At 40.5% G+C, this 72,089-nt stretch overlaps 2 long non-coding RNA genes across 2 annotated transcripts; one reads left to right on the forward strand and one right to left on the reverse strand.

Annotated features, from left to right (window-relative positions):
- Positions 1-4,372: 4,372 nt before the first annotated feature.
- On the reverse strand, positions 4,373-6,260 carry LOC131895762 (uncharacterized). The gene is made up of 2 exons (XR_009375256.1): positions 5,751-6,260; positions 4,373-5,101 (listed from the first exon to the last, which is right to left on the reverse strand). It is a non-coding gene; the product is annotated as an uncharacterized LOC131895762 (long non-coding RNA).
- A 120-nt stretch (positions 6,261-6,380) lies between these two features.
- On the forward strand, positions 6,381-23,622 carry LOC131896196 (uncharacterized). Its single transcript, XR_009375378.1, has 3 exons — positions 6,381-6,646; positions 9,169-9,242; positions 23,426-23,622. It is a non-coding gene; the product is annotated as an uncharacterized LOC131896196 (long non-coding RNA).
- Positions 23,623-72,089: the final 48,467 nt, after the last annotated feature.

Here is a 72,089-nt window from a genome sequence, read left to right on the forward strand (position 1 = left end):
TTTCATTAAATACCCCCTCCTTACCATGTGGCTGCTTGTCCACGATGTGCCATGTGTTCTCGATGTCAGCTGAACTTAAATGGCTTTGGCTCTTTCTCTTTCCTGTCTTCCTTCTCCAGGCAGATCCCAAGATTTATGGCTTGCCTGCTCTGGAGTTTTTCTCTTGAATGCTAGTAATATTCTCCCCAAGTTTCCTGTCGAGTCCATCCTTAAATTATTTTATTAAAAAGACTAATAACATAAAAAAGGGACCTCAATTTCACTGATAACATGCGGTAATTCTACCAGAACCCCTCAATTTTCCAGTATCACCATCATCTATGTAGTATCTATCTCGGTATCTATGTGTGTATATGTATGTATGCACATATCTGTCTGTCTGTCTCTACACACATCTGTCTATCCATCCTCCATCTACCTATCTCCAGTGAAGCAGCAAGGTAAATGATGGTGGTGGTGTTTGCTTGTTCATTTGTTTAATCCACACCTATATCTAGCCAGTAATGAATACCTTGGGAAATGGCGATCCAGTGTTCTTCCCCCTTTTACAACTGTCTGTGCTTAGTGTCTAGAAATGATCAGTGAAGTTGAGCACTGGAGAATGTTGTCCACCAGGCTTTGTGTATGTGTGATTGTGCTAGATGCTTATTTACAGCTGGATAATTTACAGCTGGAGCTGTGGAGGTGGGGTAACAAAAAAGGTTGAGTGTGTGGTATTTGATAGAAACAAGCATTAGGGAAATAAAGGGCCCTCCCCTGCTTTTCCTCTTGCTCTTGGCTTTGCAGAAGTAAGTCCAAGGGGCATTGTCTGTTTTAGAGAAGATCATCTGTATGTAACACTTTGCATAATGATCTTGGTAGGAAATGTGGCCCTTGTCACATGAAAGAACATCAGCCTGAGCACATGGGAGCCCCTTAGTTCTTTCCTGGAGGAGGCAGGCCCCAGAAGCCTGAGAAGGGGTGAGTTCCCAAAGGGCCCTGAAATCATATGTCATTTTTGCAGGTTTAATTATTTGCAAAAATCTTTCTCTGCAGGCAACAAATACTTGGAGGCAATGAAGTGGGGAATATCTACACAGTTTTAGTTTTAAAGTTAGAATTTAAATATGCTATAGTCGTTGTGTGAGGGACAGTTGGAGGGGACGTTTGCTCAGGGCCTAACAGATGCTAGATAAGGGAGCTTCCATTCATCTACATCCCCAGCCCAGTTGCTATAGTATTTTATAATTATCAAGGTAATCCTTTTACATCTTTCTCCTCTTGAAATTCTTACAATGACTTCCTACTTGATCTGTGTTAACAATGAATAACAGTCAGCTCCCACAATCAGAAAGTGACTTTGTAACGTTTGAATGTTTGAAGTTTTATTTCTGTCGTTTGTTTCTTTATCATCTATCTCTTCTTCATCCTTAGATCTTTGGCAAAACGTCTCACAGACAATGTCAAGGCAGAGACATACATAATTCAAAGTAGCCTATAGATATGTTACCAGTCTTACTACAAGGATGATCCTGTCTTTAATGTCTTCATAGAGGTGAGAAGGGATGTAGTAGTAGTAGTACTGGTAGTAGTAATGAATAATGTCTTTCTTCCACAGAGTATCCAAGACAGCACAGCAAAGGACACAAGGCCCTAAAGCATGAATGACTGTGGTCACAGAACCAGGGTAAGTGCAGAAAATGAAAACCTGAGAAAGAATACATATACTACTGACCATAAGTGTCATACAGCTATCTCGATGAAAGTCAATTTGTTTTACTTTACTGTTATTTTATTTTAGTACTGAGGAGTGAACGTAAGGCTTTGCACATGCTGGCAACTCTGCTACATTTGAACTATATCCACAGCCCTCTTTTTATTTTTAGTTGTGAAATAGGGTCTTGCTGACCTTGAACTCACTCCATAGGACAGTGAGGCCCTGACTTCAGAATCTTCTTCCCTCTGCCTCCTAGGTTGTTCAAATTACTGTCCTGTGCCATGAGGTCTGGCTTTGACTTGATTTACAGAGAAATGAACCCTGTGTTATTTAAACAATATTTATTATAGAGAAGCAATCTACAGCTTATTGTTTGATGCTATAAATTATTTTACAAGCATTCTGAATAAGTAAAAAAAATGAAAGAAAGCAATTCTTTGGCTGACTGTTAGATTGATACAATAGCATGCATACTACAGGGGAGTTTTAGAAGTGGCAGCTAGAAGGCTTTCTCATCCAGCAGCACACAAACCAGGGCAAGTTTCTGATGACTATCAACTGATGCATTTTTATTGCTACTAATGGCTATCCTAATAACACAGCAATACTGATGATGGAAATGGTAGCATTCATAGCATTAAGTCCTTGAATGTATTCCTTTAAGCACTCTCTAGATTTAAAAAGAAAAACACATTAAATTCCTTCAATAACTCTCATTAGATTGCACACTTTGTAGCTAAGAAAACAGACACAGAGCAGCTAAGTATCTTGCTGGAGAGGTCACTCAGAGATCACTCGGATGTAGGACCTCTGTCAATGTTTCTTATACTCGTGATGAATGTAACTATAAGAGAAGAATGAGAGCTGCAGGTGTAGCTCAGTTGGTAGAGTATTTGCCTGGTATTCATGAAGCCCTGGGTTCAATCCCTAGGCTTCCATAGAATAACGAGGGGTGGTGCACATCTGTACACCCAGCACAAGGCAGGTGTATGCAGAAGAATCAAGAGTTTAAGACCAGGTATAGCTATATAGTGAATTCAAAGCCAGCTTGGGGGCTAGCTGAGAACTTCTTTTAAAAGAGAGAAAGGGGACTTTGGAGATGATCCAGTAGTGAAAGGCTCTTGACCCCCACCACCACCACCCAAGCCTGGCGAACTGAGTTTGATCCCCAGATGCCATGTTAAAAAAACTGGATATGGTGGTATGCATCTGGAATCGCATCTGTATCTCAGCTCTCCCGTGGTGAGAAGGGGAGCAGAGACGGGAGAATTGCTGGGAGTTCTGGAGGCCAGCTAGCCTAGAGTTCACAGGAGGGCTGAAACAACCAGAGGGAACTGGCTTCAATAATGTAGGAGAGCAGCAAAGCCCAATACTTGTCCTCTGGCCTCCACATCACACTCCCACCTCCTCACACAATAATAAATAACAAACAAATGAGAAAGAGAGAGAGAGAGAGAAAATGAAATATAAAACAGAAGCGACTGATTGTTAGTCACGTGACCATCCCTGCTGTACAGAACAAGATCCAAGAGAAGAAAGAAAGGCAAAACTAAAGTCTTTTTGACATTAGCTGGGAAGAACACTCCCAAAAGAGAGACTCAGATGATAAGCTTTACGTTTGTTGAGGCTGGTTGGGTTTGTCCCATCTTTCCAAGCACCCGAGACAGGGTTGGAGAGTGCATACCACTGTGGGCAGTCACGCTGGTCAGAGAGCACATAACTCTCAGCGCCTGCCCTTCTAAGAAAGTGCACTACACCTGTGAGTGAGTGTCTTCTGCAAAGTCTTGCCCAAACGTTTGCCATGTGGGGAGCAGTAGATCTGTCAAGATGGTACTAAGCAACTGTAGAAATTATAATGTGAATGAGTAAGGCATGTCTGTTTGAGAATCCCGAGGATCACACTGCTAACTAGCTTCCATGCAGTTCTTCAGCATTAGGCGGGATCCACAACAAAGAGCATTGCCGTCTGCTCCACGGGATCAGCTGCCTGGTGCCTTTTAGAGAAATGAAGTTACAGGTCTCGTCGCTTGTCAGTCTCTCAATAAGCAGGTGATATCAATTACACATAAGGCCTCTTGTTTAGTTTTCAACTTTCGTTTTTCTATATTTTAATACTTTAGTGAAAACGCTTCTTTATGGGATATAAAAAAAATCACCCTTAAACATTCATGAGTTTTCCATTTTATCCCATAATTGAAAATAATTTTTAAAAAGTAAGTGATTGGCATGAGATTTTGTAAACTGTACATTTTTAAGTGTCATTTTTAACCTCTGTCTTTCTGAACAGAAATGAAGTTTGCTGTGCATATAGTGCACTGAGTGGTATAAAATGGCAAAGCCAGATTAGGGAGAAAGGAAGCAAATAAAGCTTGGGCAGATGCTGACACTCAGCTGAGCAGAGCATTTAGCCCTTATCTTCCAGTAACTATGGCAAAAAAGATGGAAATGTAATTACTTATACAACTTATTTACTTGTCTCCATAGCAACATAGCTTTCTGTATCTCTAGCACTAAAGTTATTGCACCGTTTTGAAATTAACTTTCTTAGAGTATGTCTCTCACTTAATTGAGTTGCTTGAGGTTAGAGACTCAGTGCACAAAATAGCTTCATGAAGGGGTCTCCCCACCCCATCCCACACACCATTCATTGACCAGCAAAAGAGAAAAAGCCAAGTCTACACAGGAGATGCATAATTTGTATTATTAAATCAGAAGGGAAATTTCTTGCTTAGGTCCCCTGGGTGGTGCATCAGATGGTGTCCTAAGCAACTTTATTGGAAGTGAATCAGTGAACCCCCAATGTCTGTTTCCATGGTGAAGTCTAATATGATTTTGAGCTGTAACATTAGTGCCCCTGTAGGAAATGCTTAGATGTTGCTTGTGTGGGCTTCCGGCGATATATGCTAATTTGTAGTTGAAGCCCTGACTAGAACATGTTGTGGATTTGCCATGGTGGTCCATGGAGCCCAAGGATCTTGGAGGGCCACAGAATTCACTAAGCTGCAAGACAGAATGGGAGTAGTTGATCAGATCACAAATCATCTTTGAACAGAGTTAAGTGTTCTTGGATCCAACATGTGTGTTGTTTCTTCACAAAATGATCTAGAAAATAATTTCATGACTAAAGAAACAGAGCTGAAAGCCGTGGAGCTGAGAGTTAGATGAACGCTGCATTACCTTGAATGTGAGAGGTCAGAACCTGGTTGGTCCTTGAGTTGACCTGGAGTTCTTTTCAGGGCATAAATACAAAGATCAGACTCTTTGGAGAGTCTGGCTTAGTGTCAAGTGAAGCAAAGACATTCCCACTTAAGCAGAGAGTTCTTCAAGAGGTGCTGTTGCTTACTCACTCGGTGTCTGTCTCAAACCTGCAGGGGCGTGATCATCACTAGGTCATACTTCAGTTCACTGTTATGTGGAGAGAGTGTGATTTGTTTTATTAGTGTCTTCTTGCTGTAGAAAAATGGGGTGCTGGGTGCTGTTTATTATTATTAGAAGGAATAATAATATTAAGGTCTGGGTTTGTGGTAGGGTATATGAATATGATTGCAAGTGCACAGAGAGCCCAGAAGAGCTAGATCCTCTGGAGCTGGGGGTACAAGCAGTTGTGAGTCACCAGACATGGGTCCTGGGAACCGAACTCCAGCACTCTCTGGGAGCAGGAAGTTCTTTTAACCATTGAGTCCTCTTTCCAGACTTGCATGCTACTCTTTTTTTTTATTGTTTATTTTTCAGGACAGTGTTTCCCTGTGTAGCCCCAGATGTCCTGGGACTCTCTCTGTAGACCAGGCTGGCCTCAAAATCATAGAGATCTTCCTGTCTCTTCCTCCCGAGTGCTGGGATTAAAAGCATGAGCTACTATGCCCAGCAACCTGAATGTTGCTTTTTTAAATAACATAATTCTTTATTGATTATTTGGGAATTTTACATTATGCACCCCAATCCTGCTTACCTCCCAGTCCATCCAAATTCTCCCCTCACCCCTGTAGCATCGCCTCCCAAAAGAAACCCCCTCCAAAAAAAATCACAGCAGCAAAAAAAAAAAAAAAAAACCAACCTGCTGCTTGCTCCTCCATCTTTCCCAACACCTCTTCATTCGTCCTAGTAGCATTGGGCGCTGCAGTGTGTCATACAGTACATACCCTTTTGTCCAATCAGACACACCCACAAAATGTTCATTACAATGAGTCATTGGTCTAGTTCAAGGCCTCTGGCATACCATCATCATTGGACCCTCACTGAAACTCCTCTCTGATATCTTGCTATTGCCTGGAGTCATGGAGATCCTGGGGTTATCATTCTGCAGGACCAGTCTCTTCCCATACTCAAGCAGGTCATAGATGGGATAGATGTTAGGGTGGGCCAACCCAAGGCCCAGTATATAAGTCTGGGTGGAAGCTGAGCTGGTTGGTCTGGGCCACTAGGACCAACCCTCTCAAGCAAGGGGCAGAGCCAGCTCTCCTATGCCCATGGTGAGAGGTGGGGTCGTCTCTCCTGAGTATAGGGCCAGCTCTCCCATGGGGGTTGGAGTCAGCTCTCTTACTGCAGTATCCACCCAAGGGCAGGACCAGCTATCCCCTGGCCAATGAGGGCCAGGCCAGCTCATAATGGCCCTCAGATTTCAACAAGCATGGTTCCTATGACCCTCTGTGACAACACAAACCATGGACATCATCACAGACCCCAGTTGCAGCAGAAACTCAAACCCAGACATGGCCCCTGGCAGCAGCTCAGGCCCAGATGTCACCATGGCCTAGGTGGCAGCACAGGCCACCCAGATCAGTATGGCCCACACAACAGTGTGGCCCTTGAACACCAACATGGTCTCAGGTGGCAGCCCAGACCCCTGGCATTGGCATGGCCTTTGATGGTATCAGGAGCCACAGACATGAACATAGACCCTGGCTGCAGCAGAGCCACAGACCCATGGCCTGGACAACACCATGACCCCAGGTGACAGTGCAGGCCACTTATATGAGCATGGCCCAGGCAGCAGCATGGCACTTGGCTGAACATTGCTCTTAAGAGTGAGAGAACAATTAGGTTTTACTTGGATGGAGGCAATTCCAACGTGTCATATAACAATGCTTCTTGTGGTAGTTTGAATGAGAATGATCTCCATAGGCTCTGGCATTTGCATACTTGGTTTCCAGTTGGGGACGTTAGGGGTGTGCCTTGTTGGAGGATGTATGTCACAGTGACTGGAGTTTGAGGTTTCAAAAGCTATATACCATTCCCAGTTTGTTCTCCCTGATTCCTGCTTGAAGTTTAAGGTGTGAGCTCTCAGCTTGCTGCTCCAGCCCCTGTGCCTGCTCCTTGATGCCTTGCTTCCCTGCTGGGATAGTAATGGACTCTTATCCCTCTATAACAGTGGTTCTCTGCTTGTGGGTCCAGACCCCTTTGGCAAACCTCTACCTCCAAAAATAATACATTACGATTCATAACAACAGCAAAATTACAGTTACAGAGTGGCAACAAAAATAAGTATATGGTTGGCGGAACTGTATATGTGGAACTGTTTTAAGGGTCTCAGCATTAGGAAGGTGGAAAACCACTGGACTAGAACCTTAAGCCCACATCAACCCTTCCTTCTCTAAGTTGCCCTGGTTATGGCATTTTATCACAGCAGTAGAAGAGTAATTAATACACTTCTCACTAGGTTTTCAACTTCTTTTGTTTCATTTTTACATAATCTCCTAGTTAGAACTATGCTTAAGGTATAATGGTATCACTGTTCAAGACTTTGTCACCCCCAGTTGTGACCAGGAATGTAAGTTCTATTTGGGGTGGTGGTCTTGTTTATTTTTCCCTCTACATCTTGATAAAGTTGTTCACTGGTGTCTTATAGAACTGAAACAGAATGCTAGTTGGTTTTCATTTAACCTAGTAATAAAATGTAATACACAAAACAAAAGATTTAAACAAAATAGTAAAATTGAACTAAAAATAAGATTTTTCACCTAGAATGTGAGTTATGTCAACCTATGAGTGTATATGGTCTCTTATTCCTCTGAAAAAATCAGAAATATAAGCAATAATTAGAATGAATTGGCATCATACTCCCACTCTTGACAAAGTCTAACCCAAGAACTAATGGATACATTAGTATTCCACATTCCGTAAAGTTAGCATTATTGCAGCTGAGAGCTTCTGCTATAAAACACAAATATAGATGGAGCAAATATACAGTGTTTCAGTTAGAAAATTGGAAACTTAATATTTCCCTCTGGCCCATAGGAGCCTACATGACAGCATGCTTATGGCCTATAATGTACTAAAGAGGTTAAGGTCAATGCAGTGGCACCATTTTATTATTAATAATGATGTGCAAGTGTGCAAATAACTGCAGTAAACAGTGTGTTAAACGCTTCATATGTGTTCTACACATAATTCCCATTGGGACCTTCTGCCATAGATGTACTGTTATGTTCCCAACTTAATAACAAGGAAATTGACCTTTGGAGAAGCAAACTAATACATAGCAAATTATTATTTGAATGGATGCAGTGACTTGATAACTCGTAGGGGAAACACACACCTAAGCAGAACTTAATGAATATTGCTGCCATCAGAAAATATTATATAGGGTCAAGAGAGATGGCTCAGCTGTTAAGAGCACTTGTTATCTTGCAGAGGACTCAGCTTTGGTTCTCAGCACCCATAAGGAGGTTCAAAGACACCTGTAACTCCAGTTCCAGGGGATCCAACGCACTTTTCTGGCCTCCACAAGGACCCCTCCCTCCCCACACACAAATAAATAGATAGATAGATAGATAGATAGATAGATAGATAGATAGATAGATAGATAAAATTTTAAAAAGAATCTCCAAGACATTGTAAGGAACTAAAAAGAGGATATTGTGTGCAATGGCAGGCATGGATCGAGGATTTGTTGTGTTGTTTTGAAGACAATTCAGTGATACACATGCAATGCTACTATATATATGTATCCTGATGGCTCACTAAGTGATGTTGATTCATATTCTGAGCTTTTGTTTTCAGCATTTTAAAAAAGCATATGTATGTTTCATAAATATTTGCTGAGTGCTGAGTTACTTATTTTATAAAATGACTCAAGTGTTGAAATGTTTCTATCAGAAACATACTATCCAAATAAACTAAAATTCATTCATGTAATTAATATAGTAGAGATGGCAAAACCCTGAAATGGTTACTGTAGAACAATTCAAAAGATAGAACATTTCAATTTAGTATTAGACATAAAAGGTGTTAAATGTTTGGTGAGTTTGAAGTCATTACATTCTATAAATTGGAAGAGCTGTTGCCAGTATAAGATAGTTAATTTATATATTGCTGGAGTATCCTAAAGGGGGTGGAGGGGAGGGGCAGTGGCAGTTACTGCCTCATGACTGACTACTCCTGAGGATTCTGTAAATGGTTATTGTCTCCTAAAGAGATGGGGAATGATGAGACAGTTACTGTAGCGGTTGACGTTTTTTAACTGTCTTCTGTAGATCTCATTGGTTGGAGCAGGATCCTGATACGAGATTCTGGAATCCTTGAACACATGAAATCTAGCATGAAACAGGTAAGACTGACAGCATTTTGTGAGTCATATATACTTAGAGTCTGGGGGAGAAGAACAGAGCCTGCCCTGCAGGGCTACACCAGGAGCAGAGTGAACAAGCCAGGCTAGAGGAGGAGGATCTAAAACATCCACAAAGTGGGGATGACCCTTTGTCCTTCAGTGACGTGACTGGCTTGTGTGAATAATTCCACATTCTGTTGAGGAACAGAAAACTACTACTTCATGATAGGAGGGCGTCTAGGGACCCTTATTCTTGGTGGCACAGTTGGGAGAGGAACTTGTGACTAGGCCACCCAGAGGCCTCCCATCAAGGAAGCACATGGTATCAAGTCGTCTTTGTTTTGGACCTTGTGTGATAGGTTGATACAAAATACTGTCAAAAGCTAAATAGTGTATTTCAAACAGGGCCAATGAAAGTCAGTTACAGTGTGACCCATAGTTGGACCAGGAGCGGTCCTTTCTTAGATCACTGGTAAAGTGATGGTCAGTAAAAATAGCCCTTCAGGGTTCTTTCTCTTTCTGCACAATTGGTGATGTCTGGGTCTTGCAGAACTCCGAGAGACAGCTGTTCTTTGCCTTGATTGCTATGACTTCCTTTTGTCCTCATAGAAACCCCAACTGGAAAACCAACAGCAGGATTTCAGTACTGTGTGGTTATGAAGTGCAGACAATAGATGTAAATCTTATCTCACCAAAACAGGCAGAACAGGAGACAATCCCCAGCTCTCTTCTGAGCCCCTTTTGATATGTTGGCATCTCAGCCCGTGGCTTCCCATATTCAGGCTGACTTAGCTTTAATTAGATAACTGTCCTTTACCCAGATACAGGCCCCAAACCTGCATTTCCTCAGGATGACCACATTCAATTTACATGCAACGGTGGACAGAATAGTAGGCATTAAACACGTAGAACTGGATTCTGCTGTCAGAACTGCTGGTAGCCATGAATAACAAGTTCCCTGATTTCTCTGGTGGTGAGAGCTCTCCTTTGCAAAAAATAATCAAATTCTGCCTCTCGGTGCTTATACCAGAAGTCTGGATCGAAGGCATCCTTAAAAAAAAAAGTAAAAACACAAAGATGGCTCCTATTCACAAGAGTAAGCACAAAAGGCTTCCTTCCAGGGGTAAGGTTTGCTCCAGTTCTGAAGTATGTAAACCTGGTTCGTTAGTTTGTCTGCTTCCGATGATGTGGCCCCTCCTCTCAGATTTCATTCTTGATGTCTTTGCTGCCCTCCCACAGGCATCCAGCCTTGGTTATCTCTGTAATTGTTCTTCTCTCTATTGAAAAGGAGGGAGGAGGGAGGGGGAGGGCAATAAGAGAGGAGGGGAAACAGAGGCAAGAGGGGGGAGGGAGATGAGAGAGGGATGTGGGTGGGGAGAGGAATGGGAGGGAGGAAAACGCATCATCTTATCTCTGGCTCAAGTTTCTCATTTTAGTTTCCACTGAATCCCGTTGCTGGTCACAGGGGGTGGGGGAGGCTGTAATAAAACTCTGTAGGAGACTCATAGATGACGAATTAGACACCATTTAGACTAACATCATAAAAGAGACTTCCTGTTTGCATGAGTTCATTGGCACTGGCAGTCATTGTGAAAGACCAATTATCTTTCTTTCTGCACAATTACTGTTCCAGAACGATCCGCTAAATAAGTCTGCCTCCTGGTGCCAGGTCCATCTTTAGTGTCTTTAGTCACTGGAGACGGAATTTCCGTGTTAGTACTTTAGAGTAGGTGTGTCTCAAGGGCCTTGGGCTTTTAAAAGTAACTACGGTTTGTTGTTGTTGTTGTTTGTTTTTGTTTGTTTGTTTCTGTCAGCTCTGTTTTGTTTGGAGACAGGGCCTTTCTACGGGTCTTTCCATGGTACGCAGGTTGGCCTGGATTCTTGTGTTGCAGCCTCTGGTGTGCTGGGATTACATGTGTGATGTGTGTGCCGTCATGCCTAGGCTGAATGAGCCCATCTCAATTACTAATCTTTTTCTCTTTCAGTCTAAGAGCAAGCTTAAAAACAGGGCACTTTATGCATAATTACATGGGAAAGAAATTCTTCAAGGGCCTATGCTTGATATGTTGTTGAGATTTAGTGATGTGTTGATTTAATAGTAGCCTATTGTTATCACATCGAGATTGTTAATTGGATGTCTTTAATTTGATAAGGCTTATTGTGACTATTTTTTAATCATTTTAAAACAATAATGATTTAAGAAAATGACACAATGAAATAATATAATTGCTAGCGTCTTCATTACCTCTGTCCAAAACAGAAAAATTAATCCTTGACCTCTAATTTATTATGGGATCTTTCTTTAAAGTTGAAAACTAAGTAAAAAGAGCTCAATTTTAACATTTAAGGGCAACCAAAAGTTCAGAAATGTAGACCATTATTCTAAGCAGTACAACTTCCTGTGCTGAGCAGAACATCTAGTCGCTTGCCTACCTGTCCAGACTTTAAAAGGGACTCACAGTCCAGGTGCATCATCAGTGTTAAACCCATCGATTCGTCTCCCCTGCTGTCGGCCATCAGATTGGCAGGTGAAAACCGCACGCGTGTCTTCTCTTCAGAATTGTTCAGAATAAGGTTTGTCAACAAAGGACTTAGCTGTCTCTGAGGCTCTGCAGAGTTTTGCTTCTGGTCTGCAATCTTACCTCAGGAAGTTTCTACAGCTTCCTGAACTCTGCTCCCCCAGGCTTCTCACTGGAGAACATAACACCACCGATATCAGGTACCGCCAGCCCAATAGTACCCAACAGGAGCCTGGCAGATGAACCTAGGGCATGAATTCTGCCTCCTTTTATTATTATGTGCCTTTAAAAACTGCTGTTTGACTTCTCTGGAGTTCTGGATTTCTCTAGAGAAATGAGAACAACAAAGACACACACACACACACACACATACATACACACATGCATGCATCATACGTTGTGTATAATAAATCAGATAAAATGAAGTATCTAGCACCTTGTCAAGCTCCACATATGATAGTTAAGGTGATGTTACTCTTAGAAATTCTGACTATGACAAGCCTGGACATGGAAAACTGAGCCTAATTATCTGGTATTATGAGCATGATCCTAACCTGCTGTGAAACAATAACCAAGGCATGAGATCCAGCAGACTTCATCTCCTCACTTATTAGAAACTCTCCTTCCAAGTGCCCGGGAAGTACGAACAACAAAGTCTGGGTTTAGGGGTTCAGAAGTTAGCTTGGTTCCGATAGAATGATTCAGTGAGATTTATAAGGACCAGGAAAACGAATAAAACCACACAGTGCTTGCTCCCTTGATCTACAACTTTTTTATTATAATTGAGTCAATTATGTTGCTAGTAATAAAACAAACTAGGTTTCTTAGAAGCATATTTAAGCTGTTTTTTTTTTCTAAACAGCACTGTGCTTGATACAAGATCATGAGATGAGTGAAGTCTCAATAAAAACAAACAACCATATCAATTCAAGAGCACTGTGACAAAAGATGTTTCCTCATAGACCTTTTAACATTCCTGCTTGGAAAGGCAGATTTACTTGACAAAGAGAGCTGGCTATTTTTCTCTTTATAGTCCATGTCATCATGCAGAGAAAGACATTGCAGAAATTGGAAAATGCTTTTCCACAAAATGTATTAAAGTGATGACACAGTAAGATAAAATACATTGACAGTTCTAGTTTATTCCAGATGACTTTTTTTCTTCTGTGTGTCCCTTGGGACAGAGGACTAAAATTCTAAGCCAAAAAATTGAGAACATATGAACCGACAGAGAATGTTTATTCTACTGTGTGAGTGACATGCCAGGAGGAAACATGATTCAGATGCAGATATGTTATTCTAGCTTATATGTTACAGGACAAATGCCAGAAACTTAAAAACATCTTTTTATAGGTGTGTATGTACATGTGTATGTGCATATATGTGTGTGTATACATGTATACGTGTGTATGTATATGTGTGTGCACACATATTCTTTGGTCTATCACTACATGGGTCTGGTGATCAAAACTCAGGGTCTCATACTTGTGCAATGAACACTTTATCCAATGAGGTCCCCTCCCCACCCCGTGATAACTTTTTACTTAAACATTGTTCCAGAAAATCCAAGGTGGAAGCTTCGCCATCTGCATTGAAAGCTATAGAAATTTCCCGCTCATGCTAGCAACTTTCATGCACACATTATTTGCCTCTTATATTTCATTATTTTATTTATTTTGAAAGGATCGATACAATCAATGGCTAGGAGCGAGTGCTAAAATAGATTTTCTGCATCGATATTCACACCTAAAGCATTTGCAGTGGGACTTCGTGTTGTCATTTCCTTGTTTAGTGTTTTCTTGCCCACTCCATTTCCAGTGACTTATGCCTCTATTCATTTTCGGCACAGGTCTAATATCCTACTCCTCCCCCATTACTATCTTTCTTCCCTCCCCAAAACTTCATAGGCCATCATCATTGGACATAGTTTATGTGACTTGTTAATTACCTCTATTCCTCAAGGACAGCGAAAGCCACTCGAAGGCAAGGCTTTTGGATGTTTCTGTGACCATCTTGTACCCTATTTTGAAGTCATTTTCTCCCCCACCCCTAGCACCAGATCACCTAAATTGGGGGCCATGCCTCAAGCCAACCGTTTATTATGAATAAGCTTTGCTGGAACTTTCCCTCAGAACCTGTGAAACAAATGTGGCCTAATTCCCAGGGCCTGAATCCACCGGTTTGCCTTTTCTCTGTCTCAGGGATCATCAATATCTGCTCCAGGAGGCACCCTCATACACAAACTTTGGGTATTAAAGTTTGTTTTATATATTTATATTTATTTATATATTTATATTTGTTGTATTTATATATACATGTATGGTGTCTGTGGGTGAGTATATGTGCTATGTGTGGGTGGGTGGCCATGGAGACCAGAAGAGAGTATTGGATCCCCCGGACTCCCAGAGTTGGAGTGACAGGTAGTTGTGAGCCACCCACTGTGGATAGTAGGGACTGAACTCAGGCTCTCTTGAAAAGCAGCAAGAGCTCTTAACAGCTGAGCCCTATGTGGATGTGCTTTTAAGTAAATACTTTTTTTTTAATTATGTGGAACATTTCTAGAAATGAGGTAGTTAGTTGCTTTCTTAAAGAATTGTTAACCAACATCATCAGGTAAACAGTACTAGGATGTTGTGGAATATTAATTTAAGATGTGTTGCATTCGTTTATGCTGTGGAATATTTGTTTAATAATGCAAAGACATGTTACATTTGTTTGATTAAATAAAATTAACCTGGGATCAGAAGACTGAGTCAGCAACTAAATGTCAGGAAGTGGTAGGGAAGAACCATGTGTAGCTAGAGTTCTTAATTGGGGGCTGAGCAGAAGGACGTGCTGTTTTGGGGGAGACTCGAGCTAGGAGAGAAGGTGAGCTACTTGCTATTCAGCCTCTCTGAACCAGCAGAATTTCACCTCAGCCTTTGAATCCTGAGTTCTATAGAGGGATAGGGAGCTAGATAAAGTTCCCTTTAGCAGCCATGACAGAGCTGGTGCCTGAAGGAACGGAATTCCCGCCTGGCTACAGGCAGTGTGGCCAATCTGCTGCTGGTAGCTGTGGAGTTGCAGATTGGGACAGCAGTTGCTTCAGGGGCAGCTACTGAATTTAATGAAAAACAACAGCAAGAGATTTGCATTAAAACACACTGATGATGTGACTGCAGCTCTGTGATGACTGACTGAGGAGGGATACCTCAAGAATCACACTGAGACACACTCATGTGACTACAGATCCATGATAACTATTGGGGGGGGGGGGTGACTCCACATTGAAACGTATTCGCATGACTGTAGATCTGTGATGACTTGCTGTGGGGAGTAATACCGCAAAACTGAGCAATAACTACAAAGTTCCAGAGCATAATTTGAGTAGGGGTCATACTTAGAAGATCCTCAATGTGCCATTCTAGATCTTTCCAACGAGCTGTAGTATATAAATAAAAGGTCACTGTGGGAGAAAATTTAGGACCAGGAAACGTTCAACTACTGCGGGAAAGAGATAAATTTTTTCATTTTTGTCCTTTTGGAAATATGTATGATCATTTTTGTTAACGTAACTGACCTAATGCATGATAGAAAGGCTTTTACTAAATAAATGTTGTGTCATGAAGCCAATCGTCCGAGGCTGAGTTTAGCTTTGAGTGATGACGAAGTGAGAGGTTTATGATCTATGTTGCCTATGGATGACTGATGCTTTTGTTTGGGAGAAGCCGCAAACTTGTAAGAATGCAGGCAAACTGCTATTGTGGCAATGCATCATTTTGAAGTGCTCAAATCACCGGGAGGAACATTGAAGCCATGCCAACGTAAAGACAAAGAGAGGAGCTGTTGAGAGATAATTAAGTGGAAATTTGGATTCCTCAGTCCAAGCTGGAATTTATGTGTGATGATAAAGCTATGAAGAGCTTTCAAGCATTGAGTACATCCTGAGTGTTAAGCCCATAAATCTAGCAGCCAAAAATCTTTATTCTTACTCAAACAGGGTAGAAGAAAGTCCTTATTATTTTTATCAAGTTTCTTTCTCATGAAGTTTAAAAAGAATTAACTCTCGAAAATTACTGGATGATTTTTTTTCTCTCAATTAGAATAGCATGTATTTGATTTTCTGAAAAGTTCACTTACTTTTTTTTTTCTCTCAAGAGTTATGCTGACACAGTCTAAATAAATCCCAGGTGAAAGAGCTAGCCATTTTTGTGGAGAAGAAATTACTTAATGTTCCCAAATCAAGTAGGTCTGTGATCTTAGGCAATATATTTAGGTCAACAAAATAAACGACTTTGTGTGCAACATGCCTGTAATGCAAATTCCAAAGGGTTGCTTTCAGCAGTGAGATTCTTCTAGGAAATAAGTGAAGTAAATTATTTTTCATGGATTTACATCAATATAGCAATCAGTTCTAAGGAATTTTCAACAAAATGTCTCATTTCCCTCACAATAGTTCATGAAACCAAAAGTCCAAACTTTCTGCTGTTTTTGTCATGGTGAATTTGAATGTTTTATAATCTTTTCCAATTTGTGAACAAGAGTTGAAACCATTCAAATCAAGCTCTCATCTGAGAGACTAGACAGACACTTGAGGCTCTCTTACTATTTCCAGCTCCTGTGGTGCAGATGTGAAGTGTCCCTCACAGGATCATGGATGGGTGACTTCATTGACCGCTGGTGGGCTTTTGAAAAGTGATGGATTCCGAGGACTCTGATCTAATCAATGTATTAATCTGGATAGATTCATAGAACGATGGCATCATGGGAGATAGGAAGCATTGCCTCACAGAAGCCCGATTCTAAGGTTGAGGAAGCAGCAGGAATCTATGAGACAGGTTCCAGACAAGAGGAATCTGCATGGAGGAGGGATTACAGATCTGTGGATTAATCAGAGTAACTTGAGACCTGTCTAAAGCAGGGCAGCAAATCGTGAGATAGACTATGAGAGACTCACTAGAGAAAGTCAGTGAAGGGTGAAAAGGAGGCTAGGGTGCTCTTGGACAACAGACACAGGAAAATGACGGGACTGAGATCCACCTATAGAAGAATGGCTGTTCACATCTGTACACATCCAACTGGACAACAAAAGCACCTGAATCAAACCACAACAAAAATCACAAGAATTTGGGAAGTGGGTTTTGGCAGTACCCTGGCAGATAGCTTACCTTTTCCCATGTACTTCCAGATTAATGACTACAAGGTCATCAGATTTTTTTTTTATGCCAACTATGACAAAAATAAGAGAAAACAGCATCCAACTCATTGGGACTATATCATCTATAATGCCCAGTGTATAATAGAAGTGGGAAAACATTGTCAAATAAACAGAAATGTTTGATCTGCCATGAAGGAGAAAAGTTACACTTTTAAGAAGCAGGGAAGACATCTACTTAACCAACTTTGGACTTTAAAGACATGTTTTTAATTGTACAGGTATGGAATGAGCATCACACACAGAAGCCTTCTGCCAGATGTTCAAGTAAGGCTCTCCAAAGGGAAGGCATTTGTTTGCATTGTGAGACAAACCATCAACCCTACCGTGAAGCACTCACTTGTAGCTGGAGTTTTCTCCAGTCCTGCCTGGCCCACGGTCAGGACAAATCTCTCACCCGCCAGTCTCACAGCCACTCAGACCCAACCGAGTAAACACACAGAGACTTATATTACTTATAAACTGTATGGCCGTGCAAGGCTTCTTGCTATCTAGTTCTTATATCTTAAATTAACCCATTTCTATTAATCTATAAGTTGCCACATACCTTGTGGCTGACCGGTAATTTTACATCTCACTTCCTCTGTGTCCGGCTCGCGACCCCTGACTCAGCCTTCCTGTTCCCAGAATTCTCTTCTCTCCTTGTCCCGCCTATACTTCCTGCCTGGCTACTGGCCAATCAGTGTTTTATTTATTAACCAATCAGAGCAATATATTTAACATACAGAACACCCCACAGCACTCACTAGCTTGGAAGAATGATTGATAGAGTAGAGTTGTCTAGACTTCAGTGTCTGGCAGATATTTCATCATAAATAAGTAGTGTGCTGGCCATCTGAAAGACAGTCAACAACAGGAGCCCAGTTTTGAGGGAAAACTGAAATGTTGGGACGTTTTACTTGCTACCATTAGCTTAAGTACTTAGCTTGAAAAATATTTTGATAAGCTCATTGGCGGTGTGCACTAAAATGATTTTTCTTTTGATGTTACATAGTGAGCTGCATCAACATTCAGAGACGAGAATAGCTCAGTGATCCAGTATGTCCTGAGTGGCTAGTTCATATATGCTATGAACATAGACAAAGGATGCATTCAAAATAGACAAGTGAGCTTTTGTGTAACAACACAGAAATACTTTGATGTACTTCCAGATTAATGACTACAAATAGCATCTAAGATGGCTACCTTTTTTTTTTTTTTTTCAAGTTCCTGGTAATAGCAAAGGAGAGCAGCAATGACTTCTAAAAAGGTTACCAAGTATTCTGATCATTTCTAAATACATATTTGCTTGAGTCTTCATTCTTTCCATTCCTGAAAGGCTAGGCGCAGAAGCAGATATAAAACCCAAATGTACAGTTCAGCACATACAGTGATGTGTCACTAAGCATCACTTCTGCTTTCTTGGCCATAACAAAAATACTTCCTGGCTTGGCTTAGATCCACAGGAAGCATGAGTCCTGTTAGGTTTGCTCTCTGCCTGTGCACAAGCATCTATCTGCATGTACCCATTTCCCCCTTGCAGCTGTTCCTTCCGGGTCCCAGCACTATGACACCTTCCAGAACACTTACTCATTATTTCAGAACGAATTCATGACAAATAAGAAGTCTCAGAAGGTGGTCGAAGTTAAACTCACTCAGTGCCACAATTCACCCCACCCGGTCTCCAGAACACAGGCTGCTGGATGGGCTTTCTTCATTCTCACATGGCAGCAAACACAGGGATGATAAGGGGTGAGACTCCCAGCCTCGGCTCTCTGCTCTCACTGGAGCTCCAGCCCCTTCTCCTCGACAGCCAAATGGGTCTCATTAACAGCCTTACAAATCCTCTTCCCTGGGAAATGTGTTATTTCCTCTCTGAGCTTCACTTTTGTATTTTACACTTCATTCCTCTTATTTGCTTCCCTTGGGAGGAAGTCGGGCAAATCATGGCCCTTTGTAGATCTTGATCCTGAGTGGGCAGCTGTCTTTCCAGCTGCTAACCCCAAGGTTGGGCCCCGTCTGAAGCAGTCACAAAATTTAGCGGGTGTAATGGTTATCTGTGAAGTGTAACAAACTAATGACAAAACCAGCTAATGAAGCAGAGGCAAGTGTTTAAGAAGATCTACATGGAAGATTTAGAGACTCACTCTTGTGTATATTTAGGAGAAATGTCTAGGAGATACTGCGGGTGTAGAAACTGCCAGAATGAAAACACAAATACACACACACACACACACACACACACACACACACACACACACATACACACACCCCACAGGCCAATAGCCAAGGAAGAGACCTCAGACTTTCTAAGACTGTCAGTTCACAAGACTAATATCCTAATCTCCAAAGATGAATATGCAAGGTTTTGTGGAACATACTATGAATCAAGCCATCTATAGGTCATCAAGTGAGTACTGTTGTATGATGCAATAGAAAGATATTCTCACTTATCCCAAAATTTAAATACATACTGCTAGTATGAAAAGAAAAGCATGCAACACAGCAGTGAGTACAACACTAATGGATTACGTAAGGATGGAGAGAGAGGAAATTCAAATACAGACATAGATGCAGAAGTAGACATAGCTGTAGATAAAGTTAATGTAGGACGGCTACTTGGGATATTAAGATATTGCTGTTAGCTGCTAGTGCTTTTAAAAATGGACATGATAAAAAATAAAGGAATAAATAAGAGGGAAATGCCAACACAGCATCGAACAGTAAAATGAATGCAATGTGTGTGCTGTAGTAATTTGCTGTAGTCACTATATTGTACAACAGGACTCTCCAAGTTACTCCCGTTACCAGACCGTTACCTGCTACATTATGTCCTACAATGACCCTGACTTCTAGACATTTGGCTATTTGCCAAGACACATTCCTCAAATTAAATGTTGCATAAGACAGTAAACACAAACTCATAGGACTACAAAGTGCTGTGACTAGGAGAAATTGGGTTTGGAACATATGAAGTTCTCTGTATCCTCCTGGAACTTTTTCTCCAGTTCAAATTTTGTTAAGAAAGCAGCACTATTCTATCTTACATACTGCTTTGCAACTTGCGATGCTTCATCAAATGTACTCTTAAATATTTGCCCATTTTAACATATTGATTTTTCACTACTATCTGTACACACACAGAGTCAATCATTGTGCAATAGAACAATGCTCATTAAGGAAGTTCTCTGAATTTCACAGCATCTGAGCAATACTGTGCCGAAGCATCTGGCATCAGCATTTTCTGGCAACGGCAATTTGAAGGGTATTCATTAAGATGTCAGCATTAGTGACTGACAGAGAAAATGGAAGCAAAATTATTTTTATATTTATAATCTATGTACTTTCTCTTTGGTACTTCTAATGGATATTTATGGCTATAATCAGAAAACCTATGTTAAGTGTCTTCTTTAGTCACATATAAATAACTTATTTTATGAAATGATAAACATTATTTTAGCAAAAATGGTTTTGTGTCGAAAAAGGAAACAGTATTGCATCAAATGTACTGAAAAAGAAATAGAAAAATCATTGCAAAAGGGTATTAACTCTGTCTGGGGCTTCTGATGTAATTCTTATTTTTCTTATTTTCATGTGGTAAAAACAAGTACTGAACAACTGCCTGAGGGAGGTAGAAAATATTTTAATAAATATTGTATGGAAAGCCTTAATTCAGGCTCATAAAAGAATTCACTAACATGATGACGTGTTAGTCTGTAGGCATTTAAAAACCCCACAGAAATTAAAATGTTCCATACGTACATGCACATATGTATGTCCATGTCTTAGTTACTTTTCTATTGCTGTGAAGAGATACCATACCAAGGCAACTAGTGAAAGCAAGCATTTAATTGGAGCTGGCTTACAGTTTCAGAGTGTGTTAGTCCATGACTATTACAGTGGGAACTATGGCAGCAGGCCGGCAGGCATGGTGCTGGAGCAGCAGCTGAGAGCTCACATCTGATCCACAGGAGGAAGCAGAGGGTAAACAAACTAGGAATGACCTGGCCTTTTGAAACTTGAAAGCCCTCCCCCAGCGACACACCTCCTCCACCAAGGCCACACCTCCTAATCCCTCCTATAAACAGTTCCACCAATTGGGAACCAACTATTCAAATATGTGAGTCTGTGGGGGTCATTCTTGTTCAGATCACCTCAAGATGTATGTAAAAATATCTGAAGTTGGAGTCATAAAGATGAGTGATATCGACAACAGAACACTTCGAAGTATAAACACCCAACAGAAATAAACTTCAAATACTATCATTAGGTCCGAATAGATATACAAGAAAATATTCAATGAAAGAGGGCAATGAAAATAAATTTAAAGGAATCTCATGAAAAGAACTAATAGTGCTTAGGGCACACCTAGGACACACTGCCACAGGACCGTGTGCAATACGAACTGGATGTGCTGACACCTGATGCCCAGTCTCCTTGGGGAGCCAGTGAAGAGAGAAAGACATGATACAAATTCAAGGGCTAGTTAGACCAGAAATGACATAGAATTTGAGTCTCTACCGTGACTCGTGAATGCCAATGAGGACATTTGATAAGAGAAGTTCTGTTTGGAGATGGAGAGCCGGAACGGCCAAAATAGACACCAGAGGTGAAGAGAGCCCCATGTTGCATTGAAGCCAACCACTCTAAAGGCTGGCCTTGGAAAGTCTCCACGTGGGTTTACCCAGATCTGAAACAGCTTTAGCTTCTGAAGAAGATTCTGATTGGTTTTCTCCACTGAACCATCATAACACTGGTTTCCAAACTGAACGACACACCCCTCCTGCCTGCACTGCGTCTTCCACCCCCTTATTTGGAAATTGGATATTTGAAGATGCAGTGGCTGCAGTTTAAATCGGATAAAGCCACCAGGCATAGTGGTTGGTGCAGGCCTTAATTGCAGAGGCAGACAGATCTCTGTGAGTTCAAGGCCAGCCTGGTCTACATAGTGAGTTTCAGAACAGCCAGTGCGGCCCTGTCTCAAAAAACACCAAATTTAAAAAAAGAAAAAAAAAAAAAGCCATCGATTTCCCGGCATCCTTATAAGAAAAAGATCTCATGAAAGTGGGCTTGTGGAGGATGCCATGTGAAGATGGACGCAGGTGTGGAGTCCGTAGTGACAGACCAGGGAGTGCTAAGCCCAGCTGGTGACTTGCAAGTAGGCGGTCTAGAGCTGCAAGAGAGCACAGCCTGCCGACAGCTAAGACTTCAGCCTCCAGAACCTTCGGAGAAATCGCTTCTGTTTGAAGCCACCTCACTTGCAGTAGAATGTTCGCGTCCCTGGAAAATTAAGGTTGGCATCATTAGAAGGAGAGAAAAAAAAAAAAAAAAGTGGACCCTTTTCCCGAGTCGGTTTTGTTGCAACAAGAAAGGAGAAATAGTTTCACCCATAGATTACCTAAATGGAGAACACACACAAGAATTGGAGTCACAGAAATTCAAGAAAGAATACTAGTAAGTGTATTAATACACGTTTTCACCGCAGTTGTGCGGGGAAATTTTGAGTTAACAAGGGCCAAAAAGAGCGGAGCCTCCATGCTGCCATCTGGTGGTCAAGAGATGGGAGGGCACGCCAACTTGTTTCTCTGAGATTCAGTGCAGAAATCCAGCTTGTGAGGCTTGGAATTGTGAAGAAAACTAAATGTTCAGCAAAATGGAAGGGAAAAGGCGACCCAAATCTTCCAGTGAACCCAGTGCACAGATGGGCAGTACTGGGGACACTTGGTACTCCTCCAGTTAGCTGGAATGTAAGACTCAGGAAGCCCCCATGGAAAAGCTAGCCAGCCTATGCCCACCAGCTCCTCTCAAAACATAGTGAAATGACAGTCTTCATTAGCGTTCACGCAAAAGCAAAATAATAACATTAAAAAAAAAAACACTAGCAGGTGCTGGAGAGATGGCTCCTTGGGTAAGCACTTGCTGCACAGGCATGGGGCCCTGAGTTAGGATCCCAGCACCAAATCCAAATACAGCATGGTGGGCAGTAGAGTCCCTAGAATTACCGGAGTAGGCTAGCTGGTCACCTTGCTCCAGGATCAGTGGCACCCAGTCTCAAGTAAGTGGGTTGGAGAACAAGAGCAGGATACCCCTGCCCCCCTCTGGCCTCTGCATGCAGGTGAGAGTCTCCCCATCATTTGGATACCCTTCCCATATACACCACACACACACACACACACACACACACACACACACACACACACACACGGTGCGAGGGGTGCGTCAATCCCAGAAGCTAAGTATGTTGCTAAGAAATGAGATTATTTTTTGTAAGAGAAAGTGAGAGAACCTCAAAGATTACACTAAAAACAAAGAAAAAGAAAAAGGTTTAAAAAATAAATGAGACTAGAAAGGATCACCCAAGTTTAAATTTATGATAGAGAAGGGGAGGGGGAGAGGATCCAAGAGGATTTTTCTCCATCAATGCTCAGACCATCTGCTGTCTCATTGGTTCTTCCTTACATGTTATCATGAAGCGACATTTTTTTTTTCAGTGACTCCTGAGTTTAACTAGGATTGCTTACATGCGTAAAGGTGAGAAGCTACTTACTGGAACAAATTTTCTACGTATGTTCTCCGTAATAAGATTTGTTCTTATTTGTTTGCCTCTGAGGGAAGATGGCTTAGCGGAACTGAAGGAATCTACTTATGAGAAAGACTCGTGCCCCTAAGACGTCTGTAGCGTATGAAATTGAGATGAAATAAAATGTTTGGAAAAATCCGAGAGCGAGGCCTCCAGTGAAGCAATTTGGGGGCGGCAGGGACTTGCCTTGTGCTTCTCACTATCTAAGTGAAGTATGTGTTGCAGGGATGTGGACTTTCTAGAAGCCAGAGGAGGAGACCTAGGCACTGAAATGCCTCCCAAGCCATCTTACAGTGATGTTGGGGGCAGATCTTAAAGGGTGGGACCTGTACACACACTGTTACATGGAAGTACATAGTTTGTGTTTAAAAAAAAAATAGCTTGTTACTGTTAAACTATATGGCTTCAAAATATACCAACAAAGTGTGAAATAAATACCCTGAAGCAAACCACAGAAGTTGTCTAATTACGTCTAAACATGTCTTGTAGGGTGTGCTAGGTAAACAATAATGAGATAAGTAAACCCATATGTAAATATGATAAATTACTGGTTATAATTTTGTGTGCAAATGTGTACTCATGTGTAGGTACACATGTGTGTCTAGGTCTGTGTGTCCACGTGTGCGTACATATGGAAGCCAGACATCAACTTCAGGTGCCCTCTACCAGGTGCCATATACCTTGTGTTTTGAGACAGGGCCTGCCACCGGCTTGAGGCTTTCTGATTTGGTTAGGCTGCCTGCCCAGTGAGTATCAGGGATTTACCTGGCTCTGCCTCCCTGGTACTGGGATTACAAGTACATACCACCATGCCTGGCTTTCTAGCAATAATTTTTAAACAATTTATAATTAGAAGTTATAATGCAATCATATGATATGCAAGCCTGAGGAACCATACTTGGAAGAAAAGGGTTGAAAGGGGTCCTTTCTCCAATTACCAGAGCCCATGCTCTCTCAGTCGCTAATAGGCAGATCTCTGTGAGTTGAAGCCAGGATTGTCTCCATAGCAAGTTCGAGGCCAGCCAGGGTCACATATGAGACCTTGTCTTTAAAAGAAAAAAAAATGACCAGGTGGTGGTGGTGCACGCCTTTAATCTCAGCACTCGGGAGGCAGAGGCAGGCAGATCTCTGTGAGTTTGAGGCCAGCCTGGTCTACAAAGCAAGTTCCAGGACAGCCAGATCTGTTAAACAGAGAAACCCTGTCTTGAGAAATAAAACAAAACAAAAATGTATGTAAAATAATGAAGCTATATGGGCTGGTTCAGCAACTAACACCTGAGGCTTGCTATGTGGTACGCAAATATCTGTATGTTCTTCACAAGAACTCATTTTACAGATGAAAAGACTGAAATCAAGAATGTTGTCGATCTATACCTAAATGTTCTTGTACTATTTTTGTTCCCTTTGAAAGTCACCCATTACCTGCCCCCACCCCCCCATGTCTGATCCCTGTCTCTTTCACAACCATTAAAATAGATTCTTAGAGACTACACATACTCAAGGAGCCAAAAGCTAAACTATCATCATATCACATCTGAGTCCTCTAGTAGAACTTTCCCACTTTGCCATAACCCACACCCCTATGGCCCCCACTGGTACATTTGTTAAGTGCCCTGATTTATGACTTCCTTTGCTCTGGGGTAATACAACCTTATATAACCACTCCCACAGTGGAATATAGCTTTGGGGGAACTTAAATCCACACTCCCTGGCCATAGCCTCTTGCATTGGCTCAAGAACAAATTCTGCCATACTCCCTCGGATGAGCTAGGTTTGTGTTGACATTACCCACGGGCTTCTAAAATTATGCACAAAAATGACCAGAGTAGAACACTGATCATTACAAGATATATTTCAGATGAAGTAATACTTAAAATTCAAAATCTCAGTTTTTGACTCAGCATACCTCAATTCCAAATTCAAAGTGTTCAAATCTCTAGCAGAAGTAGGAACCTGTGCAATGAGAAACCTTACTGGCCCCTTACTGTAGCACTTAATATTAATTATAAATGATATTTCCTAGTGGGGCAGTATTTCAGTGTTTTTACCACCTGTGTGACAGCTCAGAATTACCCAAGTATGAGCCCTGATCATTATCAATATTATCAGAAAAAAATATTAATTTGGAACAAGCAGCTAGAAAGAAACTGAGGTTTGATTTTACTCAATAAATAAACCCGCATATATGTTGTGATCAAGGGTACGTAATGGCTGAATAGTCAGTTAATGATAGACAATGAACCATGTGTTCAGAAACACAGTCTTCTCCTACTAGCATGTTAAGTTGTAAAACATTGATATTTCCTATAATTTATTTTTATACATTCTCTATAAATCCCAGATTTTCCCAGAATATAATTTTAATTTCCTGAGAACATAGCAAATCTTAACTTATACAACACAATACTCTATTTCTCATTCTGGAATCCATAAGTTTCACCTCCTGATCAAGCAAAAAACTTAGACATACATGAGAATGAAAAGCTATTTCTCCCATGTATACAACAGGCACACTGTCATCACCCATTAGAGAAAGGTGATTCTTAGAAACGTCATTGATTTGTTGCCATTGATTCACATTTAACTAAAGCAGAGGTAGAAAATGACTGTATTCTCGGGAATCACGCTCATCCGTTTTTACGTTCAGATCAGATTACTGAAAGTCAGAAACATGACTCACAGGAAGCAATTTATCCAAGGGTACAAACCTCCCTAAAGAGGGGAGCATCCATTTCACTTCTTCCAATACTCTGACACCACCCATCAATAGGACTGAACAGTCTTGTAAACTTTTTTAAAGCATTTTGTATTCTGGAAGTGTCTTCAGTCGAGGTGAAATAAAGGCCACTGTTCTACAAATACACAGTCACCAAGAAACCATGACTGACAGACACAGTATGCATCGGAGATGGTGTTTTCTACCATACAGAGTTCAGACAGCGAGGCTTCAAGCCCTAGATTAAAATGTCAGTCTGAAGACAGCCTTGGGCAGATATTCCTCGTGGAATATTATCCCAAAGCTCCACACTATTAACCCATGCGTGCTATTTCCAGGAACCGTCTGAGTGTCATGGATTTGTCATTGTGAATGTTGTTTGGGAGCTGTCGTCATATGATGTCACTGCAATTCAATCTTGCACTTTTCCGTCTCACCACATTAGGGTGATAAACAGCTCTTCCAGCAATGCTGGCCGGGGAAGCCGAAAGCCCAACTTCAGATCTTCACCTCTCTCTCCTCTCCTCTAAATCCAGTCAACCATTCTCACCCCAGCTCTGTAGCAGACTACCTGATGTGGCCTCTCCTCACTCTCTGTCCCTATTCCCAGGGGCAAATCCTGGTGGGATACCCTGCTTTCCTCCATGCTGTGTACTTCCTCCCCTCTTCCCTTTTCTATCCCATTCCTAAGTGTCAGCCCCCATTATCTAGAAATACATTCTACCCAGAACACTCAGTGACCACACTTAATCAGGATCCCAGAAGAATTCCCTACTAGACAACACAGAGCCACCACACCCTCTTAAGAACCAGAGAGGGCAACAGAAACCAAGGAACAAAGTACCCACCCAGCAAAGACAAGGCCAGATATCAGCAACTAGAATTACAACCAGCCCAAACCCAGTTGCCTAGGTGCTAGCATAAAACCATAATCAATAACAGCCGGGACAATGTCACCACTAGAGCCCAGTAACCCTACTACAACAGGCCTGGAGAAATGTAATGGAGCCAAAGCACAAGACAAGGATGTTAAAATAACCTTTATGAATATGATAGAGGTCCTTAAAGAGGAAATTAGTAAATCCATTAAAGAAATCTAAGTAAACACAGATAAGCAGTGGAAGAAAGTGAATAAAAGAGTTCAAGACCTGAAAGTAGAAACAGAATCAATAAAGAAAACCTAAACAGAAGAAATCCAGAAATGAAAACTTTAGGAACTTGAACAGGAACCTCAGAGGCCAGTCTGACAACAGAATACAAGAGATAGAAGAGAGAACCTCAGGCATTGAAGATAAGATAGACGAATTGGATACCTTGATCAAAGAAGATGTTAAATCTAAAAAAACCCAAGCACAAAACATCCTGGAAGTCTGTGACACTATGGAAAGACCAAATCTATGAAAAATAGAAATAGAGAGGAAGAAGAAACCCAGGTCAAAGTCACAGAAAATATCTTCAACAAAATCATAGAAGAAAACTTCCCTAAACTAAAGAAAAAAGTGCATATCAAGATACAAGAAACATACAGAACACCAAATAGACTAGACCATAAAAGAAATTCCCTACAGCACATAATAACCAAAACACTAAATGTACAGAGAAAAAAATTACAAAAAGCAGCAAAGGAAAAAGACTAAGTAACACGTAATAGAAGCTAACTGAAGTTATAAACCAAATGGACCTAACAGATGTTTATAGAACATTTCACCCAAACACAAAAGAATATACCTTTTTTTTTCAGAACCTCATGGAATGTTCCCCAAAACATCAACAACAAAATTGACCATATAAATGGACACAGAGTAAGTATCAATAGATACAAGAAAAAAATGCATCCTATCTGTCCACCACAGACTACAAGTAGCTATCAATAAAAACAGAAACAACTGAAGGCTTACAACTCATTGAAACTGAACAACTCACAAATGAATGAAAAATAGCTCAAGACAGAAATTAAGAAAAATTAAAAGCTTTCTAAAATTGAAGGAAAATAATAGCACAACTTATCCAAACATATGGGACACAATGAAGGCAGCTCTAAGAGACAAGTACACATAGCATTAAGTGCCTACCTAAAAAAAAAAATTGGAGAGACTTCATACTAGTAACTCAACAGCACACCTGAAAGCTCTAGAAGAAAAGAAAAGAAAAAAGAAGTTGCACACAAAAGGATTATAAGAAAGTAATAATCAGACTCGGGGTTGAAATCAGTTAACCTGAAATGAACAATAAAAATAATCAATAAAACAATGAGTTGGTTCCCTGAGAAAAATCAATAAGATCACCAGACCCTTATCCAAATTAACTAAAAGGTGGAGAGAGAAGATCCAAATTAACAAAATTAGAGATGAAAAGGGCAACATAACAGATACTGAGGCAATCCAGAGAATCATAAGGACATACCTTAAAAACTTATACTTCACCAAATTGGAAAATCTAAAAGAAGTGGATAATTTTCTCAGTATATACCACTTGCCAAAGTTAAATCAAGATCAGATAAGCAATTTTAACAGACTTATAATCCCTAGTGAAATGGAAGCAGTCACTAAAATTCTCCCACCCACCCCCCCAAAAAAAGCTCAGGGCCAGGTGGTTTTAGCACAGAATTCTACCATACTTTCAAAGAAGAGTTAATACCAGTACTCCTCAAATTACTCCACAAAATAGAAACAGAAGGAACATCAGTTTTTGAGGCCACAACTACCTTCATACCCAAACCACATAGGGCTCAATAAAGAAAGAGTATTACAGACCATTTCCTCTTATTAGCATAGATGTAAAAATTCTCAATAAAATACTTGCAAACCAAATTCAAGAACATATCAAAAAGATCATCCATCATGATCAAGTAGGCTTCATCCAGGAAATGCAGGGATGATGCAACATATGTAAATTAATAAATGTGATTCACCATGTAAACAGACTGAAAGACAAAAACCACATAATTATGTCATTAGATGCAGAAAAGGCCTTTGACAAAATCCAACATCCCTTTCTGATAAAAAGTCATGGGGAGATTATGGATACCAATGACATACCTCAATATGACAAAGGCAGTTTACAAACAAGCCCATAGCCAAAATTAACTTAAATGGACAGAAACTCAAAGCAATTCACTAAAATCAGAAACAAGACAAGGTTGTCTACTCTCTCCATATCTATTCAATATAGTACTTGAATGAACATAAACCCTTTGGCATATGTGAAGGCCTGGCTTGGGTGACTATATGTTCTACAGACTGCAGTCCCCTTTGGAAAGACACCTAGACATCAGAAGCACAAAGCAGAGCCAGTGATCTTTGAGGATGTGGCTGTGAACTTCATCCCAGGAGAGTAGGCTTTGTTGGATTCTAGTCAAAAGAAGCTCTACAGGGATATGATGAAGGAAAGCTTTATAGACCTGGTCTCCACAGAACTCAAGTGGTTGAGGAAGACTATGGACATGAATGTTATGGTCAGTGTGGTAAAAACCAACCATGGCTCCAGAAAACATTGTTAATGAGGCCAAGCCTCCCTCCATAACAGTCTATGAAAGCAGTTTGTGTAAAAGAAACATCATTGGTCATTCATCCTCGAATGTGTACCTCAGAGACCAAACTAGAGGAAAATGATCTGAATGTAAGGGACCTGTGGAGAAAGCTTTGAAACATCAGAGAAAGATGTCAGTCATTCTGAATCAGGTCAGGTACTTGAAATTTCTTCTAGAGAGAAACCCTATGAAAATCAACAATGTTATGAGCATGTAGGAACCACCCTTCTGGTCAGCATCATGAGGGAACTCAAGCTGGAGATAAACTCAATGAGAACGTCTACAGAAGATACATATATGATCAGATACATGAGTGAAGCCATTTGTGTGCAAGCAATGTGAAGAAGCCTTCATTGACTCCAGTTACCTTAACCATGAAAAAAGCCATATGGGGAGAAATGTCACACACTGTTTCTGTGAGCTGTTCTGTACCTTTTTATGTAGCAGCATGTTAAGGTATGCTATGATATTATGATAAGAGGATCCCTGGGGCTTGTTTGTGAGCCACTCTAGGAAATTAGTGAGCTCCATATTCAATTAGTTCAAAAAATAACATGGAAGGCCAATGAGGTGGCTCAACCAGAAAAGGTGCTTGCCACGAGCTGCAACAACCTAAGTACGATCTCCGAGATCGACCATAAGATAGAAGGAAAGACCTAACGCCTGCAAGTTATTCTCTAACCTCCACATGTTGCACTGTGACATGTCCCCCAATAAATACATGTAACTGAAAATGTGAAGAAAAGATGTAAGGTGGAGAAGGGATTGAGGAAAATGCCCAGTGTTGACATCGGATAACTATGCAAATATGTATACATGCACATACACACGTACACACACTCTTTTCTTTTCCAAAACAAGGTGGTCAAAAACTAGGTAGATTTAGTTAAAAGAGTTTAAGTTGGATTTCTGCTCACATAAAAAAAAATAGAGAATATTAGAAGATTGACATCTGAGAACCCAAAACTTAAGTTTCTGAGAAGAAAACATAGGTAAACCCACAATTTTACAAAAGAAGACCCACAGAGCCAACATGAAGGTCAATCATGCACACTATTCTTTGGGGAAATGTTCTTAGCTGGAGTGTGAGAAAGACAGGATCTCTCTAACAGTGTGTGTGGGAGTGTGGGCGTTTACATTCCGAAGGTGCCAGTGACGGCCAATAGCAAAGCTGTGCAGTATGCGTACTCTGACATCACTATTCTGTTCACATGACTGAACTTCTATCGATGTCTGAACATTTATGCACTGAGGAGAGTGGCCACAGCACTGCTTGAAAAATCAGAACGAGAAGTAGAAAAGGAAAAAAAAGGAAATGAGATGATAGGGGAGAGAAAGGGAGGGGATGAGAGAGGGTAGGGGGAGAGAAGGGAAGGAGATGAGGAAGTGGGGAGGGGGAGAAGGGGACAAGGAGAAGATGAAAAACAACAGGTTGAAAAAAAACAAGTCAACAGTAATAACGGAACATTCTCTCCTGTGGTGAAACAAATCCCATAAGAAGCTAAAGGACACCTGTGCTGTGTGGCACCATTAGAAACACAGAGAAGCAGTATACATTGTCTCTTGTTACCATGTGATACAAAGGTATAACTAGGTAGGATGTACATAGTTGCCCATGGAGATGAAATAAGGTGTGGTGAGGAGGGAGATCAACCAGCTTGTCACACTCACTCACACACATACTGGTTTATGTTTATCATATTTCATTATTATATATTATATACGCGCATGTATATATGTACATACATATTAAAATATTTTCTACATATGTGTATGCGTGTGTGGGGTGTGCATGTACATTCATGTGCATGTATGTTCATGTGCATGTGAAAGCCAGAGGACCACCTTTGTTGTCACCCACAGGAACTCTGTCCATCTCCTTTGAGACAAGTCTCTTCATGAATCTGAGCCACCTCATCAATAAGCTTAGACTGGGCTGACAATGAGCCCCAAGGATCCTCCTCCTGCCTTATAAGTATACACCACCTGCCTGGCATTTTTATGGTCCTTGTGCTTGCAAAGCAGGCATGGTACTAATGGTGCTGCATCTCCATCGCTGAACAAGCATCTCCAGCCTTGGCCACAGCCTTATCTGTTTGAAAGTCTTGATGGTGAGGACGGCTACCGCATTCTTTCTGTTCTCTTGCTGTCTTTGGAAAATACCGCACTTAAAGATAAACATGTAAAAGTCATCCAAAAGTAAAAAGTAATGAAAAATATCTACTTCTGGTTCTATCAAAAGGTGATTTAGTGTAGGGCAAAGATTGATAAAATTCAAAACATAGTTTAAGGAAGAACTTTGAGAGGTTTTTTTTTTTTTTGCTTGTTTTTCCAACTCTAAAAAATTAGTCACATGGTTAAACTAAAGATTAATTAAAATTTAATTTATTCCGGCATGCTCTTGTCAATTATTTTAATTAGTGTAGAAAATAATGGACTAAAGTGTTTTTAAAATAGTGGAAAACTAACCACTCTTTTGTTGAAGTGGTTCTCTTCTTTTGTCTATCATGACTTAATTTCTAACACATCTTTCCTAAAAAACGATGGCTCTGGGTTTATGATATTCTGGCCAGTCTTTCACATTTCACATTGAGCAGAATACAATGGTCTGCAAGTCTCATGTGTGGACAGTATAGGAAAGTAATTTTGCTATTGGCTGAATGAATATTTATTTATTAATATTTCAATAGTCAATACACTGATAATGAAGTATATTTTTAAAAGTTGTTCTTTATGTGTCTGTGGATGTGTATATGCACAGCTGCATGCAGGTGCCCATGTGGCATCCCTTGGAGCTAGAGTCACAGGCAACTGATAGCACCTAATATGAGTGGCTGGGAACCAAACTGGGGTCCTCTGCAAGAGCAACACTCTTAGCTGCTGAGCGATCTCTCCAGTCCCACTAAAGGGTTATTAAAGACTACTAAATCCACATAACAATTAGTTGGTAGCTGACTTTGGTTGTGATATGAGTGAACAGGTATGTGAGAAAATTTCATTTATTGCTCACAGTGGTCTTTGAGGAAGGCACTAAATCTCCACAAGGTTTATTAAGTTTTCTACTTTGTAGGAATCTGCAGTAAATTTTGTTCACAGCTGCTTCTTGACCAGGTCTTCCAAAGTAGAGACAGAGGTTCCTTCCACAAGGGAGCCAGGGTTGCTTCATGAGACATGAGACATGAGACATGCCTGACTGGACTATTCTTCTACTTGGTAGAGAGTCTGGACCTCCAAAGGTTTTAGGCATAGATTATCCTACTTGATTGCTATGTATCAGTAGTGGAAGAATGTGGTGGTTTGAATAAGAATGGTTCCCACAGGATCATATATTTGAATGTTTAATCACGAAGGGGTGGTACAATTTGAAAGGATTAAAAGGATTAGGAGGTGTGGCCTTGGAGAAAGTGTATCTTTGGGGGTGGGTTTTGAGGTTTCAAAAGTCCATGCCAAGCCCAGGGGATCTTTCTGCCTACAGATCAGGATGTAACTCTCAGTTAGTGCTCCAGCACCTGCCTGCATGTTGCCATGCTTCCTGCCATGATAATGGATTAAACCTCTGAAACTGTAGATAAGGCTCCAGCTAAATGTTCTCTTTCATAAGAGTTGCTGTGATCATGGTGTCTCTTCACAGCAATAGAACAGTGAGTAACCAAGGCAAAGAACTTGGGGCTTTTCCATTTGAAAGAATCTTCACCCCTTTCTGCATTCTATTCTCTCTGCTTAACAAAAATAGAAAGACTGGGTGATCTTGCTTCTATTAGCTGTTGATTCCTAGGACTAGACTTCCCTATAAATGTGTATGTACTTGAGATCAAATCTAAGCACATCAGTGAGTATCACAACTTCTCTCAAGCTCATTCTGATTCTCAAGGTGTTACTCAGTTAAATGATATTTGATTTGCTCATGCAAATTTTAAGTCTGTCTTATCAGAGAACTGCATTAGATAAGGAATTGTTCTTGCTGCTCACACATTATATGAGATGCAAAGAAGTGTGTGAGTTCCTACTTTTCACAAATGGTTCATCTAATAGAGTGTGTTAGTTGGGGTTTCTATTGTTGTGAAGAGATACCTTGACCATGGCAACTCTTATAAAGGAAAAACATTTAATTGAGGTGGCTTACATTTTCAGAGGTTTAGTCCATTATCATCACAGTGTGACATGATGGTGTGCAGGCAGACATGGTGCTAGAGAAGTAGCTGAGTGTCCTACATCTTCACTTGTAGGCAACAGGAAATGGTCTGACTCACTGGGTGTAGTCTGAACATAGGAGACCTCAAAGCCCAACCCCACAGTGACACACTTCCTCCAACAAGGCCACACCTCTTAATAGTGCTACTCCCTTTGGGGGCCATTTTCTTTCAAGCCACCACACAGAGAAAGAACAAATACATGAAACTATTTATTCTCTTTAGACAAAGGTGTTTTATATTTCCAAACAAGACTTTTGATGCAATTTCAAGGAAATTAAATGAAAACTTTGAAAAGCAAAAGTTAAGAATCTCTAGAAGCCCATGGGACAATTTTGCCATACAATGTAATTTTAACTATGCAGGACTAGGTTGGGTAGTGGTATAGGCTTTGTATTACCCAGCCTTAATGGAAGAGCTCAGATGATTTATCAGCATTATTAGGAGCTTTTGTTCCATTAAAGAAGGAAACAAATGCTTGGCAGGTCAACAAAACTTTCTCATGTATCAGAGAAATTTAAAGAAGAAATCAAAACAAAATAATGTGCAGTTTTTTTCCAAGTTGAGATTATCACCAAATTGTTTTACTTATTAAAGTTCCTATTTTCTGCAAGTCTGACAAGGTTATCATGAGATGAAAGTTTTATTATCTTTTTCTCTTGCTCAAAAGTATCCAGAAGCTTTCCCATTTTCTTTAGTGTTCAAGTGAAAGCACATTGTAGCCTGACCACCGCTTCAGTAGTGACATTAATCCCCAAAATGGGTAATTTCTCACCCATTTCCCTACACGCTTTATAGGGTTTCATCATTCCAAAGCTATCCTCAGCTTGATTTCCTTTGTATCCTTTCTAGTGTATAATTAATGACAACATTGGACCACTAGTATTAGGTTCCTCCAGGTTTGGCTTTACAGCCAAATTTTACAAAATGAAGTTGATATTTGTCTTTTCAATGTCATTCTAAGTACCAATGAATCATTACACACAAAAGCTCTACAGTAAAGCACATTTGAACCACAAGTGAAAATTACTACCTATCATTCACATGCTGGTGCAAGGCTTCTCAGTTTGGCAGGTTTTTCTTGCTCACTTCTTGTCTACTGATGGACAATGACTAGACCTCTTGAGATATAGCAAACATTATACTGAGTACTTCAAATACTTCCATGCACTTAATCCTCATAACCATCATTGGAGTATGTTGTATTATGTATAGGGAGCAAATAAATCCCTAAGTGAGTAAAGTCCTGAATGAATGTGTGTAGCTAGAATTTTCCTGCCTTGCCCACAGTCAAGACAAATCTCTCTCACCTGCCAGTCCCACAGCCACTCAGATCCGACCAAGTAAACACAGAGACTTATATTGGTTACAAACTGTATGGCCGTGGCAGGCTTCTTGCTAACTGTTCCTACAGCTCAAATTAATCCATCTCTATAAATCTATACCTTGCCACGTGGCTCGTGGCTTACCAGCATCTTCACAGGCTGTTTCTCATCGTGGCGGCTGGTAGTGTCTCTCTGACTCAGCCTTCCACTTCCCAGCTTTATTCTCCTCCTTGTCCCACCTACACTTCCTGCCTAGCCAATGGCCAATCAGTGTTTTATTTATTGACTAATCAGCAACACATTTGTCATACAGAACATCCCACAGCAAATGTGTGTTGTTAACATAGGCACAGCCATTTCAAGGATCCTATAGCCTCAGACTCATGGAGAAAAAGGCAAAGTCTTCCCCCTAGGGTGAGGCTCAGTGTTAAATGGCAAAGCCTTCCTCAGGGGACCAAGTTGGAGAGTTGACAATGAGTGCAGAAAATGTCCACCATAGCTTTTTCTCCCAGAGAGTGTTCATGGCCTGAACTGCTCTCCTACAGAGACTGGTCCTACTGAGATTAGCTAAACCTGCCTCCTTGGTCTAGTTGCACACGACAAGCCCTGCCTTCTTGTTTGTCTAAATGGACCATTCCAGCATCCTTGTCAATGATGTGCAATAATGCACCTCTTTGTTCAACTCTATATAATAAATAATATTCTGGGGTGCTGAAGATTCTCCTGCTGAGAGTTCAGTTCAGCTGATGCCAGATTTCTGTCTGTGTGTCTGTCTGTCTCTATGAAGTTGGAATTCTTAGTGTATCTGGTGGGGTACAGGCTGCAGCATGCTCCCTGACTGATCTCTCGAGTAACTGAGCCCCACTCACTTTGAACAATTAGTCAACACTCTAGAGGTAGCTTCTTTAACATTCTGAGTTCCTGTGCACATATCAACATGTCGAAGAGACCTCTGTGCTATTTATTGATTGCAGCTCTGATCTCAACCACTAAGAAACGGGAACCACCTGTACCCATCAACTGATAACTGAACCAAAGGAAGGTGTCACATATACACAATGGGACAGTTTTCCATCACAAAAAGAATGGATCCTGTCATTTGTGACAACATCAAGGGCACTAAAGACCACAACAAGGGAAACAGGCTAGAGACAAAAAGAGCATGCAGCATGATCCCACTCATGAAATTTAAAAAGTTAATCTGGTAAAAGTGGAGAACAGAATGGTGTTTAACATAGTTGGGAAGATGGGAGGCGATATGGTGTTGATAGATGCGGACCATGTTGCAGTTGATAGGAGTGAGAAAGTTCTCTTGTGTGATGTCAGAGAAAAAATGATTATAAGCAAGAAGAGTGTGCTGCATACTTCATAGAGCAAAAAGAAAGGATTTCCAATGGCTTCAGCACAAAGAAATGCTAAATGATAGATGGGATAAGTTTGTTTACTTTAATTAGAAATTATGTGATGAGTACATGTGCTGAAACACCCATAGCACCCAGAGATTGGAACCGTTTTCTGTGTTTGTATATGTCTATTTAAAATTTTAATTTAAAAGACAAAAACTAATCAGTTGAATAGAACTTCTCATTCATTTGTACATTTCTAGGGCCTAGATCTAAGTATTCTGTTGTTCTCTGAAAACTATGCAGATAGACAATGATTTGGGAGAAAAATCTGTTTGCTTAGATGTTATGGTTTGAACGTGAAGGATCTCTGAAGGTGTTCAGAGAAGGTGTGATTGAATCACAAGGGCTCTAAATTCATGGATGGGTTAATCCATTGATGGATTCACAGCTCAATGGGCTAGTGGGAGGTGGGGGAAACTTTAGGAGGTAGGGGCTAGTGGGAAGAGCAAATGACCTCTCAGAATATATTTAATCTCTGGCACCATTTTGTCTCCGCGACTATATTTCCAGGCCATCAAAAGGTGAGATGCTTTGTTTCAATCACACATTCCCCCACCAAAATCCTCTGACTCTTCATTGGCCAGATGCAAGAGAGCCAAGCCATTGGCTGAAGCCTAGAGAATCATGATTCAAAACCAATTCTTCCTTCTTTAAGATGATTTTTCAGTCATTTTGTCATGGCAATGTAAAGCTGATAGACACACTACAGAAACAAATTGTGGCATTTGAAGAAAGAACAAGAGAGGGTGCCAGAGGATTTCATGCATGTGAGTAAATTTAGACTCTGAAATGGCCTTCAGAAGAGGGGATAGACCACATTTTAGAGATGGAAAATGTGTTCATGGAAAGGTTTTAAATATCACACAGACCATGAGCTCTGAGTAGGAAGCAACATTAGAACCATTTCTGACTTCTGTTACTTCCTCTTCCACACATTCTGAGACGATTTATACACTTCAGTAAGACTATATTCAAGATTTATTTGTTTTACAATAAGAAGAGAGGGCTCAGGCTGGGGAAATGGCTCAGTGGGTAAAATGCTTGCTCTGTAAGTATGGGGAACTGTGTTCAAATCCCAGAACCCACACATAATCAAGATATAAGTAACACATTGTTTCTGTAATCCCAGTCTTCCCATACTGAGATGAGAGGAAGAGTTGGGGGAATCTCTGGGACCCAGCAGCCCAGTTGGCATGGGATGCACACCAGTGAACAGCAAAGAAACTGTTTCAAGCAAGGTTTAAAGTGAGGGCTGATACCAGAGCTGTCCCCTGACCTCCGTACACATGCTGCCACATATACACAGGTGTGCCTGAACTCACACGCAAGAACACTCATGTGTGTGTGCACACACTCCATATACACTGAAGAGGAGGAGGAGGAAGAGAAGGAGGAGAAGTAGAAAGAAGAGAAGGAGGAAGAGGAGGAAGAGGAAAAGAAGGAGAAGAAGAGCAGGAGGAGGAGGAGGGCCATACCTTCCAATCCAGAACTTCTCTGGTTAATGCCTGTTGGCATTTTTGTGTTCTTTGAATGTTCAAAGTAAAACTTAGTCTTACCTGGGGGAAAATCATCCAGGCAAAACAAAACACCAAAGTGAATGGCTACTCAACTTTGTAAGCAAGGTGGCAGCAAGTCACCAGATTTGAACACAGAGGCAGAGGAAGTGCTGAAACAGTGTACAGACTCTGCCCAGTGAACAGCGTGCTTTGCCTGGACTTTCATCAGGGAGGGATCTTTCCTCAAGCTTGGAGTTTCAGAAGCATTTCTGCTCTTGGTCTTAGGATTTTTAGACTGACCCTGCATGAGCTTGGGGTTCAACAGGGTTCAGCAAAGGGTACCAGGTTCACAAACCACTGTAGGAGTCCACAGACCATCTTGGGGACAAGAATAAAGAAAGGTTCATTCAACTTTGTTGAAAAAAAAAAGAAAGAAAGAAATCAAAAATTATGAGTGCCAAAAGACTTGGAAACCAATGAATATTCTGTCAAATATTATGTTTGGTAAAATTTTGTTGTAAGGAGAAGGGATCAGATTAAGAGCTTGAATTTCGTTCAGCAGGAACAGTTTCAAGTGTCTGCATCCAAAAAAAAAAAAAAAGTGAGTATTAGGAACAAATCGAGGTTTTCTGAGTGTCGATTAGAGAGACCTACTGCTATGGGAGGTTAAATGTACTCAATTCTTTAAACTCTACAAGCTACCAACTACATGTTTCACTAACATTGAAGCATGTATGACCTTACTCATAAATACATGTTCTGATTTTACTAATGTTATTTTTCTGTAGTTGCTATTATTTATAATTTGACATATAAAATTGTGTATATTTATTGGACATACAGTGATGTTTTAAAATGTGTGTACATTGTCAGCTAAACCAAGCTAATTAACATAAGCATTTTCTCATAATTCTTATCATCATTCACCTTCAAAGGTGAATTCATTCCTAAAAGGTGATGACCAGAAAAGTGAAGTGAAAAGATGTGTCACACAGTACAGCCGCTGGTTTAATAATAATGTATGGTCTGCTTCCAAATTGCTGAAAACATTTTGAGTTTGTTCACAACCAAAGAACTACATTAATAAATATGCTATGTTCTTAAAAACATCTCTGTGTGAGGAATATATTTGTTTAATTACATTTTGCAATGTAGTAAGTGTTAATCTTTAATATATTGTAAGAGGAAAACCATCAATTAAGTACAAAATAGTGCATTTATTTTCCTATCTAGTAAGCAGAGAAAAGGAAGCTTCTGGGTGAATGTTCGGATTTTATCATCTATAGATTCTCCCTGCCTCCTATTTTAAGTACAACACTGCCCCCTAGCCCTCATTCTGCATGGAGAAGATGTGTTTCCAAAGAACAAACCATTTCTCAATACATGAATTACGTTTCTTAATTAAATAAGAATGTCAATGTTAATCCTGTCATCTTTTAATCTCAAATGCTTCATTCTTGTTTAACTTTTAATTGGCTTTATCTTTTGATAGTCTAAGTGGATATTAAGAACAGGGTCGTAGGAAAAGATACAAGGCTAGCCCATTGCTTTAAAATGTAATTGTGACAAACCCAACGTTGCATTTGAGTTGGAGAAATTGTGGGGTTCCTCTACCTGATGACACATGGGAAGAAGTCTCTTAGAATGCCTTAGGGAAGCTTCCTGCACCCCCTGCAGGGGTCCAAGCAGCACATGGGGGCATTAACTACCTGAAAACACCAAGCCCCAGGCTCTGCAAAGAGAACAAAAGTGTGACATCTGTCGTGACATCTTGAATTTTGTCGTTCCTACACACTCTAGGAAGCAGGGAAGACTGGCTCAAAGCTGGGACGGAAGCTCAATAGGAAACATATCGGCATGGTTACGGACAGAGCCTGGGTCCTGAAAACACTTCACAAGCTAGGCTCAGCCACCCGTCTCCAATAGGCCAATCAAGAGACAAAAAGCAAAGTGCTAGAGAGGTCCCCAGAAATCCACAAAGATACCCCCACAACAGACTACTGGCAATGGTCGAGAGACAGCCCGAACTGACCTACTCTGGTGATAGGATGGCCAAACACCCTAATTGTCGTGCTAGAAACCCCATCCAATGACTGAGGGAACTGGATGCAGAGATCCACGGCCAGGCCCCAGGTGGAGCTCCAGGAGTTCAATTGGCGAGAAAGAGGAGGGTTTGTATGAGCGAGAATTGTTGAGACCAAGACTGGAAAAAGCACAGGGACAAATGGCCAAATGAGTGGAAACACATGAACTATGAACCAATGGCTGAGGGGCCCCCAACTGGATCAGGCCCTCTGAATGGGTGAGACAATTGATTAGCTTGATCTGTTTGGGAGGCATCCAGGCAGGGGGACCGGGTCCTGTGCTCATTGCATGAGTTGGCTGTTTGGAACCTGGGGCTTATGCAGGGACACTTGGCTCAGCCTGGGAGGAGGGGACTGGACCTGCCTAGACTGAATCTACCAGGTTGAACTCAATCCCCAGGGGAATCTTTGCCCTGGAAGAGATGGGAATGAGGGGTGGGCTGGGGGAAAGATGGGGGGGAGGCAAGAGAACAAGGGGATCTGTGGCTGATATGTAAAATTAAATTAAATTATAAAATAATAATAATAATAATAATAATAATAATAATAGTGTAAATCAAGAAAAGGTGATTTGTTCAGTGTGGGCACATTGAGAAAACCTAAGGTCCATTAACACTTCCCATCTTTGAAGTCATAACATAAGATTTATGTTGAATAGAGGGAAAGAGGTGTGCAGGAGCTGGGGGCCTGTGGTGGCCATGTAGGGGCCGGTGCTCAATATGGTGAAGACAGGCTGAGTGATGCTGGGGGCGCGGGGGGAGGGGAGTCAAATTCATCTTATGCTAAGCCAGGCATCACCCAGGGTTTTCTCTGCACTCAAGTTGGTGGGAATATCATTCATGGCAGTACTTTATTGCAAAGAGATCAGCCTATGTTTTAAGCCAAAACTGACTGATTGTAAGTCTGCTTCTCATGGCTGGGTCTATTAATAGAGGTGGTGTCTACTCTGAGTCCCTCTCAGCATCACCTGATGGACCTGGACACAGCTGTTCATTCCACTGGCCAGAGCACTAGAGTGGGTCCTTTTTTTTTTCTTAGAGCACATTTGTCAACATAGCTATTAGAACCAGGAAATGTAAGATCGTAAGTGAAACCTTTATTGAGCAGAATAGTAGCAAAGCGGAAGCTGGAGCGTGATCTGTGTCATTAAAAAAAATAAATGAATACGAGGTGGGGGGACTAAAAAGGGGTCATTTTAAATAATCTGACAAAGATGTGATGGGACTGGAATGAGAAAAGATGGCGAGGCAGAGAATGGGTTTGAAGAAATAATGGCTGAACGGTTCCCAATTTGAGTAAAATAATAAATGTCCACTAGGAACTCAACAAACCCCCAGCAAGAAAGCCTGAGCACAGAGCTGGGGGAGAACAGGCTGGAGAGGACTGGAGAGAGAACAGCAAGGACACATGTCCCACAGACACAGAAAGAAATGGCAATAGCAGCCAGAGATGCTGTCTTTAGAAGCTCCCGGTTTTTGTCTTAAAGCTGTAGTTCGCCATCTCATCAGTGAAGACAAAAACCCGTGTGAATGTTTCAATATGGGTTACAGTTCAAAATTGTTTGAAAAAGAAAAAGATTTGACAAAATCAAAGCACATAGCAAGGCTCTGTCCTCCCAAAACACACACACACACACACACACACACACACACACACACACACACAAACACCTCAAAAATTCAATGGAGATTATTTCTAATAATTGTAAGCAAGCTCTAGAGAAGAGAGAAGGGGGGAGGGGAGGGGAGGGGAGAGGAGAGGAGAGGAGAGAGAGGTGGTTTGAAAGAAAATTCCCCTATAGGGAGTGGCACTGTTAGGTGTGGACTTGTTGGAGGAAGTGGGGGTGGGGCTTTAAGGTCTGCTATGCTCAAGCTACACCCAGTGTGGTACAGACTCTTTCTGCTGCCTGCAGATCAAGATGTAGAACTCTCAGCTCCTTCTCCAGCACCATGTCTGCCTGCATGATACCATGCTTCTTGCCATGATGATGATGGACTAAACCTCTGAAACTGTAAGCCAGCCCCAATGAAATGTTTTCCTTTAAAAGAGTTGCCAAGGTCATTGTGTCTCTTCACAGCAATAGAAAACCAGAGAGAGAGAGAGAGAGAGAGAGAGAGAGAGAGAGAGAGAATTCTTTCCCCTTGAGAAGTAAAGCTAAAGCTAGCATTGGCATCACTACTGTAATACGTCCCACCAAGTTATTATCCTACAGCCAGTTCAGGACAGCCTTGCCAGTGTGAGTGCCCAAGTATGCCGGAATTGAACAGCTCTCTCCTTCCTCCATCAAGACCGCAGCACCTGGCTGCTTCTCTTTCCTCTGACACCCTGACCCTGTTACAAGGAGTGCAATAATAAATGATGTTCACCTGGGTAATCCAGTCTATATGCTCTAGTGTAGGAGCCTTAATATGTCACACCTGCTATCAAGATTAAATTTGATTGTCAACTTGATTAAATTAAGGAACTCGGACTTAGGGCATTTTTAAGGATTACGCAAGAGCATAAATCCAGCCTCGAATATGGACCACATCATCTCTTAGCCTGGGGTCCCAGACAGAATAAAATGAGGTGGGGGGGGGGAGAGAAAGCTAGCTGTGTTGGCATCCGCCTTTCTCTGCTTCTCGATCTGCCCAGATGGGAGCTACTTCTGCCTTCGTTCCTAGCCTGTCATGGTGAATTGCAGCGTCTGGACCCTGAACCTGAGCCAAGACCTGCTAACCTCTTTTACATTGCCAAAGCCAAGCATTTTATCCGAACTAGAAAAGTACCTGAAAACCACATGTCTGTGGGATGGGTGGTCTTCACTGTTGGCTTGATTCCAATGAGAGTGAGTCACTTAGTTCACAATTCCACTTTAATTTAAGGTGTCATTGCCAACCATTTTGGGGGGTTAGCCTGTGTATGTCATTGAGAGCAGTTATTCAGTCTACCAGAGCAAGGATGGCTTGGTGCTATCCTTATCATTCAACACTACTCTAGAATTCCTAGTCTTTGCAAAAAGATGAGACATAAAGAGGAATGAAATGCCTAATGTCTACATCCATATTTACATGCTGTGGTCACAAAACGCCATGAGAAATTCATGAAAAGCAGTCCCCCGGTAACATTGAAGGATGCAGTGTTTTCCACAAAATAACCCATATTCTTTTGTGCTGTTGTGGTTAATCTTGTCAACTTGGTTGGATTGAGAAGTCTGTAGGAGATCAGTAAAGATAAACTTGTATTAATTATTCGTTTGTTTAACTACTTGGCATTTGCACTTAGCTTCAACTTAGCCTTCTTTTTTTCGAATTAATTGTTAGAAACAAGTTGAAATGGTTTGTTAGTAAGCACCTGTCCTGAGTGGCAAGGCTGTAAGGGAGACTCGATCGCTTTTATACAATTATAACATTTGATGTCAGCAAGGCTTTTAAGTAAAGGAAGATAGATGTTTACACATACAAAGCTACAGTTACAAAGAAAATGTGCTGGCTTTGCCTGCTAACCCGGGTTGAATATGTGCTGGCACTTTTAATATGTATAGAAAATAATGGACTTGGGCTAGAGAGATGGCTCAACCGTTAAAGGCTAGGCTCACAACCAAAAATATAAGGAAATAAAAGACTTTAAAAACCAAATTCCAATCTTCATTTTAAAAAATGATTTATTCTGTCTTTCAAAGCCGATAAGAAAACTGTGACTACTCTCCAAAATAACTGTAAGTTGTCGTGTAGAAATTGGAAGTTCCAAAGCGAAGGTTGATTCATTGTGTTCATCTGTACAGAGATGATGCAGTTATTTGGATATGAAAGAAAGAAGTGAGAAGGCGAAATCTGTGTTTCGTTGTTACTGTTTTTAATGATGCATCCAGGCTGGGCACGGGCTCAGCTGGTAAAGCACTTGCACATAACCCTGGCACATGAGTTCCATCCTTGGAACCCACATAAAGGTGGAAGGAAAGAACCACAGAATTGTCCTCTGAACCTTCACAGCTCCTCAATGGTATGCATGCTCCCTGCCACACATCATGTACAACTGCACACACACACACATACACACACATACTCATGCATACACAGGTGATAATAATAATAACAATAATAAAACAATGATGATGATGATGATGCCAGGCATTGGTGGTGCATGTCATTAATCCCAGCATTCAGGAAGCAGAAACAGACAGAAGCAGAAGCAGACAGAAGCAGAAGCAGATGGATCTCTATGAGGGTAAAACCAGCCTGGGCAACATAGACTCTGTTCCACACATGCACACAAAAATTAATAACTTTGTGCCTTTTGACACCCACACTCTATAAAAGATGCCATGCCTTTGATAATTTGATTTCTATTTTATGAATTTTCTTTTCATAAATATGTATATGTGTGTATGTCTGTGTTAGGATATGCCACTTGGGTGCCAGAAGAAGGTACTGGAATAGGCAGTTGGTGAGCCCCCAGTGTGGATTCTGGGAACCAAACTGCTGTGGGATGGTCTGTATGTCAAGTGTGTTGCTGATTGGTCAGTAAATAAATCACTGATTGGCCATTGGCTAGGCAGGAAGTATAGGCGGGACAAGGAAAAGAATTCTGGGAAGTGGAAGGCGGAGAGAGGGACACTGCCAGCCGCCATCAGGACAAGGAAGATGTAAAGTACCGGTAAGCCACAAGCCATGTGGCAAAGTAAAGATTAATAGAAATGGGCTAAATATAAGAGTAAGAGCTAGACAATGACAGGCCTGAGCTAATGGCCAAGCAGTTTAAATAATATAAGAGTTTGTGTGTTTATTTTGTAAGTGGGCTCTGGAACTGGCGGGACTTGGTGGCGGGAGCTGGAGAGAAATTCTCTAGCAACAAATGGCGTCCAACGTGGTGGCAAGAGTTTCCACATAAAAACTTAGAAAAAAGATTCTAAAACGGAACTAAAAACAGCTTCCTAATTGTCTCTCTCAAATGAGCGGCAGCTGCCGGTTTGAGCTACTGGCGGGTTCCTAGCATGCGCTCTCGACCTGCAGTATGGTGGGAATGAGGCCTCTGCAAGTAGCACATTAAACTGTGTGGTGAATTTAGCCTTTGCTAGTACAAAACAAAAAAAGAGGTTTCTGGGCTACACGCTACTTTGGTAAAAGTGTAGACCCACTATTTCTGAGAGTTATGGCTCCCAGAGCTGGCGGAAAGCGGACTGCCGCCATGTTGGGAAGCTGAAGTGGGCGGAACCAGCAGCCACAGCGCCAGTGCCGTTTCAGGCTTAGAAGGCTACAGTTTAAAGCAATAGGCTCACGCTAATATAAAAAAATAAGCCACGTAAAGATGGCTACCACACAAAGAATCTGGATTATGTTCTCTTTGATATTCGTAACTGCAGAAAAACATTTGATTGTAAAAGCTGTTGAGTTATGCCAAAATGTATATTTTAAAGGTACCTTGACTTCAAAATTTGGATATAAGGATATGTTGCTTTGGAAGAGAGTCTCTGCTCTTGTTTCCACAGAAAGCCAGAGACTGTGGATTTGTTCCAGATTAAGATACATCAGGTTTGACCTGCCAAGACCCCCTGAAAGGTCTCCAATGACACCATGGCCCAGATGATTCAACATCCAGAATGGTTTCAAGTCAACTGGCTCAGATATACAGCCTCACGGACTACTCCATGATCCTAAAATTTTCTTTCTGTCTCCAGAAGATACAGCGCCCCCCTCCAGCAGGAAGTAGTAAGAGAAGCTACGCCCAAATTCCCAAATATACCAAGCTGGCTTTAGAGATGGAATTGGCTCACTCCCCCTCTAAACCCAGACATATTGCTCAAAAAAAAAAAAAAATGGTTAAGAGATTCTTGTGTCCCAAATCAGAAGAGCCCTCTGCTGTGGGACAGAGAAAAAACAATATTTTTATTTAAATCAGGTTGATTATAAATACAATCTCTTTCTAAAACAAAAAGGGGGATAGTTTAGATATGATAGGATGAAAGGGTAGATTAATGAACCTACTTTTAAAGAATAACAACTTGTTTAAAATGTTTTACATTGCTATAGATTTTAGTTTATTGATACAAATTTAAACTTAATTTTGTTATACTGTATATATATTTCTATTCTTGTTTGAGGTATTATGTTTATGTAACTCATTTAAAATTGTAATGGATAATTAAAAAATAGATTAATAGTTAGTCATCTATGATAATATTTGTAGCCATGTTAGTTAAGTCTTCTAGGTATACATAGATATATTTCAGATAGATAGGTAGTCTTCAAACACTTCAAAGACCTACAGAATATGGCATTTAAAATGTTTTAAAAGTTTAGACTTTCTGGACAGTGAGACATGTCTGCTCCTGGCAGCACCGATTTACTTCAGAAAGGAGGATGGACATCGAAGACACTCTATATGGAGTTTATCTTCACCTTGACAAAAATAGCCATTTGGACAAGAAACTGTTCTTGCCTGGACTGTCTGATCAACTGGACATGCAGGACCCATACAAAGGTGACCACTGAACTTTGCTTGACAAAATGGTCCTTCAGGTTCCTGCTTTGCAGAGAAAACTGCCAGACATTCTACAGGACACAGAGAAAAGTGAATAAGAGACTCTAGGCCTGTGGGCTGAAGACAGATGCCCCAACTTTACAAGAGAACTTTGAATGACTGTCCAGGCTGCCAGCTGTCTCTGTCTACCCTACAAGACTCCTAAAAGTTGCTTATATCCTTCTCCATTTCTCAGGTAATAATATATCCTTCTGAGGTCTTTGATGTGGTTAAAGACTAGATACTTACAATTTTCCTTAGTTATAATAAAAGATAAGTTAGATATAAAACCTTAAACTTACAAATAGAAGATAGATAGGATCTCTTCTTTAATATTGTAACTGTAATTCTTGCTTGATAATTGTTTTGTTATATGTAATTTTACTATGTTAAAGTTAAAACCTTCCTTTTTAAGAAAAGAAAAGGGGAAGTGCTGTGGGATGGTCTGTATGTCAAGTGTGTTGCTGATTGGTCAGTAAATAAATCACTGATTGGCCATTGGCTAGGCAGGAAGTATAGGCGGGACAAGGAAAAGAATTCTGGGAAGTGGAAGGCGGAGAGAGGGACACTGCCAGCCGCCATCAGGACAAGGAAGATGTAAAGTACCGGTAAGCCACAAGCCATGTGGCAAAGTAAAGATTAATAGAAATGGGCTAAATATAAGAGTAAGAGCTAGACAATGACAGGCCTGAGCTAATGGCCAAGCAGTTTAAATAATATAAGAGTTTGTGTGTTTATTTTGTAAGTGGGCTCTGGAACTGGCGGGACTTGGTGGCGGGAGCTGGAGAGAAATTCTCTAGCAACACCAAACTCAGGTCCTCTAGAAGAAAAAGCAAGCATTGTTAACTGCTGAGCCATCTCTCCAGGCTCAAAATTTGATTTGTTTACAAGAAGTGTGTTCCTAACATATTTATCTTAAAAATGACTCGCCATGAAAATTTAAGTTAAAAAAAACTGCTGAAATCACACAAGTGTCTCAGTAATTTTTAAAGCTATTCAATCCTATTCTTCATTTAAAAAAATTAATTTCCTTTTCTAAAGGCCAAATTTCAAAAGGTGATGGGCTATGAGGATAATTATTACAGAATAATGGTGCTGATTATATATTCCAACTAGAAGGTACTCTACTGCCCCTTTCATCTGTTAACTTTTACCAGAAAAGAAACATGCAGCTTCTTTTATAACACTGAATGAACAGTAATTAAATTTTATGCACCATCAGCCAGTCAAGTTTAAGAATATTCCCAATGGCTGTCATAGAGCATAAGGCATGGGTTTTTTATTATATTCATGACAGAGCAATGTTCTTTGAAGTAGCTGACCTTCTGGCCCTAAGAAACTGAATAAGGACAAATACCTTTTAAACTATGCAAGCCTTTTGATACTTCAATGAAAGCTCCAGGTGGAATGATATAGCATCCAAGCATTCACCCTCCATGTACATGGCACTACAAAGCTCAAGATAAACACATGCATATTTCCAGCATTATCAGTAACATGGAAGTAAGATAGTTCCCTAAGATAGTCTCAGTGGTAGTTTGAATGTAATTGGTCCCCTTAAGCTCATGGGGAGTGGCACTATTAGGAGGTGTGGCTTTGTTGGAGTAGGTATGGCCTTGTTTGGGGAAGTGTGTCACTGTGGGGGCAGGCTTTGAGGTTCCCTATGCTCAAGATAGCGCCCAATGTCTGAGACCATTTCCTGTTGCCTTCAGGAAATAGGGCTCTCGGCACTACTCCAGCACCACATCTGCCTGCATGCCACCATGCTCCCCACCATGATGATAATGGACTAAACCTCTGAAACTGTAAGTGAGCCTCCCCCGCAATTACATGTTTTCCTTTATAAGGGTTGCCATGGTCATGGTGTCTCTTCACAGCAATAGAAACCCTAACTAAGACAGTCCCCCAACTCAGTTCAGCTCTGATGGCTTCTGGGCTCTGTGTGTATGTGTGTTCCCTTCAGCCTGGTGAGCCATTGGCCAGGCTTCTTCATAATGCGAGATCCCAGCTTCTCTCTCAGGTCCCATATTCCTTTCCCTGTTCCTTAAGACACAAAACCTTTAATAGAATGTTACCTGTCAGCTCCACAACCCAGGAATCTCTTTTATAAGGACAAGGAAACCACTCTTTGGAGTATGCTCAAGGATGACAGCGCCTTCATATCCCAGTCTCTGTGGGAAGCTGGGAGGCTAACTTTGATGGGCTCCAAAGTAAATCTCATCTAAATTAAATGAGATCACCTTCCACTGGATCAAGCCAGTTATTATAAACAGAGGCTTGTAATCTGCTCCCATCCATGTCCTCAGCTCTTGAAACTTCTGATCTTAGAACCAAGTTCTGGCTTTATTACACTAGCAGAATAAATAGCCAGAATAAAGTGTTTGTTCCTGTTGAATTTGTTCAGTCATGTGTTTTGCTTTGACAACGTACAGCCATGCACTGAAATAAAAAATTGATAAGGGCCACAGTTATGTCCAAGACTCCAGTGTTGACTTGCTGGTTAGAACTCCCTGATTGGAATGTTGTAGATCCGTGGCTAGATTATATTGGGCTCTCTTTAGTCCCCTTACTAGATATTTATTGTCCTTCTCTGCCTCTTGAATTACCATCCTGTCAACTGTGAGGAAGATCCTTTTGGAATGCATTAACTAAACAGACCACTGGTTTATACCAGTTCCAAAGCTAAGGATGTCATCAGATAACGTATCAAACCTATAGCGGAGACTTCCCCACTTCACTCTAACTGCCTACCTAATCTTTCTCCTAATGTCTTTGAAAAATTCTGTAATTTATGCCTTTCTTGTGTTCTAAAACTTTAAAACATCATGATACCATTTCCAGGTTTGAACATGTTATTGGGGCTGCCCAGAGCTGTTCCCGGCCATAGTTGCTCATATTTGGTGAAAGAGTAAACTTATTTCTTATACTCTTTGCAATGAAAGCTGTGTGTTGCATGGATACAACTTTGTTTGGAGGTAAACTCCCTTGTCATGCTCATAGAAGCAGCTTATGCCTTAATTGAGTGGTTTTATGATGCACTTTAGGCTAAGACCTCTCTGAAGAGGAAAAGAAGGAAATGAGAAAAATCAAATTGAAATTTACAGTGCACTGTCGAAGATTTTGTAAACCATGAGTAGAGCTGTTGATGGAGGTAGCACTGAGTACCTTCAGGTCCAATGTTGTGTCCATAAAATAATTAAAAAATGGACACCAGGGAAACTGAAGGTCAATTTGCTGGAGTGAGAGGAAGAGAAAGATGTGTTTAGAAGCAGTGTTGTGTCTTAGGTTCTGTTGCTGTTGCTGTGATGAAACACCCTGAGAAGAGCAACTTAAGAAAGAAAGGGTCTATTTTGTCTCACAGTTCAAGAGCACACAGTCTATCATGGTGGGGAGTTCAAGGCAGCAGGAGCTTGAGGCAGCTGGTTATATTTCTCTGAAGTCAGGAAGAGGAGGGTGAAGAGTGTTTGTGCTCAGCTTGCTTCCTTCCCTCTTACACTGCCCAGGACTGAAGCCCAGGGAGTGGCACAGGCCACATTTACAGTGGTCTTCCCATCCCAACCCCTCCCCCAAATCCAATCTAGTCTGTATAACCCCTCACTGGTGTGCCTGGAGGCTTGTCTCTACACTTGAAATCCTATAGAGTTGACAGTCAATATTGACCATCATCACTGTCTCAACAGCTGCTCAAATACTTCGACGTGTTCACACTAAATTCCATGGAACTGCACAGAAAAAAAGCTTATTTAGTCTTGTTGACTATAGAAAGTGGTGAACAATTATTGTGTGTGATTTTTGAATTGCAGTAGCAATTAGTTAAACAAAAAAGAGAGATTTCAAATGAAGGGACTATATGTTAAATGGACCATAGATCAAAGAACTTGAAATTGAGCCAAACACATTCTCTTAAATGTGGATATAAACCCTAAAAAAAAAAATGTACTGCAGAATATGGCTGCACAGGAAGGTCCATGAAGGGTTTACAAGATCTCATTTATGACTGAGATCTTACTCAGAGTGAGTGGAGAGCTGTGGAGAATTTCATGAAAGAGAGCTGTAAAACCAGATTGATGTCTTGAACTGATGGAAATGGATACTGTGTCTCTCTGTAAAAGAAACTGGTATCAGTAGAACATTTTAAGAGGCAACATAAGAAATGAGATGGCGCCGGGCGGTGGTGGCGCACGCCTTTAATCCCAGCACTCGGGAGGCAGAGCCAGGCGGATCTCTGTGAGTTCGAGGCCAGCCTGGGCTACCAAGTGAGTTCCAGGAAGGCGCAAAGCTACACAGAGAAACCCTGTCTCAAAAAAAAAAAAAAAAAAAAGAAATGAGATGGCTTAAACCAAGACTGTGGGAGTGATAATTTAAGAGAAGCATTAAAATATAGAATTAAGGAAGATGATAACTTATGGTCAGGAATTCAGTTCTGACACTAACATGCTTCTTGTACTTGTTTTTAAAGAGTCTGAATGAATGCAGGCACATGCTAGAATCTAGAAATACATGATAAGTAATTGTTGTAACTAACACACACACACACACACACACACACACATTATTCCTCTTTGCAGAAGGGGTAATCTCAAAGTAGCACTAAAAGTGGGAGACCTCACAGTTCTAAGGCTGCAGCTGGTTTTGAAGGATGACTAAATCAGCTAGGTATGAAAAAGAGGAAAAGGTATCCCAGGGAGTTAGAATAATGTGAGCAAAGACACATGGGGAGATGTTTCTCTGTTTAAATGTAATTTACATCTACTCTGAGAAAAAAAGATAATTATTTTTAATAGTTTTCCCTCAGAAAAATTAACTAATTGTGTGGACTTTTACACATTGAAAATGGTTCCTTGAAATGATTCAGTTTGAATGAGTTAAGCACAGCAGGAACCTGAGAGGAACAGGGCAGTAGATAAAGAAATTCATTCCAACCAAAATGAAGTTGAGGGCCTTGTTGATAGGAAATAATGGTTTGATCCTATGTGTATATTTAATTAATACACAGAAGTTTCTCTCTCCTGCATACAAGGGAAACAGTTGTGAATGTATTTATAGTGTCATCCTTTAAACTACATTTACACTAATTATTATTATATGCCTCATCATGAAATGGTTAATTTCAACAAATGGTGCTGGTCAAACTAAATATTGACATGTAGCAGAGTGAAACTAGATGCTTATTCTTCACCCTGCACAGAACTCATCTCCAGATAGATCAAGGACCTCAACATAATGCCTGATACCCTGAATCTGATTGAGGAGAGAGAGGGAATTCACTTAAACTCATTAGCACAGGAAAGGACTTTCTCAACAGGACCACAATAGTGCAGGCATTGAGACCAGCAATTAATAAACAGGACCTTACAAAACTTAAAAGGACCCAGCCATTCAAGTGAAGAGGCAGCCTACAGAATGGGAAAATCTTTACCAGCTATACAACTGGCAGAGGGTTAGTATCTAACACTCAGAAACCTAAAATCAAGAAAACTAACAGCCCATTTAGAAAATGAAACGTGGAACTAAACAGAGAGTTGCCAAAAGACGAAACACAAATGGCTGAGAAACATTTTTTTTAATGTTTAACATCAGGGAAATAAAAATACTTTGAAGATCCCTGTTGACCCCGCCACACTTGCTATCAGGGAGCCTGTAGCCACTACAGCAGGCATGGACCCAGATAAGTTACCTATGTTCTCTCTACCTCCTCCTCCTTCATTCTGTCCCCCTAGACAGTCTGCTGATTGTCTCAGAGACAACCCCCCCCCCATCCATCTCCCTCTCTTTGGAACTTGAAGCCAACTCACTTGTTACTGGAGACCTTGTAGCCACTGACCCTAGTCCCACTTGATACCAGGGACCCTGCACCGGCATACATGACATGTACCCAGATAGACTCCCTGTGTTCTTATCCCACCCTGCTCCGTTCCGATTGCCTGCAGCACTCCAGCCTCCAGGCCTTGCACAGGTCCTACATTCTGTGCCCAGGTCTTGGCTGGTGAATTTCCTGAACCCCACTCCATCAATTTCCTGAACCCTACTCCATCTTCACCCCTCCAAATCCCACATCATCACCACGGGCCCAGTCTGATCAGCCCTGCCTGTGTGGTTTCCAAGTTTTAAAAGACCACGGATGCTCGCTAAGTCTACTGTACCCAGCAAGGCTATTTGCCATGGTTAAAAGAATTCATGTCCACCAAACCAGTCATACAGAGAATACCGAAAGCAACGCTTTGGACTAAAAAGTAAATAAACATAGCCAAGTGACTGTAGATTTCAAAAAATGAGTTTTCCTATATACATATATAATTATATATGATATACTGAAATGCAAATATGACTAAGAACATAAAAAGCCAGTAAGGTGACTGCAAGCAACACACACCTTTAAATATTAATGGCCATAACTCCCCAGTCAATAGACAGAGGTTAGCTGAATGTATGAAAAAAAACAAGTCCATCTTTCTACTATCTGTAAGAAACTGAACTTTAAAAATGGATACAACCTTTAAGTGAAAAGATGAAAAAAAAAAAAAGATTATTCCAAACAAATGAGATCAGAAAGCAAACAGGTGTTGCTATCTAATATCTGACAAAGTGGACTTCAAACCCAAAGTACTCCGAAGAGATAAAGAAATTTCATTCTAATCATGGGAATGGATAACCAAGAAGACATCCATGTGTTCTAAACATATAGAAACCAAACCCGATTTCATAAAAAGTGTACTAATAGACTTGAAAACACAGATTAACTCCAGTTCAAATTATCTCCATACCTCACTTTCTCCAGTAGGCAGGTCATCTAGACAATAAATAAATAAATAAACAAACAAACAAACAAACAAACAGAAATGTCAGACTTGAATGACATTATACATAAAATAGGTCTAATAGCACTCTAGTCTTTTTTTTTTTGGTTGTCAAGACAGGGTTTCTCTGTGTACCATGTCCTGGAACCCTGGAGAGATGGCTTGGTGGTTAGGAGCACTGGCTGATCTTCCAGAGGTCCTGAGTTCAGTTCCCACCAACCACATGGTAGCTTACAACCATCTGTAATGAGATCTGATGCCCTCTTCTAGTATGCAGGCATACATGCAGACAGAACACTGTATACATAATAAATAAATAAATCTTTAAAAGAAAAAAACAGACTGAAACTTTAAATCGGTGAATCTCAACCTTCCCAACACTGTGAGCCTTTAATACAGTTCCTCATCCTGTGGTGACCCCCAACCATAAAATTATTTCATCGCTGCTTTATAGCTTTAATTTTGCCACTGTTATGAATCTTAATGTAACTATATGATATACAGAATATCTGTGAAAGGGTCATTGAGCCTGCCAAGGGGTCGCACCCACATGTTGAGAACCACTGCTTTGACCATTCACTATCAATGCTGAGGAAATAGAGCTTTAACTTCATGGGATTGAAAAGCTTTGAAGGCGTCCTAAGCCAGCCTTCAGCTGGCAATGGAAAAGTTATGTGTAAGTATCAATTTTTTTTTCCGAGACAGGGTTTCTCTGTGTAGCTTTGCACCTTTCCTGGAACTCACTCTGTAGTCCAGGCTGGCCTTGAACTCACAGAGATCCGCCTGCCTCTGCCTCCCAAGTGCTGGGATTAAAAGCATGCGCCACCACCACCCGGCTCAATTTTTTTTTAAAGTCCTTAATTATCCTTCCGTGTACTCAAAGTTTCACAAAGTAGGAAGTATAGACAAGAGTGTCCTAGTTACCTTTAACTGTCAACTTGTCACAGCCAAGTATTATTTGAGAGGAGAAGTCGTTAATGAAGAATTGCCTAGGTCAGATTGGCCTGTGAGCATGTTGGGTGGTGGGGTTGCTGAAGGAGAGCCCACCCATTGTGGGAAGTACCATTCCCTGGACAGGTGGTCCCTGGCTGTGTAAGAGAGCTAGCTAGCTTGAAAGAGAATTAGCAGGCAGCATTGCTACATGGTTTCTGCTTCTAGTTCCCTCTTGAGTTCCTTCCTTGACCTCCTTCTGAAAGACCCTAGCCCTTCAGGCTTACACCCCCAAGCTTCAGGAAGAGAGAAACTTAAAGCACCAGGAAATAAGGAACTAGAAAGAAAATTAGTTCCAAGGGCCACCTGACTCAGCCACTACTCAATCACCCCTGTAACAATATAACAATGTAAAAAGATTTCTGTTAAGAGATGTGCTCAACTGTGACTGGGATAGTTGCAAGTGTTCCAGGAAGGACCACCGTGACCTGTGTGTAAGCTCCACTCCCACCCTGATACCCCCTTGAGGTTTCAGGAAGAATGTACCTGTTGACGTGACTGTACCCACGCTGTGATCAGACCATGATCTTGTGAAACGAAATTGTGTGGGAATTGTAATCTTATGGCTTTTGTGGGGTTTTCCTTACTGGGGCTGCAGTAAGATGCGGCTCTTGCTCTTAGGAGCAGAGTTTGCCCTTCTGTACAGAAGTTTCAGTAAATTCCTCGTGCTGTTGTATCAACTGGACTGGAGTCTGGGTTCTTGGGGCACCCACTCGAGACCCTAAACTTTGGGGTCCAACACTTCAATAATAGACTGTATTACTAAATTAAACCTATAAGCCAAAATAAAGTATTCCTTCCTCTAAATTGCTTTGGGTTGTAGTATTTATTATAGCAAGAGAGTGAAACTCTGGTATCTATGCATCACACAGGAGTCTAACTGAATGGAAGCAAGTTACTCCTCACTCCCAGAAGCTAGAAAGCCAAGACATAAATAGGCCGTCTTCTGCCCTTTCCGGATTAATCAGCATCTCTGATAGATTTAAACCTCCCACTGTGTAAACAAGATGCAAGCTAACATCTCATTTCAAAGAGAGTCCAGCTGTGTAAATCCTATTTTTATATCTTCACTTTTATTAGCATAGCAGCAGCCAGTGGTTATAATAAAAAGCACTTTAAACGCTATTTAAATGTCATTTATTTATACAGCATTTTTTGCATAATAACATTTACCACCATCTACAAAAGACCAAATAGATAACTAAGCCGGGGGATATTTATGGATGTATTTGTTTTGCAAGCCTTGCTTAGCTGTAGGTAAATTAATGTGCAAATTAAATATTCATGACCCAATTTATGTTATTGGTTTATATTATAACATCCAGGTGTTATTTTTCTCTTCTTTGTATTCTATGATAAACATCTGAGATTCAAATGCAAACATCAACCATTAAAAATTAATCATGAGCCTCCCTTGGAAGAAAGCATTTAATCTTTAAAATAAGATAGAGAATCTTATTTTCTACCTTAAAATAATTTTACATCTACAATACCAGTTATATGGAGGCAGCAATTTGCTCTTAGGATCCATTCACATCATTAAAAGTTTAATTCACATCATTAAAAGAAATAATTTTTCTTTATATGGATTATATGTAATAATTTGGGCTGTATTAGAACTAAAACATTAAAAATTTTATGTTTAATTAAAATGACATTCATAAGCATGTTACAAAATAACAATTGTAAGTATTATCATATGTATGCCAGGATTTTATAAAATATTCCATTTCCTAAAAAACAAAATTAGAATAACTGTATTTTGTATTTTGGTAATTGTTTGGTAGTGGTTTTTTTTGTTTTTTGTTTGTTTGTTCATTTGTTTTTTAGTAGATTAGGCTCAATAGAAATCATGCAGATTCTCCAGTCTGCTTCTGTAGTCCATGTGTTTCAAAATGTGCTGGTTAAAGTATCTATCTGAAGAAAATTTTGGTCAGAACACATCATTGGAAAGGACAGATATTTCAGTAGGTTATTTTTCTTTGATGCCTATAAAAATGAAAATGTCATTATCAGTATGAAATCTGAAATTATGTCAATGAACTTTTTGTTCTCTTCATTTTAACACAGAAGCTGTAATACACATAAGCCAATTGGGTGCAAAACAGGAAGTATATACATGCTCATTACATCAGGATTTTTTTTTCTCTTCATCATAGAATCAAGTCAATTGGGGACTAATTATTCAGCATCACTTAAATCTTTATATGATTTATTATTAATGTGTGTGTGTATAGATGATGTGTGTGCCTGGTGCTTGTAGCATGACTCTTAGGTGGATGTCAGAGGCAAATTTGTGGTTTGGTTCTCTCCTGCTGGGTGTATTCAATCCCTGGCTGTTGAGAATCTCTAGACTCACCGTTCTTGTGCCTGTGTCCCAGAAGGGAAACACATTTCCAAGAGTTACTCTTGGCCCTGGGTTCTCACAAACAGCATGGGATGCCTGGATGTTGGGTTGGTGGCTTCTTTAGAGAGAAAATCTCACCTAGGCTTGTTTTCTTTTTGTTGAAGCTCTTTCTGTAATAGGAAAAGAATCTGTTGTTCTTCATCATAACTCAGACTTTCACAATACTGACATCATTTCAGGTTGATCTGGATTTCCTAGGCTGCTACCTGTCAGTTAGCACATAAGCTCCATAGTTTGCCCATATAAGGTTCCATTAAAACTATGAAGTTCAATGTGGAATGACCAATTCCTGCTAGTTCATACTTTTAGATAATTACTTACAAGGCAGGCTTGAGAAAAGATGGAGATTTTTGAGATAAGAAATAAAAATTATATACATTCCGCACTTGAGTATAGATATGGATAGCAACGCAGTTCCTGTGGTATGAGAGCCATTTAGAAACTGCTAATTTCACCCAACTAATTTGAAACCACTCACATTGAAATTAGGTCATTTTCTACAATGGAGTTGCTCTGTGTCTAAGATGGAGTTACGATCCGGCCCCATCACTATGGAGAAAGAAACTGAAGCGATCAGTGTTTATGCAAAGGCTGGGAGTGTGGCTCAGGGTAGAGTGAGTATGATACACAATTCCCTACATAATTAGACTCAGACCCCATGTGACATTTTTGTATGGCAAATACCACATCAAATCACATAGCCAAAATTTTTAATTCCTTCTTATGTAACAGCTCAGGGGAGGAGTCCATACCTTTCCCATGACCTAACTTGTGGTAGTTTGAAAGAAAATGGCCCCCAAAAAGAGTGGCACTATTAGGAGATATGGCCTTGTTGGAGGAAGTGTGGTCTTGTTGGAGGAAGTGTCACTATGGAAGTGGGCTTTGAGGTCTCATATATGCTCAAGATACCACCCACAACATAGTAGAGCTAGCTGCTCCTGAAAGTGTAGATGTGGGAGAACCAACCCTGAGGACTCCAAGGTCAGAGAATCGGCCCGTCCCTTGCTCATCACTGCCAGGGGTAAACTGGCCAGGGCAATGCTGGAGAATCCACTCTGGTGCCAGGGGAGAGCTGGCAGGCTGACCAACCCTGCAACTACCCAGGCCCAGAACCAGGGTTATGTGTTGTGTTTGGAAGAAGTCTGGTGGAAGATCCACCTCTACTCCCCTCCTCTATCTCTTTCCCTAAACCCATCCCTTCAAAGCCCGCCAAACACAGCTTCTCTCCTAGAGAGGCTCAAGACCACTCCCACAGGGTGTATAAGCTGCATTCCAGAAAACAGACATGTGGTTCTTCCAGTCTCTCGGGCCATCTCCTCTCTGAGGGGCCAGGAATCACCAGGGAACGCTTTACCCATTAAACCTGGGCTTTTCCATTTGGTCTGATTCGGTCTAATTTGGATTGCTGTGTCAACGGAGAGGCCTTCAGGGTGAAAAAGACTTACCATATTGACCCACCCCAACATCCATCCCACCTGTGATCGGCTGGAGCACGTGAAGGGGCAGATATACAACTAAAACACAAGTTCATTCTCCTTCACCATATTGAGTCATCTTTCCCAAGTATCATTATCTGGTGCCACATGGTAGAGTTTCTATGGTTGTGATAAGTCGCCATAACCCAAAGCAACTTGTGGAGGAAAGGGTTTAATTTCATCTCCTATCTTGTCACCCGTCATCCAGGGAAGTCAGGCCAGGAACTCAAGTCAGGGACCAGGGGGCAGAAACTGAAGCAGAAGCCATGTAGAAAGGCTACTTACTGGCTTGCCCACCTGCCTGAGAATAGCACCTCCCACAACGGGATGGGCCCTCCCACCTCAATCACCAATCAAAAAAATGCACAACAGACTTGCCCACCAGCCAGTTTGGTGTGGACATTGTCTCAAGATTTTTTTTTCTTCCCAAATGACTCTGGCTTGTGTTGAATTTACATAAAACTATCCAGCACAGCATCGTAATCAAATTCAGTTACGGTAGCACACCTGATAACTCCATAGGAGAGGTCAGGTGTTCCCATGAATGGTAGCAGATTTTCAACTCAGAAACCTTGTGGTTGCTGCATAAAAATGGAACAAGAGCATGCTTTCTGGGTAGATGGATACCTACACTCAGGATAGCATCTAGCATTGCTCCATAGCCACGTTTTCACTTTTTGTCTTTGTTTACCAGACTATATTCATTGCACAGAGGGATGAGTTTCATACAGACTTTTCTATGCAGGTTTACCGACCGTGTACCTTGAGCATACCGTCTTCACACCCCATCTCTCACTGTCACCCTTCCTACTCCCGTCAGTCCCCATTTGCTCCCCCCAGCTTCATTTCTATTTTCATGCCGTATGTGCACACGTATGATTTTTACGTACCTATACAAAATATAGGAGCCACAGGGAAAACAGTGTGTCTTTCTGAGGCTAGGTTAACTTAAGATGATCTACAGCTGCATCTATTTCCCTGCAAACTGCACACTCTTGTTCTCCTTTATGACTGAGGAACATTCCATTGTGTGTATGTACCACAATTCCTTTCTCCATTCCTCTGTTGTTCTATATATTCGAATATATGTTGTCACACATATTTGAATGTTTGGTCCTTAGGGAATCAAACTACTTAACAGGGACTAGGAGGCATGGCTTTGTTGGAGTAGGTGTGGCCTTGTTAGATTAGGTGTGATGTTCTTAAAGGAAGTTTGTCACTGGGGGTGGGCTTTGGGGTTTCATTAGCTCAAGCCAGGCTCAGTGTCTCTCTCTTCCTGCTGCCTTTGGATCTAGATGAAGAACTCTTAGCTACCATGTCTGCCTACATGCTACCTGCCATGCTGATAATGGACTAAACCTCTATAAGCCAGCCCCAATTAAATGCTTTCCTTTATAAGAGTTTATAAGAGTTACTACGGTCGTGGTGTCTCTTCACAACAATACAGCATTGACCAAGACAGATACCTAGCTTGTTTGGATAATTTTGGCTATTGTGAACAATGCTACAATGTACATTAGTGTGCAATTTTCTGTGATGTGTCAACTTGGATTTCTTTGGGTAAACACCCATGAGTAGTCTAGCTGGGTCGTAGGACATATTATTTAATTTTGTATTTATTGTTCAACAATGTCGTGTATGAATGTGTTTTAATCATATTCACCTCCTCTGCCCCTTTCTCATCCCCCTCTGCTCTTTCTGGAATACTTCTTCCCATTTTCATGCTGTTCTTTTTATAACACACTGAGTTTAACTAGTACTACTTGCACATGCATTGATGTGGGGTTATTTACTGGATTATGGCTCACCAAGCAACCATTAACTGCTGATAGGGTTGGAGCCTATAGAGGAAGGTGCCTTCCTCTATCCGTGCTGGAATGTTGACAGGCTCCTTCTTGTACAGACCCTATTAGTTAGCCACACTGCTGGGATTTCATGAGTCCAATAATCACATCCAGAAGACGGTTCTTTAAAAGCATCCTCCCACTGGGCGGTGGTGGTGCACACCTTTAATTCCAGCACTCGGGAGGCAGAGGCAGGCAGATCTCTGTGAGTTCAAGGCCAGCCTGGGCTACAGAGTGAGTTCCAGGATAGGCTCCAAAGCTACACAGAGAAACCCTGTCTCAAAAAACCAAAAAAAAAAAAAAAAGCATCCTCCCATATTCTGGCTCTTATATCCTTTTAACTCTGTCTTTCATGATATGGCCTGAGCCTTGGGCTGGGGTGATACAAATGTCCTACTGAAGACTCCTAACACTTTGACCAGTTGTGAGTCTCTGTTAACTCCTGCCCAGTGCCACAAGAAGCTCCTCTGACAAAGATTAAGAACAGTGCTGACCTAGGAGTGTAGATGTAACCAACCTTCTTATTAAATAAGAAACACAGAACCAATGCAAAGAAGAAAGCCAAGAGGTCAGAGCTAAGAGCTAAAACCTTACCCTTCCTCCTGCAGTGGTCCTACCTCTCCGAACTCACTACCCCTGTGTTAATGTCTTTATATAGTGTTCCTGTTCTGCCTTCTCATTGGTTGTAAACCCAACCACATGACCACCTCGTCACGGCCTGTCTGTATAGGCCTCCAGGTTTTCCTTGCTTGGTATTGAGATTAAAGGCATGTGTGTCCAATAATGGCTGTATCCCTGAACACACAGAGACTTACCCAGCTCTGCATACCAAGTGCTGGGATTACAAGTGTACGCCACCACTGCCCTGCTTTCCTATGGCTTGCTAATAGCTCTGACCCCAGGGCAACTTTATTTATTAACATACAAATAACATTTTAATACAAATAAAATATCACCATATTTCCCCTTTTCTATTTTAATAAAAAGGAAAAAAGAAAAAGCTTATAACTAACATAAGAAAAACTATATATAAAAGTACAATAACTATATACAATATATACAAGTAATAAATACCTAAACAATGTCTAGTTCATTTGTATTTGACAAATTCAGAGAAAATAATTCCATTATCTATTCTATTGTATCTAATTCACTTTCTATCCTAATTAATCGTCAACTCTAACTAATCTTCAACTCCCTCAGAGACCCAAGAAGGAAATAGTATTAGCTAACAAAAAAAATAAAAACAGGAAGTATATGCAAGCAACTTCCAAAAACTTGTGAGTTGACAGAAACAGCCAGCTGCCTGGACAATCATCTGAGGTTTCTCCGCAGTGTTGGGGCATCATCTTCAGCCTATAGGCTTAGCGTATCTGACAGACTCATTTGTGAAATAGAATGTACACAAGGTCAACAGTTCAACCTCACATTGGGTGAGAGCAGTGTATATACCAGAAATACCTGAATTCCACTAGTTTCATGTCATGATTCAGGATTTTAAATTCTGGAAATTGTTGATTTTTTTTTACTTCAGCTGTCCATTCTTCTTGGCTATGTGTGTATGTGGCTTCATTTCAGCATCCCGTTCTTCTCCACATCCCTCTATTAAATGCCATTCTTCTGTTGAGAGGTGTGAGCTTAATTACTCTTCAAGAATAACTGTTTCAGCTACCTCCCCATTGCACATCAGAAGCCATCGGCCCACTGCCTGTTCAGCTGCCTTCGAAGAAAAGGGCACTGTACCTTTCCCGGATTACGAAGGCCACTTCAGGGATGGTGCCATATTGTCCTGGCCTCAGAAGATGCCTTTTGATAAAGCCATAACCACACTTGTTTTGACAAGAATCAGTAGTCCTTTGTTTCGTGTCTTGTCTGTCCTGTTCGTCAGCAGTTGATTCGAGGATACTTTGTTGTCCAGTGGCTAACTTTTGCTACAATGAAAGTTAACTCCAATTGCAGTTTTTTCAATGCCCATATTTTCTCTGAAGTAGATTGGTACTGTCAGGAGCCGACATGTCTCATAGTCATAACAAAAAAGAAAAATTTTCTAAGTTATTAAAACATTTTAAATGCCATATTCTGTAGATCTCTGAAGGGTTTGAAGATAACCTGTCTATCTAAAATATATCTACTCAATCTTGAAAACATACCTAATATAACTACAAGTTCTATTATAATGTCTAACTACTAACTTTCATTTCTTTATATCCTAATAGTTGGTAATAACAACATTCAAGGATTAGAAAATTGCATTACATTGTTAAATGAACGGTACAATTAGAAATATACATATAGCATTTTCTAATAATATCAATTTCAATATATATAATTTGTATACAATATAAAACAATCCAATCCAATGTAAAGTATTTACATTTTTTTCTTTCTTTCTCTTTTTTTTTAATAAGAACCTTAAATCTAATCTCCTTTGCTTAGCCCTTTTCCTCACCCTTTACAACAACTTGTAACCAACCCCCCTAATCAATGAAAATTATCCCAGACCCAAAACCCATTAAAAGACCTAAAAGACCAAAAAAACCAACCACCCCACACCACCTCTTTAGGAATGTGGGCGTCGTATTCTTGAAATTGCTTCCTGCTGGGTATGGGCGAAGTTATCTTTATCCTGAAAGAAAAATTTTAGGTTAATTGTCAAATTCTAGGAAAGGTAACTATATCCTTCGTTATCCAGTCTGTGTATAATGCCAAAGTTCAGGGTTTATCTCAAATCCTTATTCAAGTAGTCTTTGAGACTGGATCATCTCAGCTAGCGCTCTCAAAATTGCTCTGAGCACTTTGTAGTTCAAAGCTGATCTGTAGATGATGTTTGTCAGCTTAGTGATGTTATTATTGTCCACGTGGAATTGTTGTTGTTGTGGGGCCCCATCTTCTTCCTGGAGACTTCAGTTGATGTTAGGCCTGACCGTGATTTCCTGCAAAAAACTGATAAGAGACTCGAACATAAAGACTATATATGCAGCTTTCTAGAATTAGTTAGTACTGTATATGACCATTTATATCTTAACAAAGTTTAAAATGTGTGTGTATATATATATATATATATATATATATATATATATATATATATATATTAATCTTGTAAATTTTGGTATAAATTTCATACTTTAAGAAAAGTTTAAAGAATCAGAATAGAATCAAAGAGTTGAGATTAGTAATAGAATAGTCCCTTAATTAATTTGGCTTTCCTCCTGTCCCATAGCAGAAAATGGCTCTTTTCCTCTGGCATGATACAGGGAGTCTGTATTTTCCTTTTAACAACATGCTTGAGTTTAAAGAAGGAGCGAGCCATTCTCCAACTCCAAAGTCAGCTTTAAATTTTAATTGAACTGGGACTATTAGAAGTTAAATAGTGTTAAATCTTTAAAGAAAAGCAGAAACAAACATTTAGGAAGACATAAAATTTTTTAGATAACATACCCATACGCCATTTCACTCTGTTTCTTAGGATAGACGATTTGTCCCTTTTCTTCAGTTGTCTCATTTGTCCAGTGTTCTTCAAATTCCTTAACCTTCATTCTCCTAAAAGACAAAAACAAAAACCTTTCCCCGAGGTTTTTTGGGGATGTTCCTTTTTTGGCAAGTTATTATCTGATTAAATGAAAAGGCATATGTTACTGGTGTAAGTTAGTTTAAATTGGATGTTCATGATAGTTGATGAACTATCACCTCCTCTAATTAAGAGGTCTCTCTTGTTCAAATCGAACCTTTATCAATTTTGATGGTACCCACAGCTTATCTTCTCCTGTAGAAATAAAAGCAAAACCTCGTCCCCAATGTAATACATATCCTGGTTTCCATTCTGAGGTCAGCACATCCTTAAAGTATATAGGTTGATTTAATTCTGTAGTTTTTTCTATTATCCAATGTCTCTCTGCAGCTGTTGTTCCTTTCTCATTGGCATTGAGAAAATTCAAAGTTAATAGAGCATTATGTAGTCTATTTCTGGGGGTTTTTGTTACTCCTTTCTGTTTATTTAGCATATCCTTTAGAGTTCTGTTTGGTCTTTCTATAACTGCTTGACCTGTAGGATTATGTGGTATACCTGTAATATGGTTTATATTATAATAAGCAAAAAACTGTTTCATTTTAACAGAGACATATGATGGAGCATTATCAGTTTTGATTTGTGCAGGTATACCCATAATGGCCATAACTTCTAGCAAATGAGTGATTACAGAATCAGCTTTTTCAGAACTCAAAGCAGTTGCCCATTGAAATCCTGAATAAGTATCAATAGTGTGGTGTACATATTTCAATTTTCCAAATTCTGCAAAGTGAAACACGTCCATCTGCCAGATTTCATTCCTCTGAGTACCCTTTGGGTTACATCCTGCTGGTAATGGTGTTTGATTGTAGAAGAAACAAGTAGGACATTTCTTTACTATTTCTTTGGCTTGTTGCCAGGTTATGGAAAAATCCTTTTTTAAACCTTTACTATTTACATGATGTTTTTTATGAAATTCTGAGGCCTCCAGCTCATTTCCTATCAATAATTTATCAATCTCATCATTGCCTTGTGCCTGGCAGACCAGTATGGGATCGGATGTGAGTTATATATAAAGGATGACTCCTTTTTCTGATTGTATCTTGTAATTGAATAAATAATGAAGTTAATTCTGAAGTATCGTGGATAAATTCTGCAGTCTCAATATGTAATACTACTCTTTCAGCATACTGAGAGTCAGTTACTACATTGAGAGGTTCTGAAAAATCCATTAATACCAACAGAATAGCATACAATTCTGATTTTTGAACTGAATTATAAGGACTTTGAACCACTTTACTTAAATTTTCTGATTTGTAACCTGCCTTTCCTTGTTTGTTGGCATCTGTATAAAATGTACGAACTCCAGATATGGGTTTTTTCCTCACAATTCGAGGCAAGATCCAATCAGCTCTCTTTATAAGATCAATTCTATTGCTTTTGGGATATTTGCTGTTAATTTCTCCCAAAAAATTACTACAAGCTTTTTGCCAAGCTTCATTTTCTATCCATAATTTTTCAATATCCTCCTTAGTTAAAGGTACAACAATTTCTGCTGGGTCTATTCCTGCTAACTGACGAAGTCTCAATTTTCCTTTCCAAATCAAGTCAGAGATTTTTTCTACATAACTTTTTAATTTTTTATTTGGTTTATTTGGTAAAAATATCCATTCTAATATAATATCTTCCCTTTGCATTAATATTCCTGTTGGAGAATGCCTAGAAGGTAAAATAACCAAAATGCAATCCAGCTTTGGATCAATACGATCTATGTGCCCTTCATGTACTTTCTTTTCTACCAAGGCCAATTCTTTCTCAGCTTCAGGTGATAATTCTCTTGGACTGTTCAAGTCCTTATCACCTTCTAAGGTTTTAAACAAATTATTCAGTTCATCATTTTTTACCCCAACAATAGTTCTTAGATGAGAAATGTCTCCAAATAATCTTTGAAAGTCATTAAGAGTCTGTAGTCTATCTCTCCTAATTTGCACCTTTTGAGGTCTAATTTTTTGAAGTTCTATTTTATATCCTAAATAATTAATAGAATCTCCTCTTTGTATCTTTTCAGGGGCAATTTGTAAACCCCAGCAAGGCAAAATTTTCTTTACTTCTTCAAACATTCTTTCTAAAGTATCTGCATTTGAGTCAGCTAATAAAATATCATCCATATAATGATAAATTATAGATTTAGGAAATTTTTTACGTACCACTTCTAATGGCTGTTTTACAAAATATTGGCACAAAGTTGGGCTATTCAACATTCCCTGTGGGAGAACCCTCCATTGAAATCTTTTAACTGGTTGAGAATTATTATAAGTAGGCACTGTGAAAGCAAATCTTTCTCTGTCTTTTTCTTGTAACGGTATTGAAAAGAAACAGTCTTTTAAATCAATAACTATGAGAGGCCATCCTTTTGGTAACAGAGTAGGCAAAGGAATTCCAGATTGTAAAGAGCCCATTGGCTGAATTACTTTGTTAATTGCTCTAAGGTCTGTTACCATTCTCCATTTACCAGATTTCTTTTTAACAACAAATACAGGAGAATTCCAAGGGCTGGTTGATTCTTCAATATGATGAGCATTTAACTGTTCTTCCACCAGCTCTTGTAAAGCCTGGAGTTTCTCTGTTGTTAAAGGCCATTGCTGAACCCATACAGGCTTATCTGTTGACCATTTTAAAGGTAGAGCTGTTGGTGTTTTTGGAAAATTATCAGTTGTGCCCTGTTCTTGTATGATATGGATGGCTGGTGAGCACTCATTAGAATAATATCTTTTAATATTTCTCTCAGAAACATGTACTAATTTATGATTTGTTTCTGAGATTGGAGGGATATTAATCTGAGTATTCCATTGTTGTAACAAATCTCGACCCCACAGGTTCATAGCTATGTTAGCCATATATGGTTTTAATTTTCCTTTCTGTCCTTCTGGACCTATACATTCAAGCCATCTTGCACTTTGTTTCACTCGAGATAATGTCCCAATTCCTAACAGTTGAACGTTTACCTCCTCAAGAGGCCAAGTTGGATGCCAAAATTCTGGTGCAATTATGGTAATGTCAGCACCTGTGTCTACCAGACCAGACAACAAAACACCATTTATTTTTATTGTTAGTTTTGGTCTTTGTTCATTAATAGAAGTTTGCCAAAAAATTTTCTTTATGTTTTTTCCTGAATTCCCTATTTTCTCTGTTTCATCATCTCGACTAACATGATTTATTCCTATAGACATTTGGTTATTTAGTTGCTTTGAGTAGGGGTTTCCTCTACAACTGCAGGAAAGGTTTGAACTGGATTTATTGTGGGGGCCTGCCTGAGGCCCCTCTGGGAGTTTCCCGAAGCTCGAGGCAGAGGATTACCCTGTCTGTCCCTTGTTGATCTACATTCGTTGGTCCAGTGTTTTCCCTTACCACACCTTCTGCATACTCCAGAAGGAAGGGGCATTCTGTTGCCAGTGTTCCTTAAAGAAACATTATTTCTAGGAATGACCTGTTTACAATCCCTTTTCAAATGTCCTTGCTTTCCACATCCAAAACATCTAACATTGCTCAAACCTTTTGAAATTGCTTTTCCTACCCACATATCATCATGGTCATAAGCCTCAACATTAACTGTATCTCTAATCCAATCTTCCAAAGGTGCAGATCTTGCCTTTAATGGCCTGATTATCCTTTTGCATGCTGCATTTGCATTCTCAAAGGCCAAAGATTCAATTATTATCTGACTAGCCTCTGAATTCGGGACCATTTTCTGTACTGCTGAAGTCAATCTTTGTAAGAAATCTGTGAAAGATTCTTTTGGGCCCTGTATAACCTTTGTAAATGACTCAGTTTTTTTTTCCTGGTTCTTCAACTCTGTCCCATGCATTCAAAGCTGCCGTTCGACATAGAACTAGGGTTTGGACATCATATAAACTTTGTGTTTCTACTGAAGCATATTGGCCTTCTCCAATAAGCTGATCCTGACAGACTTGTATTCTGCTATCCCTCCATTGTTTTTCTATATTTTTAGCCTCATTATTGAACCACATTTTCCACTGGAGATGTTGTCCAGGTTCAAGAACAGCCTGTGCCAATTCCTGCCAGTCCTTTGGTATAATCCTATTACTAGTTGACCAGTTGTTTAACATTTGCTTTACATTTGGGGAGTGCATGCCATAAGATGCTATTGCCTCCTTAAATCTTTGTAAGTCTAACATTTTAATTGGAGCCCAAGTATTTTGTTCATTCTCTTCATCAGGTAGCTGCTGTACCGCTACCGGATAAATTAAGGGTGATTGTGTGAAAACTGGCTTTCTTTCTGTAACCTTATGATCCAATTTTGAAACAACTTCACTGTTTATTTCTTCTGTCTGAGTTTGAATTTCTCTATAATTCATTTTTACCAGTTTAATAGGTTTTTCTAAGACTGTTATCCTGGCACTTAAATTGACTATCTTTTTCAATAGTAAAATGAGGATAAGAAAAGTAATAAACTGAATAATTTGATCAATATTAACCTTTTCATATAGTTGTTCCATTGTCAGAGTGCCTAAAATTTCAAACAAAGTCCAATTTTCTTCCAATGCACACATAAAGCCCATTTTTTTTTAATGTAGAAAAAAAAATTCTCTTTTAAATAGATATGTTAATTGACTTACCAAGTCTGGGTAGAACAGTAGAATCCCAGGGAATTTCAAAACAGCTTCCTGGTGTTTGAGGTGTGAATCCAGAGAGAGAGAGAGAGAGAGAGAGTAGCCGCTTGAGCCGAGTCAAGCCTTGGCTTTACGGGTATGGGCCCTATTCGGCAGGGCAGGCCTGAGTTGTTTGTAGCAGTTGCAAGTAGCTCCAGCTGCGGGTCAGTCAGGCCTGGACCTGAGCTAGGCAGCCGGGCTGCCCAGGCCAGAAACCGGACCTGCCGCCAAGCCAAGCCAAGCGGTTTTTAATGGATTCTTGTCACATTGGGCACCAAATGTAGATGTAACCAACCTTCTTATTAAATAAGAAACACAGAACCAATGCAAAGAAGAAAGCCAAGAGGTCAGAGCTAAGAGCTAAAACCTTACCCTTCCTCCTGCAGTGGTCCTACCTCTCCGAACTCACTACCCCTGTGTTAATGTCTTTATATAGTGTTCCTGTTCTGCCTTCTCATTGGTTGTAAACCCAACCACATGACCGCCTCGTCACGGCCTGTCTGTATAGGCCTCCAGGTTTTCCTTGCTTGGTATTGAGATTAAAGGCATGTGTGTCCAATAATGGCTGTATCCCTGAACACACAGAGACTTACCCAGCTCTGCATACCAAGTGCTGGGATTACAAGTATACGCCACCACTGCCCTGCTTTCCTATGGCTTGCTAATAGCTCTGACCCCAGGGCAACTTTATTTATTAACATACAAATAACATTTTAATACAAATAAAATATCACCATATAGGAGTATAAACATAAGTGTTTGTTTTCCTTTCATTAAAAATAGTTGCTTTCTCACATAATATATTCTGATTATGGTTTCCCCTCCTCTACTCCCCTAGGAGTAAATTGTACTCAAAGGACTGTACCTGCTGTGATGTGATTGCATCTTTTTTTTTTTTTACATCAAAAACCCTACCCTGCTTCACTTGGGTCTAAGAATTCTTTGTGTAAGGAGCCTGCTCTCTGAATAAAGGTAGGAGCCAGCTCTCCTAAATAAAGGGCTCTCTCTATTCCTAACAGTCTTAGTAAGCATGGTAGTCTGTCACTTTCTTGGGTGATCTAGCCATCTTTAGCATGGTTCTGGTTGTTCTTTCTCACTGGGAGGGAAACTCTCCAGACCTGCCAATCCCTCTGAAACAAACTCTGGATTTCTTTTTTGTTTTTGTTGTTGTTTTGGTTTTGTTTTTGTTGTTGTTGTTGTTTGTTTGTTTTTCAAGACAGGGTTTCTCTGTGTAGCTTTGCGCCTTTCCTGGAACTCACTCTGTATTCCAGGCTGGCCTCTGAACTCACAGAGATCCACCTGCCTCTGCCTCCCAAGTGCTGGGATTAAAGGCATGCGCCACCACTGCCCGGCATCTGGATTTCTTACCAGTTCTTTTTAAAGTTTTACTTTCATAGAGGTTTTCGGAGGCCACCCAACTCCTCACATCCTGTTAGCCAGCTTCTCCAGTTGGCTCCCTGGAGATTCTAGCAGGCTGTGCTTATGTGCCATCTGTCCTCTTCCCAAGGGCTCTCTCGGAAAATGGATTTACTCTCTCAGAAACACACACACACACCAATTCATGAAGAGAAAAATCATCATTTAGAGCTGGGGGTAAGCTAAAATACATGGAAGAGTCTGTATTATGTGCGGTCCTGAACACCAGAACACATCTCTTAAACAAAAAATTTCACACAATGGGCCCCATAGTGGTTCTCAAAAGAATTAGGTCTCTGTAAACATAGCTCTCAAGGTGGGCCAAATGCCCTTATGGGGAAAATGTTATACCTAATCTCCACAAGCTAATTTTTTAATGTTTTGACAAGATTTGGTGATGAATCAGCCTGCCTCCATCTTGGGCTTAAAAGCTATCCTATAATACAAACTAGGCTAATTCCTGATTATGATTAAATCTCTGCTTCTCAAAGATTGAACTATGTTTTTCCTGGAACCTTAACTACAAATGATTCTGTACTGCCTGTTCCAAGAAATGGCAACCAAGTCTTTGTTTCAAAAAGTTGTGAGCGCCTTGCACCCGTGCCCTTTGTTTGGGGAGGTTCTTAAAACAGTCTTGCAACCTTACCTTTGTTTCAAAAGGCTATTATGACCACCTGTTATTATGACCACCTTGTTATGTTCTGCTTCTGTAACCCTGCCGATTTGCCTGCCAAATTCCCCATTTGGAAAACTCCTACCCCTGAGCTATAGAAACCCTTATTCTTACCTTTGTCCAAGGCTGAACTCTTAAACCCCACCTTAAGGAAAGGCAGCCCATTACATGGATTTAAAAAAAAAAAAAAGCTTGCTTTAATTTGGCCGTGATGATTTGGGTCAGTGGTCTTTCTCCTCGAATCTTTGGGATTAATACCAGAAAATACAGAAATTGTAAAACTAGGCAATTTGGTTCATATCCTAATGGAGTTCCGCTGATGAAGTGTGTCCTCTGGCTTGATTATTTTTAGATACTGCCTTGAAAACTGGCTACATAATTTGATCAGGATCTGTTATGGCTAAAGAAACTCCATTTTTGTCTCTGACTCCAGTCCCTGAAAGTTCCCAGTAACCCTGATTCAGTGACTCTTCACCCACCCAAAAAAAATATACAGCTGTGACTATCTACTTGTTACATGACTAACAGCTTTTCTTGTTTCTGTAACTTGCTTATGCAGATACCCAAAGATTGTTTTGAGTTGCCTTAATCACTTAAATTGACAGAACATAACAGTTTTTACTTGATTGCATAGATATGGAAAATCTTCATGTGGTTTTCCCCTTAAAAGTCCTTCCCATAACCTTCCTTCATGGCAATCCCAAATTTGGCTCAGAGATTGTTTGTCTTGCTAGCAGTTAAGCAATAAATCTTAATTATAATAGGATTGAGGTTGCAGTCTTTTCCCAGGGGTCACAAACTCCGTAACAGATACCTTTGTGTTTGCAAGCTTTGCAGTGTTCAAATATGTAAACTTATATTGGTTACTTTGCAGTTGCTCTGATAAAACATCATGGCCAGAAGCAACTTATTAAAAGTACAGTTTATTTGGGCTTACACTTACAGAGGGATAAGTGTCCATTGTGGCCAGGCAGAGGCATGGTTGGGCTTACAGTTACAGAGGGATAACCCAGTGACAGGAGCAGGAAGCCAAGAGTCCTTCTCTTCAAAGGCGAACATAAAACAGTGTGTGAACAGTGTATAAAAAGCAAATAAAAGGAGGACATGACTGCTCCTAAAGAGTTACAGTTTTTATTAGAGATATAAGGGAGAAAATAGACAGAGGCAGAGACATAGGCATCTGGCAGAGTCCAGAGTGGACATGACCACTAGACTGAGCTGGGTCATGTGAAGAGAGGTGGAAGGTGAGAAGGGAGAGAGAGGGAGGGGAACCTGGAGTGATGGCCAAGAGGCCAAAAGGCAAAAAGAAAAGGCCAAAAGCACCAGCAAAGTCAAACTGGTTGGGTTATACAGGAATCAGAGAAGCTGGGAGAAGAGCAGCCCAGCCCAGCCCCTGGACTAGAGAAGTTTAGGGTGGGGCAGGGTATGCCAGTCAGGAGAACCCTGTAACAGGTAGGCACTGGTACACCAGTCAGGAGAACCCTGTAACAGGTGGGGACTGAGGGATGCTGGGAAAACCCGGTTGCCACCTTCAGCAGTTATATGTAAATAGGC

This window comes from Peromyscus eremicus, chromosome 19, assembly GCF_949786415.1.
Source record: "Peromyscus eremicus chromosome 19, PerEre_H2_v1, whole genome shotgun sequence".
Taxonomy (NCBI): Eukaryota; Metazoa; Chordata; class Mammalia; order Rodentia; family Cricetidae; genus Peromyscus; species Peromyscus eremicus.